The 72,089-nt window shown below is 40.3% G+C and overlaps 1 protein-coding gene across 2 annotated transcripts; it reads left to right on the top strand.

Moving 5' to 3' along the window:
- The first annotated feature begins 1,156 nt into the window (after window positions 1-1,156).
- On the top strand, window positions 1,157-56,265 carry PDCD6IP (programmed cell death 6 interacting protein). Of its 2 annotated transcripts, none has more exons than XM_055135218.1 (18): window positions 1,157-1,537; window positions 7,443-7,497; window positions 9,714-9,783; window positions 17,832-17,959; window positions 22,369-22,522; window positions 24,162-24,262; window positions 26,433-26,564; window positions 31,327-31,549; window positions 32,654-32,777; window positions 34,724-34,901; window positions 38,788-38,899; window positions 40,228-40,397; window positions 44,037-44,285; window positions 44,826-44,960; window positions 46,616-46,710; window positions 49,750-49,873; window positions 51,562-51,746; window positions 52,775-56,265. In XM_055135218.1, the coding sequence occupies exons 1-18, from the start codon at window positions 1,329-1,331 to the stop codon at window positions 52,947-52,949; spliced, it is 2,619 nt and encodes an 872-aa protein (XP_054991193.1). In that variant the 5' UTR covers window positions 1,157-1,328; the 3' UTR covers window positions 52,950-56,265. The 2 variants fall into 2 exon arrangements, with proteins under 2 accessions (XP_054991193.1, XP_054991194.1); XM_055135219.1 differs by having other exon boundaries at window positions 26,448-26,564.
- The last annotated feature ends 15,824 nt before the right edge of the window (window positions 56,266-72,089 follow it).

Genomic DNA, 72,089 nt, shown 5'->3' on the forward strand with positions numbered 1-72,089 from the left:
TGTGGGCGGCTCCCAAGCAGGACACTGCAATGCTTCCCTCTATCCTGGGAGGGAAGCTGGTCTTAAAGGTTCTTTTCAAGTTGGTTCTGCCTTCGGTCCATTGCTAGAATGTTGTTAAAGAAGGGTCGCTGGATCTCCCCTTAATGTGTCTTTAATGGGCTTACGCCCATTGATTTTTAATTTTTCTTTTAAAAATTCAGCTGAAATTCATTACTAAGGAAACCACTTGCTTGCCAGCTTCAGACTCAAGTAAAACTTTTCTCTTTGTGTTTATTTTTTAATTTTCATTTTTCAGCTGGGACATATTGCAAAAGATAATGCATATTTCATACCTCATCCCATCAAGATATTGGACAGACTGATTTTACCATGTCACTCATGCTCAAGTGCCATTTATAGCTTCACTTGCAGTTGCTTCAACAATGTTCTTTAACTTGAATTCCCAATCTGAACGATCCGATGTCTGCTTACTCTTCCAAGTTTAATTTCACGGCTGTACTTGTTCTGTATCACTGTTTTAACTCCCTGCGCGTGAGATATACTTCACTTTGAGCGCCAGGCACCTGCTACTCATGTTCGAGAGGTTTCCCCTTGCCACTTTTCTATGTAATTCTCTCATTTAGCAGGTAACATTTTAAGTTCACTTTTGTAGAAAAGAAACTTATCTGAGTAGGTTTTTTCCCCAACCGTTTATAATTAACCGACATCCCAAGCAGCCAAGTTTTTATTTTCTTCTTCACCATCCTACTTTTCCTGTGCACCTTGGTATGCCTTTCTTACCTGGCTGTAAGCTGCACAAAGACAGGGACAGTGCCTGAAGCTGTCACTGGGCACCAGTAACGGAACACCGCAGTGAGTTGCAAAAAGCCATAGTAATACTCCGGCAGCAGGGTCTTGCCAGATGTCCGCAAACCCTTGCTGGGGACGGAAAAAATACTCCACAAACAAGCCGTTCGAATGGGGGAAATAGTTACTTTTATCGGAGAGCAACTGGTTCACACGCCAGGATGCTGACGGAGAAGCAGTCAAGCAGCCTGGGCTGGTCCGACCGCCCCAAGGTGAGTAGCTCGGCGCCCCGCCCTGTCACGTGACGGCGGGCTGCGCGTGCGCCGGCCGGCCGGCGCGCCTGCGCGGAAGCTCCCGGAAGTGACCGATCAGCGAGCGCAGGGAAGAGTCCACGTCCGTCAGCCCGTCGGTCCGCCGGTCCGCGGGTTAGTCAGCGCGCTCCCCCTCCCCCCCGCACTCCCCCGGCCCCGGCGCGTCCGGGCCCTCGTCGCCATCCCGCCGTCTCCTCGGGCCCGCTGCGGGGGCCGCCTGAGGCGCTCGCCATGGCGACGTTCATCTCGGTCCAGCTGAAGAAGACGTCGGAGGTGGACCTGGCCAAGCCGCTGGTGAAGTTCATCCAGCAGACCTACCCGAGCGGCGGGGAGGAGCAGGCCCAGTACTGCCGCGCGGCCGAGGAGCTCAGCAAGCTGCGCCGCGCCGCGCTCGGCCGGCCGCTCGACAAGCACGAGGGCGCGCTCGAGACGCTGCTGAGGTGGGCGCGGGCCGGGGTGTGTGTGTGTGTGTGTGTCTGTGTCTGTGTCTGTGTTGGGGGGGGGGGGTGTGGCGCGCCCCGGTACCGGCCCCGCGCCCGCCGGGGCAGCCGCCGCCGCCGCCGCCCTGACTCGGCCGGGCGCGTAGGTGTGGCCGGCAGGGCAGGGCAGGGCTGCGGGGAGAGGGCGCCCGCCCGGGTCCACCCGCCCCCGCCCCGGCGCCGCCGCAGGACCTTCCCCCCTGCGGAGGGAGCGGCCGGGTGAGGGAGAGGGGAGAGAGAGAGAGAGTGTGTGTATGTGTGTGTGTGTGTGTGTGTGTGTGTGTGTGTGTGAGAGAGAGAGAGTGTGTGTTTGTAAGAGTGTGCGTGTGTGTGTGTGTGTGTGTGTGTGTGTGTGGACTTCGGGGCCGTGTGTGTGTGTGTGTGTGTGTGTGTGGACTTCTGGGCCGTGTGTGTGTGTGTGTGGACTTCGGGGCCGTGTGGGCCTGGCCCTGAGTCACCTTCCGAAGTTGCAGCGCTCTCGGGACTGGGCGAGCGACGCCCCTGGGAGCCGTCGGGGGGTGGGGGGCGTCGGCGTCTCCGTTTCACCCACGCGGGCCGGCGCGCCGGCTTCCTGAGCGCCTGTCGGGCGTGATGAGGGGGTCTTGGGCTCGGGGGGCCGGGGGTGGAGGCCGCAAGGACACCTGAGTGCACTCCAGTCAGAAAACGCCCCGCCAGCCCCCCCCCCACCCCCCACTTCCACCCCAACCCGTCCACCCCGAGGGAGGGAGGGGGCCTGTTTCCTCCCGGCTGAGGGAGACACGGGGTCTCTTTATTTGACGCTAGTGGGAGAGGCGCCGCTAGCGGGGGTGAGTCCGAGGCTGCTTGAGAGAGAGTTTTGCATCCCTTCCTTGGAGGGGCCAGTGGAGACCGCCTACTTTGCCAGGGTGTCGAGCCTGGATCAGCCTCTCAGGAGGGGGTGGACCCTGGCGCGCTGCTCTGAGGGTTGCTCGGTGAGGGCGGTTTTTCCCTGGAGCTGGGGCCAGGCCGTGGGCAGGGCTCCGATTCCGGCTGGCCTCTTGCCGTTGGTGGAGGAGAGAAATGGGGCCTGGTGTGAGTGACTTCGCTGACTTAACTTTTCCATCCACTTCCGCCCCAGAGAGCACGGCAAGGGTTGGTTCCTCACGAACAAGGGCCCTGCAACCCCCTGGTTGATGACCCCCTTGATGTCAAGATCCGATTAGGTGAAATGGTTGGGTTGCAGCGAGTTTTTGGCCACACCCGGAGATGCTCAGTGGTTACCCCTGGGTCTGAGGGGTTACTCCTGGCAGTGCTTCATATGGGAAGCTGGGGATCGAACCCTCGTCGGCCGTGTGCAAGGCAAACGCCTTCGCCACTGTACTATCTCTCAGCCTCCAAATTGTAGTGATGATTAGTTTGATACTTAGCGTAAACCTCTTTTGAGGCTAATCTAGGAATATTCAGTTGTTATTTAGAACGAACCCACTTTAATAAATGCCATCACAGCGCACATAGACTAGTGGGGTGTGATTCTGGTGGTGTTCTGCTGTGGACTTTTGGACTTTGTTCGTTTCTTACTTCCTTAGGCATAAATGGGAGAACTGTTCTGGGAACTAAGGTTGTTGCAGAGATAGTCTCTATCCCAAACTTCAATCTGTGATTCAGAAACCACCCATTTATCTTTAATCATCTGTTTTATCCTCTCTTAGAATGTATAACTCTCTCTCTCTCTTTCTCTCTCTCTCTTTGCTTTTCTAGTGGGATTAGGATAAGCTTATAAGTATGCCATAATATATTAAATTTTTATTTGTATTTTGGGCTACACTGTATTGTGGGGGTGGGGATGGATTCAGATTTTGGGTTGTCTGACTTAAAAGCCTAAGCTCTGTCCCCTCAGATATTCTTGTCTTCTATGGCCTGATCATTAAAACAACCAACCAACCAACCCCCCTTCAAAAAAAAATAGGTGCCACACTTCTCTGAGAGCCTGGTGCCAACCAGAAGAGTCAGACCTGGTGCTGACTGGTGCCGCTTAGGCTGGTGGTGTTTGGAAGTCACTCAGGATACACCCTGCATTGCATAGACGCCACGGGGGCTGTACATGTCAGAGTTCTGGGCACCATGGTGTATCTACAGGAATCAGATTCAGAGCCTTGTGTATGCTTGGCATGCACTCTGCCGCTGGAGCTAGCTTCCTAGCCCTTGACTTTTTTGGCGAGTACAAGCTAGTTGCTTTGTAGAATCTTCTTCAGTGAGGGTTTGTCTGTTTTCTTGTGGCATCTTGTGCCAGTCACTGTCACTGTCATCCCGTTGCTCATCAATTTGTTCGAGCGGGCACCAGTAAACGTCTCTCATTGAGAGACTTATTGTTACTGTTTTTTGGCATATCCAATACGCACGGGTAGCTTGCCAGTCTCTGCCGTGCGGGGGAGATACTTTCAGTAGCTTGCCGGGCTCTCCGAGAGGGTCGGCAGCTTGAAAGGTGAACGCCCAACCGCTGTGCTATCGCTCCAGCCCCTTGTGCCAGTAGTACTACCAAATGAGTTGCTGTGTTCTTTTTCTCTCTTTTTTTAGCGTCTGTGAGAAAGGACATGTTAATTTATCCCATTGGTGGTAATGTTATAACTTATAGTTGGTTAAGAATGTTATCTGACAGGTTTCTTTATAATTGATTAATGTATTAGTGTTTTGTGAGGAAATATTCGAGAATATATAATATCCTATTCCATCAATCTTTCTTTTTTGTTATTGTATGTATCTTTCTGGAATCAGATAATGCACTTTGACAAAGTGTTTTTTCCTGTTCTTGTGTATTAGTTGGCAATTTAAGATATGGTAGAGCCCTATTTGTCTTGTTACTTTGTTTCTTATTTTACTCAGTGGATTTTGATTTGTTACTTATTGTTCTTTTTCTTTTTTTTTTCTTTTTGGGTCACACTTGGCAATGCACAGGGGTTACTCCTGGCCGTGCTCAGGGGACCATATGGGATGCTGGGAATCGAACGGGGTCAGTTGCATGCAAGGCAAATGCCCTACCCACTGTGCTATTGCGTTAGCACCTACTTATTGTTCTTGGCTTTCCTAGTAGGAACTCTATAAAACTAGTTCCTGTTTTCTTTTTGATATGTCCACATTTTCAAGTGCTTTCTGGTTTTCCTTGTTTTTGGGTAATACCTGCTGGTGCTCAGGGCTTATTCCTGTCAGTGTGCAAGGTAAACACCCTACTTGCTGTACTGTTTTTGCTCCTGCCCCTCAAGTGCTTTAACTTTCTGGCTTAGCAGGATGTTTCAAACTTAAATCTTCAATTGTTTCAGTTCAGCTATGGAATCAGCAGTTTCTTTCTTTAAGGAGCTCTGGTTCTTTCTGATGCAGAACAAATGTTGATCTGGGCATTGGGTGTGCTTATTGCTACTAAGTTTCTGGGTGCTCTCAGCTTACACATGTATGAAACACACACATACTTATCCATCCCTTGCAAGCCTTAAGTTCATCCTGGTGAGAGGGTAGACTGGCTTTTCAGTGATCATTCTGGCTGCTCTATGGATGATAGATCGAAAAGTGAAGCAGAAATGAAGACAGGGAGCTTGATTCGGAAACTTGGATTGCTTGAGAGAGAGGATGATAGCTTTGAGAAACTAGTTGTGTTGGAGATAGATGTGGACACACTCAAAAGTTGGTAAATCTGTTTTAATTAATTAATTAATTTTTTTTTTTTGCTATTGGAGTCATACCTAATGGTACTAAGGGCTTACTCCTGACCTTGTGCTCAGGGAGCATTTCTGGTGGGCTTAGACAATCATATGTAGTGTTCAAAGATTGAATTTGGATTGGCCATATGCAAATCAAGCACCCTATCTGCTTATTCTCAGTGTAACACTGGTAGACCTGTTTTTTTTTTTTTTTTGGCTTTGTATTTGGGGCACACCTGGTGATGCTCAGGGCTTACTCCCGACTCTGCTGTTTGGAATTATTCCCGGTGGGCTCAAGGGATGAATTGCAATGTTGAATATTGATCCTGGGTTAATGGCATGCAAGGCAGTCTACGCATTGTACTAATTGCTTCAGCCATGGTAAACCTGTTTCATTTATTTATTTATTGGCTTTTTGGGTCACACCCGGCGGTGCACAGGGGTTACTCCTGGCTTTTTACTCAGGAATTACTCCTGGTAGTGTTCAGGGGACCATATGGGATGCTGGGGATCAAACCCGGGTCGGCCGCATGCAAGGCAAAACGCCCTACCCGCTGTACTATCGCTCCAGTCCTAGTAAACCTGTTTTAAACCAGCATTTTGCCAGAGATATAATTTGTCTAGTGACTGTAGACAGTTGTCACCTGGGGAGGTCTCCTTAGCAGTGCTAAAGTGGTCTGGGGGCCCCTCTGGGGATTCTTTTCTTTTTCTTTTTTGGTGTGGAGGAGATGCTCCTGGAATAACTCGGTGATACTTGGGACTTACTCCTAACTGCACTCAAGGTATACTCCTGGGATGCTTGGGCACCATACAGGATGCTGGGAATCAAACCCGGGTTGGCCTTCTGCAAGGCAAGCATCCTACCTCCTACACTATCTCACTGGTCCCTTACTGGAGGTTTTTTGCCAATTGGGCATGTGATGCTGCCAGGGTACCAAGGCCACATCCACCAGTTCCATACCCAAGAAGACTGGAGAGTTCAAAGGACTGGAGTCCATGCTTTGCATGTGGAAGCCTTAGGTTCAATAGTTGGTACCCTTAGGTTCCAGAAGCACGGCTGAGAACAACCTCCCATCTTTCCCTAACCTTCAGCATTACCAGGTTTGGTTCCAAAGCCACCAACTAAAAAAAAAAAAAAAAAAAAAACTTAAAAAATATAGTGTGGTTTCTGGGGAGATGTTAGTTTACTGTTATTAAAATAGTGGATAAATAATTTTCTTTGGTGATAAGTATTAGTTTTTCCTTAGTACTTATTTTTTAAAATTTTCTTTTTTTATTAAATCACTGTGAGATAGACCATTACAAAGCTGTTCATGATTGGATTTCAGTCATATAGTATTCAACACACATCCCTCCCCCAGTGTACATTTCCCAGCACCAGTGTCCACAGATTTCCTCCCATCACCTCCCTATCCCTTGCGCTTTCTCTCTCTCTCTCTCTCTCTCTCTCTCTCTCTCTCTCTCTCTCTCTCTCTCTCTCTCTCTCTCTCTCCTTTTGGACATTGTGGTTTATAGTATTGACACTGAAAGGTTATCAGGACTATCCCTTACCTACTTTTAACCCTCAGATCTTGTCCAGCGTGATCATGCGCAGCTATTGTCATAGCCGTCTCTTCTCTATCTTACCTACTCTCAGTCCCACAAATGCTTGTGATTAGTTTCAACCATTGACCAGTCTTCCTAACCTCTGTTTCCCTGGCCATGGATGTCTTTCTACTACATATATTTTTTATGTACCCCTTAGTACTTTTTAGTATCTTTTTTGGGGGGGGGGGGGCAAAAAATATGTTTTATTTAGAAAATTTGAGGAAATGGGCCCAGATAACAGTACAGTGGGTTGGGCATTTGCCTTGTGTCTCATATGGTCCCTGAGTGCTGTCAGGCATAATTGCTGAACACAGAGCATAGAGCCAGGAGTAACGCCAGGTGTGGTCCCAAAACCAAAAATGTGTATAAATAAATAAAAAGCAAAAAGAAATTTTGAGGAAGGGGAGGGAGAGAGAGGAGGACAGAATAATACATGTGCTCAGGCAGCATATTAGTATGCATCTTTAATAGTTTATATCTTTACAGCCTATTCGTTTATTTTAAAATGATTTAATGTGATTTTCGGGCCCATCAAAGCAAGCGTAAATAATTTTAGTATGTGTATGTGTTTATATAGATATGTGTAATATTTAGGTCTGATAATTTTAACTTTTTCCCTCCCCATTTTTTAGATACTATGATCAGATCTGTTCCATTGAACCCAAATTTCCATTTTCTGAAAATCAGGTAAGTCATTATTTCAATTTGTTTAAAATGTATATGACAATGGTAAATCATACATTTCTTTCCACCCATGGTATTATTTTATTAAATAAAGTGTCTTTACTTTCTTTAGGTATTTGTTTATTTTGGGGGTTTTGGTATTTTGAGTCACAGCTGGTGTGTTCAGGGGCTGCCCCTAGCGGTGCTCAGAAGACCATATATGGTGCTGGGGTGTGGCCAAATGCAAGACAGGCATCTTTTTAAATTTCTTGTTTTGTTTTTTGTTTTGTTTTTGGGCCACACCTGATGGAGGTGGCTCTGTGCTTACGGATCACTTTGGCAAGGTTGGGGGAACGTATGGAGTGCCAGTGATCAAACCCATGATCAACAACATGCAGGGCAAGCACCTACCTGCTGTAATACTGCTTTAGCCCCCTCGGCGAGCATCTTAGTCCCTGTTCTCCCTGGCCTGTTTTAGGTTTTCATGAGCTTTTATACAAATTGGAAGCTTTCCATCCCATTCTATGTAAATCAGTATTCTTTTGAAGTCTCTGGAATTGTAATTTTTGTTAATTTTTTTTTTTTTTTTTTGCTTTTTGGGTCACACCTGGCGATGCACAGGGGTTACTCCTGGCTCTGCACTCAGGAATTACCCCTGGCCGTGCTCAGGGGACCATATGGGATGCTGGGATTTGAACCCGGGTCGGCCGCGTGCAAGGCAAACACCCTACCCGCTGTGCTATCTCTCCAGCCCCAATTTTTGTTAATTTATATAGTTCATATGGAGCATTGGGATGCATTATTTTAAACTGCATATTTTTGTTAATAGGATTTATTGATTAATGTACACTGGTTTCTGTCTATGTAGTGCTTAAGAGTTAAGAAAATTGTATAATTCAGAAAATTTTTGTTTCTGTATTTTAAGAATTACTGGTTCAAATTATATCTACATAAAGCAGATGCTAGATATTGAAAATACTGATAAGATTTTATACTTGGGAGACTTGTTAAGTTTTTAATAATTTTAAAATAGTTGAACTATGAAGAACACTTCAAATTTCCTTTACTGAAGCTTTTATAGGTAATGTTTTACCTATAAAGTCTTAACTTTACATGGCAAGATTTGCTTAAAAGTACTCCAGGAAAAAGTATGTAGGGGCTTGAGAGATGGTACAAGAATAGTGACTTGACTTACATGTGATTGACATAGATTCTATTCCTGTCACTATATTTGGTCTTCTCAGCCCTAGGAGTGACCACTGAGACAGAACCAGGAATAGCCCCTAATATTGCTACGTGTGGTGAAGTTCTCCTCCCCAATCTGGAGAGATGTGGGAGGGAGGGTAAAATGGGGAGTGGAGTAACTAAGAAAGACAAACATCATAAATTGGCCCTATGAGGTATATGGAGGTTCATTATATTATTAGTAGTATATATTTTTGTCTTTTGAGAAGTTTTGCAATGCAGTGTTAAAATTATTTATTTTCAAGTTGGATTGTAGTACATAATTTTAAAAAGGCTAAGTTCTTTTTAACCCTCAGACATGGATATTTTAGAAGCAGAGCTAAGATGCAGTTATTTTTATTTATTCTTGGGCTATACCCAGTGGCACTAGGCTTACTCCTGCACCTAGGAATCACTCCTGGTAGTCTCTGGAGAACATTTGTGATACCCGGGATTGAACCCTAATTGGCTGCAGCGTGCAGGGCGAGCATCCTATCCACTATACTGTCTCTCTAGCCCCAAGAGACAGTTTTTAAAATTATTTATGCTTGTTTATAACATATATAGAAGTCAACATATATCACATATAGCTGAATCTTCACAGGGTGGAAATATACTTACATAATCACTAACCAACTCAAGAAAGAAGTTAATATCTCAATCCATTGTCTAGAGGTGACTTTTCTACATTTGTCATGATAGAACAATTTTATATTTTATCTTCTTAAAAGCTGTAGTATTTTGTTGCTCTTGCTTCTCCTGGCTTGCTTGATAATTATCTACTAAGTTCCTATTGGTAAAGGTACAGTATTTTCTGGAGAAAATTACATTTGTATAGTTACAGAGTCAATGATATTTGAAATATACTGCCAGTATTTTATTTTAAAATACTTACTGGTCCTGGAACAGAAAGGAGTTGATTGATCGGAGAAAAGTAATGTCGTAGGCAGTTTCAAATTTCCATCCTTTCCTCAAGGTACAGAAAGGTAATAATTTTTTACTTTTTCTCTATAAAGATCTGCCTGACGTTTACCTGGAAAGATGCTTTTGACAAAGGTTCACTATTTGGAGGATCTGTGAAATTGGGTATGTAAATTATTTATAAAAGTGAAAGGAAACTTGGTATAAACATTGTGTTGTTCAGGTCTAAAATAGCTCTTCTAACTATTTATTGTATATAGTAAAAGATCTTTTTGATCGGGGAACTGATTTGAAAGAGTTTGTTTGGTAGACAGGTTTGGTCACTGGTACTGCATGCTCACCTGAATACTACCAGAATGACCCAAATTCAACAACTACACTAACAATAATTTTTACGTTTTATTATTTTAAAAAATCATTTAAGTTTTGTTTGTTTTTTGGGAAACACCTGGCAGGTTCAGGGCTTTCTTCTGGCTCGTCACTTAGAGATCATACTCCTTGTGAGCTCGGGAACCCCATGGAGTGCTAGGGATTGAACCTGGGACAGCCATGTGCAAGACTTGCAACCTACCTGCTGTACTGTCTTTTTAGCCCCTTCATTTTATTTTTTAAGCTTCAGTTTTTAATGCAGTTTCTAAATGATTGTAGAGAGACTGTGCTTTTCCAGTTTCTGTCCTACTTACAAAAATGAGTAATATTGTACTCTTGTCTGGGAAGACTTAATTATTTTAAAATATAGTAGATAGTCTATGAGCAGACTTAAGGGAACAGAGAAGATGTTAATTCTGCCAGTTGAAAGCAAGCAGTGTTTGCATTAGACTTAGAAGGAAGAATGCTTTTTGCTGGTAGAAAAGAGCATTGCAGGTTAGAGCATTTGATTTTAGAAGGTTAGAAGATTGAAAACTTTTGCTCTACCTGCTTTGGAAGTTAATTTTCTCACCTATAAAAAGTGAAGAATAGTATTTTGAAGTACTGTTTATCTTTTTTTAATCATTGATGTTGTAAAAAAATTGAGATACCATCTTTTACAATAGTATTAATAGTATAGACATACAATGTTACCGTACATCCCCCCCCACCAAAGTACTAGTATCCCTCATATTATTCCTCCCATTGGGTTCTTGTGTGGATTAAATTAAGTGGAAAATACATTAAACCCTTAGAAGACTTCAATAAATATTAGCCACAGTGAATAATAATATTTGTAATCATTATTATCGTTCGTTGTATATTTGTGTTATAGCTTATAAAGTACTATACAGGTAAAGTATATGTCATACATCACTGTATCACTGTCATCCCGTTGCTCATTGATTTGCTCGAGTGGGCACCAGTATGTCTTCATTTTGAGACTTGTTAATGTTTTTGGCATATTGAATATGCCATGGGTAGCTTGCCAAGCTCTGCAGCGTGGGCAAGATACTCTTGGTAGCTTGCCGGGCTTTCTGAGAGGGGCGGAAGAATCAAACCCAGGTTGGCTGCATGCAAGGCAAACGCCCTACCCGCTATGCTCTTGCTCCAGCCCATATCATACATGCTAATGTTATTTTTTAAGATTTGAAGCTTTAGGTTGCATTGGGATTATGAAGGGAGAAGACATTTGAAAGTAGATTTACCTTGTAGGCCTCCCCTGGAGATCATGAATGCATCTGCAGATAAGAGAGAGGACTGTTATCCAATGAGACATTGTGAAAGGGCTTTATACATACTGTCTTACTGAATTCCCTAGTAACCCAATGAGGAAAGGCACTACTATATTTGAGCAATTTCTTAGTATAAGGCAAAGATTTAATGAAGCCAAATAGGAATCCAGAAAACTTAATTCAAAATACTAGAGAGAAATAGATTAGTTAGGAAACTGATGTGAGATGCAATTAGACAAAGAATGTAGAGTATATATGAATCAGAACAAAAGGGATTGGTTTGAGAGAGATTTCAGAGTGAAATTGACTTTATCTGTTAACTATATCTGAAAGATGAATAGAAGCCGGGGTTGTTCAATATGTGCAACTTGGTTTGACCCATTAAATTAATTCCTAGCAGTAGACAGATTAAGTTTGACTTCATTGTATCAGGGTATAAATTTGTGGGTAACATTTGGAAATAAGGATGTAAAGCTCACAAGGTAGAGATTTGATTTAAGAACAGTTCTCATTAAATTATAATAAATTTATCCCCTCTGTAGATTGGGAAAAGTGTGAAAGCCAAAGCTAGAGAATTTAACAATCAGGAAAAATAGAGGAAGAGGTTTAAGGGAATGAGGTTCAGAGAAAGATTTCACCTACTGGAGAAAACTGGGAAAATAAAGAGATGGTGTTACTGGCAGAAGAATTTCAAAGATTTTATATATATAGGACAGTGGTTTCAGACCTTCCTATACATTAGAGTTACTTGGGGCAAATGTTAAAGATACAGGTGTGTTTTTAAAGATACAGAATGTCAAATAGGACACTGGGATTAATATTTTGAAAATACCTCTAGGAGTTAAAGAGAGAGCTTTAACTCAATCAGCTCCAGGCATACTCAAAAGTGTATGCTTTGCATGCAGGAGGCATGGGTTTGGTCCCCAGCACCACTGGGTATGGACAAAAAAACAAAACAAAACAAAATCCAGGGAATAAAAAAGAAAAAAATCAAGGTGATTTGGTGTTTATTCAGCTTAGAACATCATGTGATAGTCATTGTGGTAGAGGTCAAGACATGTAAGGTTGGGGAAATTGCTGGATTTGGCAATGAGAGATGTGTCTCAAGGGTCTGCCGAAGAAGCCAGATTGCATCTTTGCTGACTGATGGATGCATCAGAAGTGAGGAAATGAAAACTGCAAATATAGGTTTTCCATTTTAGAATATTTGCAATAAAGGTTTGGGAACAAAGGGAGCATTATGCTCAGAGGAGGGAGGCAAGGTCGGGAAAGGATTTATAGTGCTGCTGTGACAAGTGAATTGGTAAAGTGAGGAGCAGGTAACAAGAGAACTTGTTACTTCAGTTAGATAAGTTAACTCAAGAGCTTTCTAGAAGAAGTAGAAGCAAAAAATTAAGGAGCGATAGTCATGCATTTCATCTAGGCATTTCTTGAGCAAATGTCAGTAATTAAATATCTTTTTATAATATGGGTGAGAGGGAGGGAGAGAGTGTTGGCTCCCAAGCATTGAGGCAGGGGGAGGGGGATGGGGAGAGAGAGACAGAGAGACAGAGAGAGAGAGACACACACACAGACAGACAGACAGACAGACAGGGAGGGAGGGAGGGAGGGAGAGAGAGTGAGAGAGAGAGAGAGAGAGAGAGAGAGAGAGAGAGAGAGTGTGTGTGTGTGTGTGTGTGTGTGTGTGTGTGTGTGTTAGGGTAGGTTGTGGGGGAGTGCTCAAATGCCTGGTGATACAGTGCTGTCTGGGCACAGTGCTGCTGGGGGACACAGACACCCTGCAGTGCTGGGGGAGAGAAGGGTATCATGCATGCCAAGGATTGACCCTTGGTTCTGTGCATGCAAGGCATGTACCCCTTGTCCCTGTGTTCGCTTCCTAGCCCAACAATTGAATTTAAGAAAAGCTGCATTTATAATATATTTTTAGTTTGAAAGCTTCACATACAAAAAAAGTTCCTCTGGTGAAAAGAATAAAATGAAACAATATAAAAGCTCATTGAGCTAAGGAGAAATTACTTAAAAAAATATATTTATTTACATAAAGTTTTCACAAAATCTCTTACATGTGAGAAAAATTTAAAATAAATGGAGCCTACAGCCTGAAATGATGTTTATGGGAAATAATAATAGACCATACGTATATCATATGTAAAATTTCAAGGTATACTTTTTTTTCTGATTGGATAAATTTTGTTCTTGAAATTTGCTTTTTTTTTTTTCCGGATGTGAACAATATTTGCAGTTAGGTGAATACAAATATTTTTCCTTGTCATCATTGCCTGTCATTTTGTTCCTTGTTCTTTTTTTCAGCTGTACTGTCTGTATATGTGTTTAAATAATTAGAATCATAATTTTAGAGCTTGATGTATTGTTCTCTAAACTAACCATTGTTTCTTAGGGAAACGGATTTTATTGTGTTTTGACAAATTTCTTTTCTTTTTTTTTGTTAAAAAATCTTAAATGATCTAATTGGTTCTCTCTTTATTTTCTTTTGCGTTTGTTCTTGGGCTACATCTGGCTGTGCTCAGGGCTTACTCCGGGTGGATCATGTAGATAGGTGCCAGAGATTGAACCTGGCCGGCCCATGCAAGGCAAGCGTCTGTGCCTGCTGTACTATACCTGCTATACTCCAACAACTTCTTTTTTTTTTTTTTTTTGGTGTTTAACATTTGTTATTGGCCTTTACAGTTTGAAGACTTCTGCAGCTCTGGGAAATGTTCATATTTCTTTGGTAATTGCCTCTTCAATTTCTCTTTAAAATTCTTTATTTAGTGGGTTGTTGGCTTTTCTGAGCTACTCATTCATTTATCGTTTCTTTCACTTTATGGGTTCTCTAATTTTTCTTTTGAAAACGTTTTAGCAATCGTGTGTTTAGTTTCCTTGAAGCATTTTCTTTTCTTATTCACAAATTGAATTGTTCTATGTGTGTCATCTTTCCCCTTTGTTCCTCCCCTTCCCCAGTTTTAATAATAACATTTTCTTTTTTTTCCCCCGGGGGGGGCACATCTAGAGGTGTCCAGAGGTTAAGATTTATTTAAGATTTACTCTTGGCACAAACAATGCTCAGGGATACTTTTGGTGGTGCTCAGTAGGTCATTTGGTGCCAGGGATTGAACCTGAAGCTCCATTATCCAAAGCATGTACTCCAACCCTTTGAGCTATCTCCCCAGTCTCTGTTGTTGTTTTCTTTGGATGGTTGGTTAATTGGGAGTTCTTGGGCCTCCATAAGCTACTCCAGTGGCAACACATTCCAGCTGTGTGGGCCTGTTGGTTCAGTTCTTAGTCCCAGCAATGTGGTGCTACTTGGGTCTTCAGTCTGCAGTGTTTTGGGGGCCAGATAGTACCAGGCCTTGAACTTGAACCATGCACTAGTACATGCAAGGTATACGTTCTAACACTTTGCACCACCTCTCCAATCCATGTTCTTGATACTTGAATGTTCTGTCTCAATTTTCCCCCCAACAATCAAGCCTGCCTAAATGCTATTTAGGATCTTTGAAATGTTGTTTTCTGTTATTAAAATAATCTTCATTTCCTGTGGGCTCAGTTTTTTGTTCACCTTGATCTTTATTTAGCTGTAACCTTTCCATTTTGTGTTGGAAAGTAGTTAATGAACTATTAGATAATGATAACTATTAGATAATTATAGTTAATGAACTGAACTGGAGTGATAGCACAGCGGGTAGGGTGTTTGCTTGCACGCAGCTGACCTGGGTTCGATTCCTCCGCCCCTCTCAGAAAGCCTGGCAAACTGCCAAGAGTATCTTGCCCGCATTGCAGAGCCTGGCAAGCTACCCGTGGCGTATTTGATATGCCAAAAACAGTAACAAGTCTTACAATGGAGACGTTACTGGTGCCCGCTCGAGCAAATTGATGAACAACAGGACAACAGTGCTACAGTGCTATGTCTGCTGCTTTTTAGGGTGAGAAGGCTCAAATTGTGTTTGAGGTAAGCTGAAAACTGGCCATTTTTGCAAAGGAGACTACTTATTTTATGGTATTATATTATGGAACATATACACAACTGTAGTGTTCTAATTCTCCTAGATGGTTTGTTCAGGTTTTGTTTTTTTGGAAGGAACTTCATGATTATTTTGCTTGGTATTCAGTGCCTGGTATAGTATATAAGACTGTGTCACTGTGATTGAATTTGTTGCCTTTTTGTTTGAAAAAAGTACATGAAATAAACCTCTGTGTTAATCAGGCTTAAGTGTACTACTGGTCACTCATGTTAAGTTTGTTCACATTTTATGAAACATCTCTGAAACTTTTTGCTCTCACAGAATGGACCTTTCTTTGTCCATTAAACAGCAACACCCCTTCTTATCCTTCTGAAGATCTCTGGTAACCACCACTCTGTTTCTATACAGTAGTTGTTGATACAATGCTTCTTATGCCCAGTGGAGTTATTTGTGCCCAGTGGTGCTAGGGACTACTAGGGCTACTCTAGTGGTACATAGGAGTCTCCAGGTATACTCCCAATGGTGCTTGTTGGAGCCAGGTGATGCCCGGGATTGAACTTGAGGTCATGCACATACAAGGTATATACCCCTGACCTTGGAGCTCTGTCCCTGGCTTCTTCCCTTTTAAGGCTAAAAAATCCTCAATTGTTATATATACCACATATTCCCTTTTATTTTTCCCTCTATTTTATTGAATCACCGTGAAAAAAGTCACAAAGCTTTCAGGTTTAATTCTCAGATTAAACCCCCATCCCTTCACCAGTGCAAATGTTCCACCACCAAGAACCCTAATATACCCCCCTTCAACCCCCCACCTGTGTGGCCAATGATCTTTACTTTATTCTCTCTATACTTTGAATACATTCAATATTTCAATAGATAACTCACTATTATTATTTGGAATTTTCCCCCAACAATCAAGCCTGCTGAAAAGGCATCATTTAATAATTTGTTTTCCATTGCTGAGACTGAAGATTCTATGAGCAATAGTGGCCATGCGGTTTTGGATTTCTGAGATTTTAGCTCAGTTCACAGTCTAGATGCATTTCTATAAGAAGCCGCTGGGTGCCAAAATGGGTTAGAAGATCTCTTGGATCATAGTCTTTAAGGAGCAGAGGGTCCGTTTCACGCATGGCCGCTCCGGATCTTATCTGAGCGTGCCAGTAACCCCCTTTATTCATTAGAAAATAACACACTTGTGTTATTTTCGCCTTTTGGCTAGCATGCAAAGTATTCCTATGAAAAGGGCTGCAAAAATATTTCTTGGAGTCCCTGTTTTTAAATTTTTTTAGGTTATACCCAGGAATGGAATTGTTCTTCATATGGTGAATTTATTTCTAATTTTTTTAGGAACTGTCTTCCACAGTGGATGCACCAGTTTATGTTCCAGCTAGCGGTATATAGTAGTTTTAGTTTCTCTACATGCTTGGCCAGCAATTGTTTTTTATTTTCTTTGATAGTAGGTATCCAAATTGATATGAGATATGTAGATTCCTGAGCATAGTTATGTTTTAATCTATTTGCCCTTTGAGAGATGAGGTATGGAAAGCCAGCCAGGTGGTGCTTGCATTGACTTAGGTTTTTTTTTGACTACACCTAGGGGTGTTTAGGGCTTGTTCCTAGCTTGTGCTCAGGGATCACTGGGGTGGTGGTGGTGGTGGTGGTGGTAGGGTGTGTGTGTGTGTGTGTGTGTGTGTGTGTGTGTGTGTGTGTGTGTGTGTGTGTGTGTGTGTGTGTGTGTGTGTGTGTGTTTGTGTGTGTGTGTGTGTGTGTGTGTGTGGTGTGTGTGTTTAGGGCTTGGGGGACCATATGGGGTGCCAGAGATCAATTTGGGTTAGCCTTATACTCTGTACTATCTCTCTGCTTTGCCTTCCCCACCTCTCCCAACCTCAAACACACATTTACATTGACACATTGGCTTAGGTTTGTAGAGATGAAGAAGTGTTTCAAATATGATAGGAAGAGAATAATTTAAAAGCATTTTTTTATTGGATCACTGTGAATTACAAAGTTAGAGTTATTGATGATTGAATTTTAGGCATACAACGTTCTAGTACAAATTCCTTCAACCAGTGTCCACTTTTCTCCATCAGTGTCCCCAGTTTCTCTCCTGCTCCCATAGCTTGCTGTTTCTTTTCTCTGCTAGGCATAGTGCTTTACAGTACTGTTACTAAGAGTGTCATGCATATCACTTGACCTTCCTTTCAGCACCCAGTCATCATCCATAGTGACCACTTTTCTCTGTCATTGTCATAGTGGTGCCTTTCCTGATAATAACTTTTGAAAGAGATGATGAAGAAGTGAAAAGAAAGTATTTGAATTTAAGTCATGTGAGAATGACTTAATTGAGTGTGACTAATAGAGTGAATGTAAAGGGAAGGAAATAATTTTGTTTTTTAATAGTTCTTTTGATTTTTAGATTATAGCCATTGTTTTGGGGGAAAAATGCTTGACAGCATAGCTAGAAACATTTGAACATAGTTGTGTGGTAAAAAGACCTGGAAGCTTTTTTTGTTGAACCAATGGAATAGAGATCATTATGTTCTCCTTGAAACATTTACCTTAGGAAAAAAATCTGATACATATTTTCTTTCTTAATTTTTTACAGCTCTTGCAAGCTTAGGGTATGAAAAGAGCTGTGTGCTTTTCAATTGTGCAGCTTTAGCCAGCCAGATTGCAGCAGAACAGAACCTGGATAATGATGAAGGATTGAAAATTGCTGCTAAACATTATCAGGTATGCGAACAGTAGTTACTAGATAATTATTGACAGTAAATTGGATTAAATCAAAAATAATTTGTGGTTAAGTTTCTGGCTCTTTACATGCATATTTTTGAGAGTAATAATGCTTTTTTTTTTTTTTTTTTTTTTTAATTAAGACTTGTCTCGGGGCTGGAGCAATAGCACAGCGGGTAGGGCGTTTGCCTTGTATGCGGCCAACCCAGGTTTGATTCCCAGCATCCCGTATGGTCCCCCGGCACTGCCAGGAGTAATTCCTGAGTGCAGAGCCAGGAGTAACCCCTGTGCATCGCCAGGTATGACCCGAAAGCAAAAAAAAAAAAAAAAAAGACTTGTCCTTGTCTTATATTTTTGAAGCCTTTAGGCAAATTATCTACAGAACAGCTTTCCCCCCCAACTGTTGATACATACCCCTAGCACAGTGTCTGACATAATAAAGGCTCAATAATTTTGATGTCATAGATGAAATTCTTGGTAAATCCCTTTTAAATTAATGACAATATGAAATGTATACATCAGTTTTAAATATTTTTTAAAAATTATTTTAAAATTTATGTTTACTAAATCACCATGATTTATGAAGCTATTCATAATAGTTGTTTCATGCAAATAATCTTTCAACACCAATCCCACCACCAGTATGACCTTTCCTCCACCGATGACCTTAGTTTCTCTCTCTGCCCCCCTATATTTTTATATATTTTTTCTTAGTAGGAGATACATCTAATATTTTATCAAGTGTTGCAAAAATTAAAGCTTTTTCCCAGATTTTGGGTCACATGCTGTAGTGCTCAGGGATCACTCCTGGTGGGGTGTGGGGGACCATATAGGGTGCTAGAGATTGAGCCTGGTTGGATGTGTATAAGGCAAGCACCCTACTTAACTGTAGTATTGCTCTGGTCCTTCAAAAATTAAAACTGGTTGGCCAGAAAAGTTTACCACAAGACTTGTCTCAGATCTATCATGTTTTCAAGTTGTCTTACAAATTTTAGATACTATTTTTACTATTAGAGCATCTTAATTTGTGATAATTTGTTACTTTTTGCTTTAGTTTATCAGTAAATGAAATAATAATGTTTTCAGGATTTGAAATATTTCATAACTTATGAAGTGTTTTTTGATGTCTATTTAACTTTCAGATAAATCTTTTTTTTTTGCTTTTTGAGTCACACCTGGCAATGCACAGGGGTTACTCCTGGCTCTGCACTCAGGAATCACCCCTGGTGGTGCTCAGGGGACCATATGGGATGCTGGGAATAGAACCCGGGTCGGCTGCTTGCAAAGCAAACGCACTACCCGCTGTGCTATTGCTCCAGCCCCTCAGATAAATCTTGAGGTGCATGTTATATAATGTCATTCTTATTTTAAAGATAATGTCTGAAGCATTATTTATGTTCTTTATCGGGGATTTCAGATGTTCTGATTCCAAATTTTATGGAATTCCATATCTTCCCATGGTTTTCTGTAGATGTGGAGTTTGTTTTAGAGCTGGTTTATTTTGTTTATGGGAAAAAGAGGTTCATTTGTGCGCTCTGTGTGTGTATCAGTTTCACAGTCATCCATTGTTTGGGTGCCAGTAATGTCTCCATTTTTCCTGGCCCTGTGATTTTAGCAGCCTCTCTTTTACGTCCTTCCTAATGGTGCCAATTGGAGGTTCTTTCAGGGTTAGGGAAACGAGACCCATTATTGTTACTGTTTTTGCATATCGAATACACCACGGGGAGCTTGCCAGGTTCTGCTGTGCAGGTGGAAATACTCTTGTTAGCTTGCCAGGCTCTCCGAGAGGGGCGGAGGAATTGAACTTGGGTCAGCCACGTACAAGGCAAATGCCCTACCCGCTGTGCTATCGCTCCAGCCATATGGAGACGTTACTGGGGCATGCTCGAGCAATATACATATATTATGTTTTAATATATTATGTTTTACTTCTTTTTTTTTTTTTTTTTTGTTTTCAGCCACATTTGTAGTTCTTAGGGGTTACTTCTAGGTCTGCACTGAGTAATCATTCCTGGCATGTTTGGGGGACCAAATAGGGTGCTGTAGATTAAGCCCTGCAAGACAAGTACCCTGCTTGCTGTACAATCTTGTTCCCAATCGGAAATATGTTTGAAGAAACTCTTGTGCTCTAATTGTATCTTGCAGTTATTTTATATGGGCAAGATTAAAAACATTGGTGCGTATACCTTTTTTGGGGAATATTATATCATGCCCAGTGGTGCTTGGAAGCTACTCCTGGCTCTGTGCTTAGGATTTTCTTCTGATGATACTGGGGAAGCATATAGTACCTGGGGGATCATGTGATACCTGGAATTGAACTGGGATCAACTGCATGTCAGGTGCTTTAACCCTAGTACTATCTAGTTCCAAGGTAAATTTTTTTTTAATTCTTTCTTTATAAAGTTGTTCACAATAATTTATTACATTCAATATTTCAAAACAAATTCCACCACTATTACACCTTCCCACTACCGTTATTTCGAATTTTCCCACCCCCCCAAGCCTGCCCCAAAGACAGATGCTAAATAATGTATTTTGCTTTGCTTGTTATGAACTAAAAATGATCCAAAATTGTTTCCTTAGAGGAAAGTTGTGAAAATTTTTGTATCTCGCAGTCATTGAGCCCCTGTGTAAGAGGTCACTAACATGTTGTTACAGGTTGAGCCTTGTGTACTAATATATATATTTTTTGATCAAGATTGGTTGCCTTCTACTTTTCACCCCATCAAATGTGGTTTGCTACTCTTGGTATGGGCTAGGGCGATAGCACAGCGCATAGGGCGTTTGTCTTGCATGCGACTGACCTGGGTTTGATTCCTGCCCGGCAAGCTACCGAGAGTATCTCGCTTGCATGGCAGAGCCTGGCAAGCTCCCCATGGCGTATTTGATATGGCAAAAACAGTAACAAGTCTCACAATGGAGATGTTACTGATACTCACTCGAGCAAATCGATGAGCAACGGGATGACAGTGATACTCTTGGTATGTCAGTGGCATAACTCGCAGCCGCTTGCTCCAGGAATTCTAAAATTTTAAATAGGGTGCTAGAACTGGAGTTAAATTTTTAACTGGATGGTAATTTTGGGATCCTGAGGCATCTCTGCAGCATGTTGCTGTCTTCTGGGCTTTATTATGCAAGTCTTTGGATCATGGCCGTTAATGAGCTATATTTTCCCTAAAGGCAGTTCTTGTGCATGACTACCAGGTTGCTGGAAGCACAGGGAGATGGAGGGAGGGCGCCCATTCCCAACTCTGTGTGAACACGGCAAATATTTTAAAATGTGAAAATGAAGTTTGATTTTATTTAGTTTTTTGTTTGCTGTAACTCAGTTATGAGTGAAATCTTAGGGCATTCTGAGTTATCGAGGAAATATTTTGATCTCTGAGTCATCTCTGATTCATAGTGGGTCAGCTAATGTGATGCTTAGAGATCTGGTAGTAATGGAAGACCTAGATCTGTGTTTCCCAAAAAGGGTGATAATGGCCCCAGATGTAGGGTGGAGCTGGAATCATTCAGTGGGCAGTTGTAGCCTCAAGTGCTGTTGGGGGCACTTTCTGTTTATTCACTTAAAAAGAAAGTAAATTTTCAGTAGTTGCGGAGTTATTTTTTTCTGAAAAGGGGTTGGTTGATTCAGCTTGGGAATTTCTATGTCTTTATTTAGACTGTTTACGACCAAAAAGCTGTGTGCCTTTGGGTAAATTATTTACTTCATAAGGCTTCACTTCTGTATTTGTGCTTAAGAGACTATCTTCCTTATTGTTCTAGTCTGTGTTTCTGTTAGTTTAATAATCAAGGTCAGTTCATTACTCCTTAAAGCTATTCTAGTTGAACAGTACTTTATGACCACAAGTGTAATATATTTGCTTTAATAAAGTTAATACTGAGTTAATCATTTTGTAGCTTGTTGTATGTATAACCACACTTTTAATACCATAATGATTTTTTTCTTTTTCCAGTGTAATTTGTTTCATAAGAGCAAAATTAATTTTAGTATTAAGCTTAGTAAAATTAATTGAAAAGAAAAATCTGAATTCTTTTACCAACAGATTGGAAAGTCATGAGCTGTGGATAGTACTGCTATTCCTTTGAAGATTATCGTATTTGTTTCTCCTGTGCATGTCATGTTCAGTTTTTTGAGAGAGGAATTTGTCTTGACCAACATTTCAGACATTGATTTTTTTTTTCTCCTGCAATTTAATGTATTAAATCTTTGTTGCTGTACTATTTCAGAAAAGTTCCTTATTTCCAGTAGGCTTAGTATTGTAAATTTTGTGTACTATAAATATAATGTATTTATAGTAGCTTCAACTGGATTAACATTTGAACTAATTTTGCCTATAACAGTAGAAAATTTAAATCTTACTGAGTTCCTGTAGAGTTTAAAGAAATTGTTTCTTACTCCTTTCCAGTTTGCTAGTGGTGCCTTTTTACATATTAAAGAGACGGTTCTATCTGCCTTAAGTCGAGAGCCTACTGTGGACATCTCTCCTGATACTGTTGGGACCCTAAGTCTTATAATGCTGGCGCAGGCTCAAGAAGTATTTTTTTTAAAAGCCACAAGAGGTAATTTTAATTTGTTTTGTTTTCTCGAATGTGAAAAGAATTAACAGGTTTTTAAGATGATTAGCACATGTTGTGGAGCATACCTGTTATAACTTGACACATGAATTAATGAAAAATTTAAGCTTTCTTTTTGTGAACTTAAGATGGTAGAAATACACAGTTGAGAATGTTGGCTGGGATCAGGGAGATGACTTTGAGGGCTGGAATGCTTGCTTTTTCATGGTGAAGGCTTGACCTCAATTCCTGGGCACTGCATGGTCCTATGACCACTGCTGGGAATTGTACCAGGCATTATTGTGTAGGTAAGGATCAAAACCTGAAAAGATTATGGGAACAGGGATGCAACTCAAATGGTAAAGACCCTAGGTTCAAATGCTGGTGGTACATGGTCACCAGAACATTTAAAAAAATATATATATTTTTTGGTTATTGTTTAGTTTTTGAGCTATGCTCTGGCAATGTTTAGGGATTACTGTTGGCTCTGTACTTGGGAATCACTCCTGGTGGTGCTCTGGGGATTATATGGGATGCTGAGGATAGGACTTGGGTTGACTGTGAAGGTTTAGTGCATTATCTTTTCTACTATCTCTCTGGCCTAAATGCAAAATTTTGGGACAGCATTTATGTATGGTTACCTACCGTGTGCTAGTTGCTTTTTTTAGGTTCTTGAGAAATAGAATCGGAAGATAAACAAGCTTCCTATTTTCAGAAAACTAATATTTAGCATGAGGGAGATAACTAATAAATTAATGAAGGTAATTTTAAAAGAAGATAATTGCTGTAAAGAAAATAAGGTGGGTTATGTGATAATGACTAGTGGTCTGAATATGGAGTAAGAATGCTGGGATTCGTGCTAATTTTAGATTCATTAGTCAAAAGAAATTTCTTTGAGGTCTTGTTTAAATTAGACCTAATTGATAAGATGGAGCTGTTTCTGGCCTTATGAGTGAGGTTTAGAAACAGTTATTGCAAGACATGTAAGTTAGATTTAAATATAGTCAAGTATGTAAGTGCGAAGAAATTGAAAAAAGGGATGCAACATGTGGAAACAACAGTTGAAGTAGTTTATCTTTAAGGAAAATAGCTTTTATTGAGATAGAATTCATACACCATGAAATTTGTTTTATTTTCTTGGACCTTCCCAGCTATACTCAGCCTGATGGTGATGAGGACCAACAGGGCCATGTGTGATGTTGGGGATTGAACTTTTGGTCTTGCTCATACAAGAAATGCACTCCATCCCTTTGAGCTCTTTCCCTGGCCCCAGATTACCCTCTTAAAGTATACAGTTCTTTGGCTTTTAGTATATAGTCAAAGCTTTGCAAATCAACACTACCTTCAATTTTCATTAGAAAGTTTTTCCTTCTATCTTATTTTAAATATTTTCATCTTATAAATAACCCTGTGCTTACTAGCAGTCACTCTTCATATTACTTTTCTCTCAACCCCTGACAATCATTAATGTATTTTCAAATTCTTTGAATTTTCATATAGAATAAATTTTATGCAGATTGGTTTTTCAGTGAGATTATTTTTTAGAGGAATGTACAAGTTTGTGATCTCATTGTCTATGCTGAACTGACTCAATTTGATTTATCTCATTTTTATTTAGAATAATTTATTTCACATTTTATTTCAGATAAAATGAAAGATGCCATCATAGCAAAATTGGCTAACCAGGCTGCAGATTATTTTGGTGATGCTTTCAAACAGTGTCAGTATAAAGATACCCTCCCCAAGGTTAGTTATTGTTCTTGTAAACATATTTTTGCATGTTGAAATATCTGAATATTTTTGTGAAGTTGAAGATAGTTTTTTATAAAGGGATTTAAAGTTTTAGGAGTGGCATTTGAAGAAGATACAGAGATAGAATTTTACTTAAGTTGCATGAAAATTTATTTTCTATTTAGAGGGTGTCTTTGCTTCTGCTCTTCACTAAACTCACTTTTTTCAAGCTAAACATGTTTCTGGAATTTTTTGAACATCTCCAAACAATTTTTTAAACTTACGGCATGATTATTTCTGAATTGGTGATTTAGTGCTAGCATGAATATTTAAAAAATGTTGATTTTTCACACCTTAATTATTGTCCTATTCTTTTAAAGATGAGTGCTAAACAAACATAAGGAAAAAAGGAAAAGAAAAATAACAAATGCAATACTTTAGTTAAAATTTTTTTCAACAGGGATAGAAAATTGGGCTGTTACTGATAGCTGAGGAAAACCATCTTAAAGCAAGAAGTATTGTTTTAATATAAACTGCTTTTGGGGAAAAGATTAGTCAGTGCTGATTACTTATAAGTGAAGATAACAAATTAAAATTTAGAATGGTTGATAAAGAAAAGTTATAGATTGATGCGTACATGTCAGTTATTAGAAATGTCCATGCATTTAGCTTCATCTATATGGTATTGATTGCATGATCTTTTGAAAATTTATTTCCAACTTGGAAGTAAAATTATTCACAAGTCATTCAAGAAACTTTGTTAAATTATAAAATTGCAAACTTTTTTGTGGTAAAGTTTAAAAAATAAAGCAAGTAAGTGCATCAGTTTTACACATTATTAAAAAATTGTAAGGATTTATTGTGAAGATGCCTAGAGATTTAAAGTATGGCACAAGATAGGTAGGAATTTGGGTTTGCCCAGGACTCCTAAGTATTAATAGTGTTACTCTTATAAAGAGACTTGGGATCTCCTCTCACCTTTTTCTCATCTGAAAGAGTTCATGTTCAACTGCAAAGTGTACCGTTACCTCCTGTTGGGCCATTAGTTCAGTCCTGTCACGGAGAGAAGAATGTCACCTACAAAGACTTGGAAACTACCTCTGGAACGTTCCTGGTATTCTTTGAAAATCTCCTGTTTAAGTACCAAGTTGCTCTAGCCTTACCTTGAGAAGTGGCATGAGTGCAATTTGAGATTTAGATGTCTTTTATTTTTGCCTTTTTACTAATAAAGCTCATAAGGTATTTTCATATTCTAGTTATAAAACTGGAATATCTGCAAGTAGTGATCCAGGAAGCTAGGAAATAATTCACTGGGAGACAGGAAAGCACACAAGGTAGTAATTCAGTTTTTGATTTTCTTATTTTTTTGTGTGTTCTAGACAGTGATTGCCTACTATTTCTTGGATTTTATATGGCATGTATTTTCTAAAATCAATGAGATGACAGCCTAAGACTTGATATTTTGCAAGAACCACTACCAATGTGTAATTGCTTTTCTGGCTCATGTTTTTGCATCTTTTAAAATTAATTTTGATGGGATTTTTTCAAAAATTTATTCAAAACCACACAATCATATCAGTCATTGATTTAGTGTAATTGTCTAGTTGCTAATTGTTTTGTGTATGCAATATCGAGGCATTAGTGTTTATATCATAGTGTATATATGGCAAAAATCATCTTTCATAGGATATACACTTAAGTGGGAACTTACTTTACTGTCTTTTGTCTTTTAAACATGATGAAACAACTATAGAGCAATTTCATTAGTATATGTGAGTAATGATGGTTTAGTTAACTCCAGGGGCTGGGTAAGGGCTCATAAGAAAGCTTCTAAAGCCCTGTGCTAAGTATTCCTCTGAATGTCCCTTCTACTTCTTTCTAATGCATGCTTTTCTTTCTTCTTTGTAAACAAAATGTTGACTTCATGAATCTTCTACAGTAAACTATTAAAACTTAAATTGGCTTCACTTAACAGTTTTATAAAACCTTCATTTTAATTGGAAAAAAATGAATTCATTCAATCTAGTTCATACAAAATCATGTGGTCTTTTCTGTTTACACCTGATGACTAACCTGTCTCTAAACCATTAATGGGGTGATTCTAATTTCTGTCTCCTTTTCCTTTTTCTTCCTGCATCCCATGTTGTCTGTGGTGGTTTGTGTGGTTGGACTCTCCCCTGGTCAGTATTTTTATTTCCAGGAGGTGTTTCCTGTCTTGGCTGCAAAGCACTGTATCATGCAGGCCAATGCTGAGTACCACCAGTCTATTCTGGCAAAGCAGCAGAAGAAATTTGGAGAAGAGATTGCAAGGTTACAGGTGAGTCTCTTGGAGATAAATATCTTTGTTTTCCTAATGGGATGCACAAGTTTGTTTCTAAAAATCTTTCGTTGTCCTCATCTGTAGGATAACATTGGGTTTGTCCTTTCAGCCTTGTTGCAGGGAATTTAGTTTACCTTAAAGCAATGTTCTTTCTGTATGGACACAGGAAAACAGTTAATATTATGCTTTGTAACTTGGGAGCTGATTGACTCCAATAATATTTACTCCTGGGCATCTGCTTTCTCAACTCAGTTGCCCTTAGTTCCTAGCACCCCAAAAGCAGGGTCCCAACGAGGGATGGAATGGACCCAGGCCAGAGTACCACAGTACTCAACTATAAGTTGAGAGCATGGTCATAGACAAATACTGTCATGATCCAAAAGTAATGATGAGACTGGGACCCTCCTGGGGTTAGGAAGACTAACCTGGCCTGAGGACTGTGGTCTGGATATATAGTGAATGTCCTCAGGAAGAACCAAACTTTATGTTTGATATATCTCTACTGTGCTCATACAGAATGACATTGCTAGAAATATTAGAAGTAAATTTACTATAACTATTTACGTGGATTACTAGCTGCACAAAGAAGAAAGCAATGCACCCTGGATAGGATCCACCCTTAAGCGTATCTCCTAGTAATCTGGAATAATCTCTTTAGATGGTATTTGGTCCTTGAGTTAATCTCCTGGAGGAGTGGTCTTAAGACCTTTCTTGATTTGTTAATGTTCAACCCACCTTTGTATCACCACTCTATGTGATTGCTATATAAACTAAGACTGTAAGAGCAGGGAGAATTTGAGTCAGAGTCAGAAGTAGAGTGAGAGAGTCAGAGTCAGAAGTAAGGGAGAGTCAGAGGTAAGAGTCAAAGTCAGAATTGAGAGCGAGAAAGGCTCCAGAGAGAGAAGCAGAAGGGCTCTGGAGAGAGAGATCGGAAGAAGAGAGATTGGGAGAGAGATCGGTAGAGAGATCAGAAGAGACCAGAGGAGAGACTACAGAAACAGAGTCAGAAAGACAGACAGAAGAGAGCACAGCTGCACACACAGAAGCAGAGCACAAAGGAGGAGCCATCCTGATCCAGTCCATACACAGCAGCTTGAGAGTACCGAATGCGAGTGGGGGGAGAGAGAGAGTGCCGCCTCGACAGCCCTCGAACATATACCACACATCACCCATCAATGTGCGTGCGTTTATATTTTTTACACTCATCAATATTGACAAGTGATTGTTTTTGTCTTCTTGTTTTGTTTTGTTTTTGTGCCACACCTAATTGCTTTATATTCAGGAGTAACTTTAATAGTGCTTGGTGGACAGTAAGTAGTGCTGGGATTCAAACTGGGGTTGGCCACATGCAAGGCAAACACCTTACCCCACTGTATTCTTTCCACTATATGGGTTTTTTTTTTTCAAATAATGTAGGAGTACTGCTATTTATTCAGCCATTGATTAAGCTGATTGAATTGGGCATGAACTCCACATTACTTTTTTTTTTAAATTCAGAGTGTTAATTTCATTTTATTATTATTTTATTATTATTATTCCTCCCCTCCATTTTTTTTTATTCACTGTGAGATACAGTTACAAAGCTTTCATGTTTGAGCTTCGGTCATACAATCATCAAAACATCCATTCCTTCACCAGTGCACATTTTCCACCACCAAAATCCCCAGTATTCCCCCCACCATCCTGTTCCATCCCTTCCCCTGCCTAGGTGGCAGACAATTTCCCCCATACTCTCTCTCTACTTTGGTTACATTCGATATTTTGACACGAGTCCCACCACCACTCAAACCTGCTGAAAAGGCAGTGCTCGGTGATTTGTTTTGTATCGCTTGTTATGGATAGAATATAATGTCCAGGAAATTGTGTCGTTCTCTTCCAGGAGCTTTAGTTTATAGTATCTGGGTCTTGGCTGTTGATGAGATTACATGGTGCTGGGGGCAGAAAACTGGGGACCTGGGGGGAGGAGGCCCTGTCCCGATCGAAGTGGGAGTGGAGATATCAGTCATGGGTTCCCGCCTACCTCCGCACTAGGTCCTAACTGAATCTTTTGGTCTCTTTTGAGATTTATGGGTCTCTGAAATTAGGCCAATAAATGAGCTTACATAGCTGAGCTGGAGGTGATTTGTGGGTGTGTTTCCCACATACCTAACTTTTGGCTGTTTAATTTCTTGGTAAACTTGGCCTCAAGTTGTTGGGGTCTGGCCAAAAGGCACAGCAGCAATTTTGGGGTATCTTGAAGTCTGAAGGCACCATCTGGCTGTTGATGCACTCACCTCAAAGGTACAGGTTGACCTGCTGGTGGCACCATACCCTCTTCCAGTTTGTTTTTATCTTTAGAATTTACTTTACTTTTGAAGTGTTGTATTTTATACTTAAAAATCATGCAAAATTGGCATTGTTTTTCTATTTATCCATATCTGTTATCATATAAAGAGGTCTAAATTATCATGCCCCAGGACAATGTAGTTTTTTTTAACTTGTACATTTGCTGTGGTAAATCAAGATACACAATTTTCAGCATAACCAAGAGCTTTTTATATGAATTGCTTGTGTTGTATGATCAGAGGATATTAAGGAAATTGTAATATGGACTAGATATTGGAAATTACTGTGGTCCTATTACTTAGGAAATTCAGGGTAGTCTTCTTGAGAAAACTCACTGTCACCCCGTTGCTCATCAATTTGCTTGAGTGGGCATCAGTAACGTCTCTGTCATGAGACTTGTTACTATTTTTGGCCTATTGATTATGCCACAGGTAGCTTGCCAGGCTCTGCTGTGCGGATGAGATACTCTTGGTAGCTTGTCGGGCTCTCCGAGAGGGGCGGAGGAATCAACCCAGGTCGGCTGCATGCAAGGCAAATGCCTTCCCCACTGCACTATCAATCCCCCCAAAACTCATCTTTTTTTTTTTTCTTTGGGATACACCCTGTGATGCACGGGGGTTACTCCTGGCTCTGCACTCAGGAATTTCCCCTCACTGTGTTCAGGGAACCATATGGGATGCTGGGAATTGAGCCTGGGTCAGCCGTGTGCAAGGCAAAAGCCCTACCCGCTGTGCTATTATTGCTCCAGCCCCAAACTCATCCTTTTTTAAATTTTTTTAAATTTTATAAAGTGTTCGCATTATGTGATTACATTTCATATTCAAGCACCAATCCCACCACCATTACACCTTACCACCACCATATCTAGGATGTTTCCATCCCGAATCCAAATCTTTGCCCAAAGCAGAACCAAAATAATATATTTTACAGTGACAGTGACAGTGTGTTACATTAAACCGCTGAAAATGCTACAAAAAAGTATCCTTAGAGGAAAGAGTGTGAAGATTGTTGTATTTCACCGAGGGGCCAGGGCCATTAAGCCTATAAGAGATCACTAAGTATTTACCTCAAAGATTGGTTGCCTCCTACTTTGAACCCCATCAACTGTGTTTCGGTACTCTTAGAATATGGGTAGGGTGTGTGGTATGAAGTGTTACACGGTCCAGGAATAGGTTCTCATTAATACAACTGACTCCATTCTGAGATAGTCAAAGAGTTTCATTTTTTTCCTTAATAAGATCCAAATATTTTCCCTTAATTTACTGTAAGATTAAACAAAAACGATAAGTTAATCTATGTTTATTTCTAGAAGTTTTATTTATTTATTTATTTATTTATTTATTTATTTTTGTCATGTTATGCTCCCTCCCAGGAGAGAAGGACATGTGATCTGGATGGTGGCCAATGATGAGATTATTTGGCACCAGCCAGAGGTGGCTTATGGGCGTGACTGCTGAGTTGTAGGAGACAAGGGGATATGGGTGGGGGATTCCCTTTCCCTGTCCTGTTGAACCCAGAATTCTTAGTCATAAAGTCCTGCACACCTGGGTTTTCTGGGGATTCACTTGTGGGTGACCATGTGGAGAGTGGCCATGCGCATGGCAGTGGTTGAGTTCTAGAGGTTTTCAGCTGCCAGGGCTGGGTCCCTTGGAGCAGGGAGGGGTCTCAACTGCCCCCCCTCTGGGGCACCCATAGTGAGACAGTCTGGCTGGGGGTCCGGTGGCATGGTTATGGCGAGTGTCATGTTATGCTCCTTATGGGAGAGCAGGATATGTGATCTCTCATCTTTTTTTTAATTTAAAAAAAAGAATAATATTTATTTTTGTCTTGCATACAGTTGATCGTGGTTTAATTCCTGCCACCGTGTATGGTCTCCCAAACACTGCTCAGAGTGTCCTTAAGCACAAAGCCAAGTATAGATCTTTGGCACAGTGGAAAATGTGGCCCCAGGGGGATATGCCCCTCCCCACAAAAAAGAAAATGTATACCTGTATTCAACTACAGACTGACAAAATCTGAGAAATACGTGCTTTATAGGTGAACAAGCCAAAAGCCCTGACCATTGAGTACCTCTATTTTGTTCAGTTACTTGATTGAAAGGCATTTCTGTGCCTAGATTTCTTTCAGGTTAGCAAATTTAAAACTGTCAGAAGCTTAACTGGGACTTTGGAATGATTAGAGTCAAATAAATCCTTTGGGTTATAGAAATATCTGAAAGCCAACCTTCTTCTCTGTCAATTTATTTGCTTATTAGCCTGTATTAATCTTCATTCTGAAAGTACTCATCTTATGATGGAAAAGTTTGTAGGTTAGTTTACTGTCAACTGTGTTGTTGGAAAGGTAAGTTCTCAAACCTTTTTTTCTTTTAAAGTATTTAGTTGCTTGGTTGAGTAAAAGAAAACATTACTACTTATCCTCACATTTTTCTTTCTAGCATGCAGCAGAATTAATTAAAACAGTGGCCTCTCGCTATGATGAATATGTCAGTGTGAAGGACTTTTCTGACAAAATCAACCGTGCTCTAACTGCAGCAAAGAAGGATAATGACTTCATTTATCATGATCGAGTGCCAGATCTTAAAGATCTAGATCCTATTGGCAAAGCCACACTTGTGAAGTCTACCCCAGTTAACGTACCTATCAGTCAGAAATTCACTGGTATGTCACGTCTTCATATGCACTTTAATCTTACCCCTCTTTCGTCCAGCTTAATGTTTGTTTAAAGCTATGTTTATACAGTTACCACTATATGTTTTAAAGTAGTGCATTCATTCATGTTTGTAAAGAACATGAAAATAAAAATATTACGTAACTTATTATATAATATTTTTTAAGATGGGAAATAAATGGTAATAAAACATAAACAAAAGACAAAGCTTCAAATTTGATGAAAATTTTAAATAAGCATTTATTTTGTTTACATTTATTAGACTGCCATTAAAACCAAACTCACAAACATTATATAAAGGTAAACTTTGAAATAAATGTTCTTAGAAAAATGATACAATATGCTTGGATATTGTAGATATATGAAATATGTGGTTGCCTGATATTTCAAGGATAACGTGAGTTTATTGGGAAAGGTTTACTACTTATTTCTGTTTAGCAAACACAAAGTGTTTATCATGTGCCTTTACAAATATTAGCTTCTTTTTTTTTTTTTCTTTCTGGGGGGTAGTCACCACCTAGCTATACTCAGGCTCCATGCTTCTGGTTCCATGCTCAGGGTGGGGGACCAGATGGGTGCAATGGATCAAACCCAGATTAGCCACATGCTGTACTGTTGCTGTACTCTCTGGTCCCCAGCTATAGCGCTGTAATATCTCTGGTCCCCAGTCAGTTATTTCTAACAACCCAAGGAAATAGGTCCTGTTGTTAGCACCATTTGACTCACAGAGATACTGATGTATAGAAATTTGACCAAGTGAGCAGTTAGGCAGTGGCGCAGCTGGAAGTCAAATCCTGATACTAGTTTAATTACCAGTGAACTTTGACTTTGTATATTCTCTTCTTCATCAGATTCTTTAACCTTGATGACATCCATTTTAAACAATTAAGAAAACTAAATTCAAAGGAAAAATGTTTTTTGTTGTTATTGTTAATGAATGTAATAACCTAAGAGACTCTTGTACTTTCAGTACTGATTTAATGCTGATTTAAATATTTACAGTGTTTATACATGAACATTGGAAAAAATAGGAAATCCTTCATAGTTCAATATTTGTCTTAACATTTTGCCAAAATTTCTACCTCTAATTTTAGATCTGTTTGAGAAAATGGTTCCTGTGTCAGTGCAGCAGGCTTTGGCTGCCTATAATCAGAGGAAGGCTGATTTAGTTAACAGATCAATTGCTCAAATGAGAGAAGCTACCACTTTGGCAAATGGGTAGGTGGTGCTTAAAAATAAAACTAAATGTGTGTATACACACACACACACAAGTTCAGAAATTTACCTGTTAAGATTAGTTGTTATCTCTTTGATTTGTTCTTTAAGTAGTTGATGTACATTTTTGTTTTCTGAGATTTTCTGTGTTAGTGTCTGTGATGAGCATAGCTTAATTTTTTTCTTTCTTTCTGGGTCACACCCGGCGATGTTCAGGGGTTACTCTTGGCTCTGCACTCAGGAATTACTCCTGATGGTGCTCGGGGGACCATATGGTAGGCTGGAAATTGAACCCGGGTTGGTCTTGTGCAGGGCAAATGCCCTACCCCCCGTACTAGCTGGTACTATCGCTCCAGCCCCCGTAGCTTAATTTTTTGATAAATGTGTATACCCTTGTAAAATACCACCACTATTACAGAGAGCGTTCCCATCACTGAAAAATTCTTTAATGCCTCTTTCCCTTCAGTCTTTCTTCACCTGACCTTTTTACCATCACTGATTTTTTTCCCTATGACTTTAGTTTGACTTGACAAATTTTTCTTTTGTCTCCATCCCCCTCCTCTCCTTTTATCCCCCTCATTTCTCCACTTTTCATCCCTCCCCTCTTCTCTCTTAGAGCCTCGCTGCTTAGGTGCTGCTTCCTGCTTAGTGCTTGGGGTGCCATGTGGTGTTAGAAATTGAATCTAAAACTTCAGCATACAAAACATTTGGTGCTTGAACCCTTTGCACTTTCTCTTAGCCCCCTTGTTTGACATTTTATATAGTTTAATATAAATATAGATGTTACACAATGTACTATATTTTTGTTATTTGTATTGATATAGTAGCAGTTTTTAATTATTCACGTGATAATAGGCTTTTCAGTAGCTGTGTACAAATTTTTGTATGCATGTTTTACTTTCTTGAGGAAATGTCCAGGAGTGGAATTGCTGAGTTGTATGATTAGTATATATTTTAATGTCACGTGAAAAAGTCAGACTGTTTCTTAAAGTGGATGTTCCAGCATATATTCCCACCTGCATTGTTTGAGAAGTGTAGTTGCTGTGTATCCTTATTACTGCTCAGTATTGCCAGTCCTTTTAATTTTCACCATTTTATAGTATACTTAACAGCATCTCTTTGTGGTTTAATTGTATTCTCCTAATTACTAATGATGTTGAATAATTCTAGGTGTTTATTGACCATTCATATATCTTTAGAAGTATCTGTTGAAATCTTTTGCTTTTAAAATTTTTTCTTTTTTTGAATTTTGGGGCCTTATCCTGTGACGCTTAGGAGTTACTTTGTTACTTTTGACTGGGTGCTGCTTGTGGTGGAATGTTGTTTCTGATGGTGTTTGGTGGGGTGGGGGACATGAGGTGGGGAGTCCTGAGTGTGTGTGTGTGTGTGTGTGTGTGTGTGTGTGTGTGTGCGTGCGCGCGTGATATGTATATATAGATTTAGATAAGTACATAAATATATAATCTAGATTACGTCAAAAGAAGTTAGTTTCATTTGATATGGGACCTCAGGGTAGCCTTGTAAGATTTTTTTTCTCCCCAAATTTTATTTTATTAAAGCAGTGTGAGTTGCTGTGTTATTTATCGTTTGGTTTTTGACAATGTTCCATCACTGATCTACCACTAGTGTCACCTTCCCCCTACCAGTGTTCTCTGATTCCCTCTCCCCTTCTCATTTCTAGCCCCACCCTGCCATCTTGAGAGACATCTTTGAAGTCTGAACCTAAGTTTTTTAAGTTTTTTTAAATTCTAAACTGTAAACCTAAATTGTTCTAGTTGATTTGTTATAGTTTTAATCTTGCCTTTCTGTTTTTATCTTTGCTTTTCTATTGATAGGACTTACCATAATTTTGGCATGCCAATTCCAATGGTCTTGTTTTGAATATAGGTCATTAATGTTTTAAAGGTGACTTAGACTTCTAGATGATACAGTGTCTTATTTTATTTCAGGGTGTTAGCATCCCTTAATCTTCCAGCAGCTATTGAAGATGTATCTGGAGATACTGTACCTCAGTCTATATTAACAAAATCCACATCAGTAATTGAACAGGGAGGCATCCAGACTGTTGACCAGTTGATTAAAGAACTACCTGAACTACTGCAAAGAAATAGAGAAATCCTAGATGAGGTTTGTTCTAAGTGATTTGCTTTACAAATAAAAATACTTTGACTCCTTTGTGTTTATATGAAATTAGGACTGCAAAATTCTGACCATTGGATTCTCCATTGTGGTGAATTGTGTGTGTGTGTGTGTGTGCTTTTTTTTTTTGTCTCGATGAATTTTGATTTTGTGAGAATGTAAGACCCTCATGTTTTAAGGGTAGAGCATTGCACATTAATGAAACTTACAGAACATTGCATAAAACTTGTATACTGTAAGAAATTATTGTCACAAACTGTTAAGTATCATAATTTATCATTTATCTTTATGAAAGATTGGGCTTCTTTGGGATTAGATGAAGGATTAGGTCAGCAAATGTTCTGAAGTTTACTGTATATGTTTTTCAGTAGAGAGTAAAATAAATGTTTATTTCATAATTGGAATAAACATGATAATTTTTTTTTTTCTTTTCGGTCACACCCGGCGATGCTTAGGGGTTACTCCTGGCTTTGCACTCAGGAATTACTCCTGGCGGTGCCTGGGGGACCATATGGGATGCTGGGAATTGAATCCAGTTGGCCGTGTGCAAGGCAAACACCCTACTTGCTGTGCTGTCACTCCAGCCCCTAGGATTGTTTTTTAATTAAGAAAATACTGGCATAATTAGCATCAATGAAATGTTTGTTGTTTGCCTATCTTAATGTGAGCTAAGTTTTTGTTTCTTTGTTTTGGACTATAACCAACTTTGTTCAGTTCTATACCCAATTGTGTTCAGTTCTCAGTTTTGCTTGGAGATTGCTTCCAGCAGTACTGGGGGACCATGTTGTGCTGGGAATTGAACTGGGTCTACTGTGAGCAAAGCATGCACCCAGTCTGTTAGACTTTGTCTCCAGCCCCTATCAAGTGCTTTTATCTGTCTTTACAACCTTGTGAATTAGTCATTTGTATTGTCACTTGTTAATATTAATTTATAAGTTCATCTTTTGGAATATTTCTCTTTGGTAGATTTTAGCAATTTAGTTTTGATTTTGACTTTTAAGATACTTTTTACAAAATAATAAATTTATTCTACATGTTATCTATTGGATACTTCTAGTCTTTAGTTCTTTTCTAACAGACTTCAGTTGTTCCTTTTTATTTCTGTTCTGTATTAGTTCAGTTATCCTTATCCTCTTTTTTTGTTGTTGGGGTGACTGGAGTGTGGATTAACAACAGTTCCAGTGCTTGTACACTTAGCTTGGTGCTCACTGTAAGTGGGGGATGGAGGATCATACACTTGGTTCCAGTGCTTGTACCTTTTGGTTGTTAGGTACTTGAGATTGCACACTTTGTTTTGGCACTGGAGATCACAGTGTAGTATTGCTGGGATCTGGCTTTTTAGCTTTTTGCTTTGGTATGTGAGGTGATGTGGGGAATTTACCACTTGGCCTCATATCTGAGACACAAATGCTTTACCTTTGAGCCATATACCTGGGCCTTTATGATCTCATTCATAATTTTATGGATGGGATGATACTGAAGGGGTGCTAAATGTGGATCATTTTTAAAAAACTTTTAGCACTGTGTTTTACTAAATTCATGATGCAGTTGTTTCAGGTATTCAATGTTCCAACACCAATCCCACCATCAGTACGACCTTCCCTCCATCATTGTTCTCATTTTCCCATCCATTCCCCAAGCTTGCCCTTTTCGAAGGCTTAAAATAGCACTGTAGCACTGTCATCCTGTTGTTCATCAATTTGCTTGAGCAGGCACCAGTAATGTCTCATTGTGAGACTTCTTGTTACTGTTTTTGGCATATTGAATACGCTATGGGTAGCTTGCTGGGCTTTGCCGTGCGGGCAGGATACTCTCGGTAGCTTGCTGGGCTCCGAGAGGGACGAAGGAATCGAACCTGGGTCGGTTGCATGCAAGGCAAACGCCCTACCCGCTGTGCTATCATTATTGCTTGTTACAGAACATTGGTAAGTGGAATTATAAAATAGAAAGTAAAAGAATGTAATAATTGTTAGTTCTCAAAATGAGGCTAGTTAAAGTTATTGATTTACTGAGCTGATTGTTGTTAGTTGAGCCTTCTGTGTAATCAACAAAATCATTGTTTATTGAGCTTAGTTGGCTTTTATGCTACTTTCCCATATTTGTTGTGCAGCTACTGGGCTGTCATTGTTGTGGAATTTGGCATATGTGACTGTGTGCTGAAGTGCCCAGATGTAGAACTGTGATAGGTATCGGCCTGTCTCCTTCCTAAGGGGGCCCCAAAGTTTTTAGCCTGAAGACTGGTATAGCTGTGAGTTTCATCGGCTTGATTTGGTCTCTCTTCCGAGATTACTTGTGAAGCTGGGACATATACATGGCAGCAGCTTTGAGCTGTGGGGTATAGCTTCTGGAATTTCTGACAGTGTGGGGATGGGGGGACTAGCTGCCCCCACCTGAGGAGACCCCAGAGTTTTCAGCTTGAAAACTCCCAGGTACCTTGAAGTTTCATTGGCTTGGTGTTTCTTCAGAGAGTAGAGATGAGTTGTGAAGTATAGAAGTTGGACTGTTTATATGGTGAGGGTTATAGGATGTGGGGTGGCTTCTGGGGTTTTGGCAGGGCAGGAACTTGGCCTGCCCCCTTCCCTCCCCTGAGACGCCCCAGAATTTTCAGCCCAAAGACCTATGTTGTCTTAGTATGTCTTCCAAGATTAGTTGTGAATCTGTGAAGCTGGGTTGTTACGTGAAAGCAGCTGTGGGATGTGGGTATGACTGCTCTGAATCGGTTCTTTATATTTCTTGTATGTCTCTTTCTTGTTCTTTTTGGGATATTTTCTCCACCCAGACTTCCAGCTCATTACTTAACTATTCAACTGTGTTCATCACCATTTTATATTCCTACTAGTACTTGTATTGCGTTGGGCTTCTTTTCATTTAGTATTTTTATTTCATGTTCATCCATTTTGTAGCATGTAGCAATATTTATTTTTCATGATTAAATTATATTTTATTGTATGGATAGACTGAATTTTGTTTATGCATTCATCAGTGGAAGATATTTGGATGATCTCCACTTTTGAGCTCTTTTAAATAATGTTGCAACTTGTGTGTACTGCATGTTGCTCGTTAGAATATGTCCCTGTTTGGGGGAGGATAGTGCCTTTCATAAAATTGCTTACTCTTGATTAGTTGTCACGTTGTGTTAGATTTATATTCTAAGCCAATAGTGGTTAATTAAAGTGGTCCAGTTCTGGTTTTGAGTATATTTTTGTATGGTTGACTAGTAAATAATGATTGTAACCATTTTTAGAGGTGAAAAATTTTTATAATTTTAAAGGATTTTAAACAGAAAATGAATAGATAACAAGTTGTGACAGGTGCCCACAAAGACTGAAATATTTACTCTGGTGTCTGACAGGAAAGTTTACAGACCACTGTTCTTTGTTGTCAGAGATAAGTTTTGTTTCTAGTTTTAAAGGTTTAATGTCTATCTCAGTGTTTCAAAAGTCTTTAGTATTTTCATATGGATATTACTCTCATTGCTTTGTTTTTGGGGATCACAACCAGCAGTACTTGGGGTTACTCCTTGGGGCTTAGGACTCTTTTTTGGCAAACCTTACGTGGTTCCAGGGAATGAATTGCCAGGGTTAGCCACAAGCAAGGCAGGCACCCCAGTACTACCTCTCTGGCGTCTCATTTTTTTTCTTTCTAATTTTACTGAGAAGGTAATGACTAACTTAGCCTTAAATTTTCCAGGTCCTTTTGAGTGCATTGTAACTTGTATTTATGCAACAAATAAACCAGTTTATATTCTTACTGGTAATATAGACATATTTCAGTTTCACTAATGTTCATCTGTATAGACTATGGTCATGTAAAAATAATTAAAGTGTTGTGTACCAGAAATAATATCTCTTTATTGCATTGCCTTTAAAAAAAGTCACTACGATTTTTGGATGAAGAAGAAGCCACTGACAATGATTTAAGAGCAAAGTTCAAGGAACGCTGGCAAAGAACACCATCCAATGAACTCTATAAGCCTTTAAGAGCAGGTAAAAACATGCAGGAATTATTTTTATGTTAATAAATTTTCAATTTGGAGACATAATTTTGCTTGATTAAATTAGGCTTGTTTGTAAACCTTTGTTAAATACTGAAACTATTATGAAAATTTACATAATGAAAATACAAATGAGTAAAATTTAAGGATCTGATTGGCTTTATTAAATGATTCATGAATTATGCATAACCCCGCCCAGCAAGGGGAGAGATCACCAAGTGGGTACAGAAAGGCCTTTGAGTTAGCACAGGGAATATATAAATGAAAAATATTGTTTCAGACTTACGCAGTTTATCTTGTGGGGAATGGAAAAAGATTGTGTAAAGACTATCAGTTTCCTTTTGGAAATCGGAAAGATTATTGGAGCTAATCAGAAAACTACTGACCAGTTGAGTCCACTTTCCTGTGGCAGTTAGGTTAACTCTTGTTTCTCATTAGTACAATTGACTCCATTCTGAGACTGTCAAAGAGTGTCATTTTTTTCTTTAATAAGACCCAAATATTTCCCCTTAATTTACTGTCAGATTAAAAATAACGATAAGGTGGGGGGGAGGGAGGTATACTGTGATTCTTGGTGGTGGAATATGTGCACTGGTGAAGGGATGGGTGTTTGAGCATTGTATAACTGAGACTTAAACCTGAAAGCTTTGTAACTTTCCACATGGTGATTCAATAAAAGAATAAATTAAAAAAATTAATGATAAGGTAATCTATGTTTATTTTTATAAGTTTAAATTTTTTATTTATTTATTTATTTATTTATTTTGCTTTTTGGGTCACACCCAGCGATGCTCAGGGGTTACTCCTGGCTTTGCACTCAGGAGTTACTCCTGGCGGTGCTTGGGGGACCATATGGGATGCCGGGGATCGAACCCGGGTCGGCCGAGTGCAAGGCAAACGCCCTACCCGCTGTGCTATCGCTCCGGCCCTAAATTTTTTTTTTTTAATGTGTCATTTCTGGTGGTAGGGACTACTGGGCCTGTGCTTGGAGAGTTGCTTCCAGTGCTTGGGGAGCCATATACCTGGATCAAACTCAGGCCTTGCACATGCGCAGCATTCGTTTTAGTCTATTGAGCTATCTGTCTGACCCATTGTTCATAGGCAAGGAAGGCAGGGATGTGGCACAGTGGTAATCCTCATCCTTATGTGTAGAAGACCTGGATTTGATCCTCAGGACCACAGAGGAGAAAAGATGCATAAAGACTGATGAGCTTTTATATTTAGTAAATTGACATAAATAGAAGAGAAATAAAGTTGTAGAATAGAACTAAAAGTATTGCTCTCCTCTAAATATTATTGGTAATGTCTTTTGCTCCCCAGAGGGTAACAACTTCAGAACAGTTTTGGACAAAGCAGTGCAAGCAGATGGACAAGTGAAAGAACGTTATCATTCTCATCGTGACACCATTGCACTTTTATGTAGACCAGAGCCTGAACTGAATGCTGCCATCCCTTCTGCTAACCCAGCAAAGACCATGCAGGGCAGTGAGGTGAGAGATGCATGCCAGTGTGTTTATTTGCTTATGAAGATAATGTTCATACCATTGTTTGTGATGAATTGTCAATTCTTTCCAGATTGGTATCCTTTTAGAAGTATATAAGTAAACTAAGGGTTTTAGATTTAAAGTATATATTTAAACTATAATAGGTGATTATATTGAATGAAGGTACTTTATATGTTCATAGAATTTAACTCATACAAAAGAAGGTGGCTTGGAAATATAGAAACTTGTCTGAAGTAAAGGATTGAGGTTTGGCTAAATACTCTTCTGATCACAGAGTCTTTGTTTCTTACATTATTCTATACTCCATATTATTCCAGTCCATTAGCATTAACTCTGAGGGAAAATTGATAAAGGTGTGCATATTTTTAAAAAGATAGCAGCAACATGGCATTTTTATTGGTGTCAGGAAGGAGAAAGTAATAGCATTTTATTTGAAAAGTCTCCAAAGAGGAGAAAGGGCAAGAATAATTTGACTGTAAGATAGGGTGATATAGTCAGGTAAAATAGAGGCACAGGAAAATAAGCTAGATGATATATCACTGAAATGTTCTTGAAAAATGTAAATTTCCTGATAATAGGTCTCAAGAATTATTAGTGTCTTTAATATTTATCTTTCCATAAGAACATTTCTTAGTCTAAGACTTACTCTGTGAAAATCTCTTTACTTAAGTACTTTGAATCTTTAACAAAGTCATTGCCTTTAATTGATGATCCAGTATGGAAGATTTGACATCCAAGGATAACTAGTATAATGTAGAAAATAATAATTTTGTTACCTATGAGCTGTGAGGAGTAGATCGTTAAATTTACATTCCAGCATTCTGGAGTTTTTCTTTCAAGTTTCTCTTTATTTTGGCTACCTCAGTAGTACTCAGAAGTACTATTTCTGCCTTCCCGTTCAGTGATCACACCACTGAGAGCGTGGGAGTGGGGAGGGGGTGGTGCAGTGTCTAGGGTCAATGCCAAGGATAGAACGTAGGTCTCTTTGTTGTGAAGTAAGTGCTCCAGTTCCTGGAGCTATCTTCCTAGACCCTAGACAGTTTCCTAAGAATTAACCCGTTGTTTTTGAACCATACTCCTGTGCCCATGGCTAATCCTGGTTCTGTGCTCAGGAATCATTTCTGGCATCACTTCTAGTATGTAATGCCAGGACTGACCCAGATTGGCTACATGTGAGATACCTTATCTCCTGTACTGTATATCGGGTCCAGAAGTAAGACATTGGAAGAACAGAGTAGTGCACAATAAAATGAGCAGGTGGGGTCAGAGCGAAAATATATTGGGTAAGGCATTTACACCTTACTCTACCTAAGTTCACCTACTCAGGTTCAATCCCTGGTGCTTTGCATGTCCTCTGAGCCCTGCCAGGAGTGATCCTTGAGTGTAGGGCAGGAGTAAGTCATGAACTCTGTCAAATGTTGCCTACCTTTCTTCACCCTAAAACAAAACTTTCAAACAGGGAACTTAGGGGTTGTCAAAGGGAAAATACCTTGGACTCTTCTGTTTGTTTTTAAGTCACACCTGGTGGTACTCAAGGATTACTCCTGACTCTTCACTTAGTGATCACTCCTGGTCAGCTCCAGGAACCTTACGGAATGCTGGGAATCAAATTTAGGTCAGTTGAGTGCAAGGCAGTGCCTGACCTGCTGTACTACCACTCTGGACCCAAACCTTGGACTCTGGATCCTTTTATATTTTTATAAGGACCTTTAGATTTCCCTATAGCTTGTCCTTTTCTGAGGGGGCCCACCCTCAGTTTCTGCATCTCCACTGAACTCAGTATTTGCATCTCAAAGGGGTGTATCCCTCATATCTTTGTGCTACTTTAGGGCTGGGCAATTTCTTCTTATTTTTATTATTTTCTAAAATACTCATTAGCAGGGGTTTCATATCTTTCAGTAGCATTAATATATCCTGGAAATCATTTTTTCCCCTTGCCAGTATATCTTTTTTTGATTTTATAACTTTATTAAGTCATCAGTTTAGTTACATTCAATATTCCAACACCAATCCCACCACCATTGCCCTAGGAAATCATTTTGAAGCAAGATTTTTATCTGTGTTTTCAACATCAGATTTTACTAGATTCCTCACATTGTTTATCATGTTCATCCAGATACTGTGCTTTCTACTCTTAAGAGTGGCTGTGGTTTAATGCCTCTTTAGATCTTAAGAAGTCACATTCTGCTGTTCACTTAGTCCTTTTCTATTTTAGACCTGAGAAGTCACATTCTGCTGTTCACTTACTCCTTTTCTATTTTAAAAGACTAAATGATAAGATTAGATACTTAGTATTTAGTCTGTATGGGATGGTAAAAAAGAGACTTAGAAAACATAGATCACCTTAATTCAGAAGGAACTTCAGACTTTTCTTCAGGTCTTTATTCCTCCTAAAAGAAAGATACTGAAGGATTGCTTTGTTTTAGCTAACTGGTGGGACCGATGGAATGAAGAGTATGACAAATTTTTATTTTTCATTTATTTAATTTTAAATCTTTTTTTACTTTTTGGGTCATACCCAGTGATGCACAGGGGTTATTCCTGGCTCATTCACTCAGGAATTTTACTCCTAGTGGTGCTCAGGGGACCATATGGGATGCTGGAAATTGAATCCGGGTCGGCCAAATGCCCTACCTGCTGTTCTATTGCTCCAGCCCCAAGTAGGACAAATTTTTAGAAACAAGTAGTTGGTGAGGGATCCATCAGTTAGAAATATTGGTATGAAGAAAAACAGATGAGGTTCCTAGATGCCCCCTATTTTGTCTTTTCCCCAGCTTTTTTTTTTTTTATGCGCACCCTTGGGGCAAGCAAATAGGGGTATGGGAATTCTCCCTGGTGGTCTTGGACAATCTAGGAGAAGATGTGCATGAAAGGGTGTAAGTTACACATGATATCAGAGGGTACTATAGTACTATTGCTATACATGGTTATTTATGAACTATGTGACTGACTGGACTGTTTTACTACCAGGGTAGTAAAACTTACGGAAGAATAGAAAGAGAAGCACAAGAGCCAGCTCCCTCTTTCTCTTACAGTGTGAAAAGTAAACGATTTATGGCTTTCCTTTCTGAATATTACCTTATCCATTTTTTTTCTGTCATGTTGTTTGCGTTTGTGTGTGTGTGTTTATGTATTTCTATATAGACTCTCACTCTGTATTGGCAAAACAAGTTTTACTTGGCAAAAGCCTAACCTTCTCTTACCCCAAAATCTGATGGAGGCAGTGTAAAGACATTAGGTTTGGATATTACCTAATATCTCTGAGATTCAGTTTCCCTATCTGTAGAGTTATGGCAATAAAATATATACCTCATGGGCTATTTAGGTTTATGTTAATTTATATATGTTAAGTGTTTAGGATAGTGCCTGATACATAGTAAATATTCAATAAATTAAAGATCTTCCTACTGTTATTACTGCTACTTTCTCTTAAAGTGTAAGTTCACTTAAAGATACAGTGTCTACTAAATAATCCTGATACACAATTTAAACATGGCTCTCTGAGAAATTATGTGTACCTGACAATGGATGAACTTTCATTTGTAATTCCTTCCTATTTCCTTGAGCAGTTAAACTAAGTATTTTTTTTTTAATTGTTGTTTGTTTCTGTTTAAAATTATTTAGGTTGTAAATGTCTTAAAATCTTTATTGGCAAGTCTTGATGAAGTAAAGAAGGAAAGAGAGGGTCTGGAGAATGACCTGAAATCAGTGAGCTTTGATATGACAAGCAAATTTTTGACTGCATTGGCTCAGGATGGTGTGATAAATGAAGAAGCTCTTTCTGTTACTGAACTGGATCGAATCTATGGAGGTCTTACTACTAAAGTTCAAGAATCTTTAAAGAAACAAGAAGGACTTCTTAAAAATATACAGGTGAAGTTTATATACTGTAATACTACCCATATTTAAAAAAAATCATAAAAAAGGAAAAACTTGGACTAGATTTTTGTCTATTTAGGATTGTGATTTTTACAATTGTTATATATTTTTTAGAAATGTGTAAATATTATTTTTTTAAAAAATTTATTTATTAGTGAGTCACAGTGAGGGTACAGTTACAGATTTATACATTTTCGTGCTCATGTTTCCCTCATACAAAGTTCAAGAACACATCCCTTCACCAGTGACCATTCTCCACCACCAATAAACCCAGTATTCCTCCCCCCATCCCCCCCGCCACTGTGGCAGGATCGAAATCTATAAATATTATTGATTGTTTGCCACCCACTGAAAGTGGTATTATTATTTAAGGTAAGCTTTAAAGCACAGGTCTATTCCTAAAGAAATACTAATTAAATTTCAAGTCATTCCTAAATGTATATAGTGGTATACGACTTTCTTAGTTGGAAAAGTAGGTATAAAAATGCTGAAATACTACTTTGGTAAATGTAAATACATTTTTCTTTTAACAAGGTCTCACACCAGGAATTTTCTAAAATGAAACAAAGTAACAATGAAGCTAACTTAAGAGAAGAAGTTTTGAAGAATTTAGCTACTGCCTATGACAACTTTGTTGAACTTGTAGCTAATTTGAAAGAGGGCACAAAGGTATGATACATAAAAGAAACAATAAACAGGCAGTAAAGTTGTGAAACTATAGTTGGGGATTAATCTGTGCTTTTGACCAAATTATTCTTTTTGTTGAATTTTTAGTTATTTTAATGCCTTTTGAAAGGTTTGGTACAAGAGGGAGACAACTTAACAAAGGTGACAATGCTTAGGAGAATTTTGAATGGTGAATTGTAGATTTCACCAAACTGGATGGTCTGCCATGCATTCCAGGTAGCAGGAACTAAAAGATGTCAAGTCTGTGACATTTTTTGGGAAGTGTTTGAAGTTAATCAACTTGCATGAACCAAGAGGCAACAGGAAAGGTCCAAGCTGTTCTGTAGTGAGGAGTGGGAGGGTCTGGCTTGTATCTTCTTTTTTTTTTTTTTTTAAAGTTTTATTTATTTATTTATTTATTTTTAAAATTTATTTAGTTTTAATTAGTGAATCATCGTGAGGGTACAGTTACTGATTTATACACTTTTGTGCTCATGTTTCCCTCATACAAAGTTCGGGAACCCATCCCTTCACCAGTGCCCATTCTCCACCACCAGTAAACCCAGCATCCCTCCCACCCTCCCCATTCCCATCTCCTCCCACCCCACCCTGCCACTGTGGCAGGGCATTCCCTTCTGTTCTCTCTCTCTCTCTAATTAGCTGTTGTGGTTTGCAGTAAAGGTGTTGAGTGGCCACTGTGCTCAGTCTCTAGCCCACATTCACTGGCTTGTATCTTCTGTGCTGATGGTTTGATGATGATGAGTTTTTGAGATACACTATTCCTTTTAGTACTTTACACACATTAAAAATGTATAACATTTTCTCTTTTTTTTATTTTTGGGTCACACCTAGCAGTGCTCAGGGCTACTCCTGGCTCTGTACACAGGATCACTCTGGGTGGGCTCCGGGTTGGCTTAGGGTGCTGGAGATTGAACCTGGCTTGGTTGCATACAAGGCAAGCGCCCTGCCTCCTGCACTGTCTCTCTGGTTCCTGAACAAAGTTTCTTGATGTAATATAGTAGGTATTAATACAAAACCCTCTGAAGAGTGGGTATAAGTACTGGAAAGCCTCCAAATAAAAAACATAGTAAAATAGTGTTTTAATTTGGTTCAAATTGCTTTGTTAAAAGAGATTAAGTTGAAAAACTCTCCTGAGAGCTTTTGGAAATTTTTCCAGAGATGTGTCTAAAATAATGCTTTCATTTCTGAAGTGAATGTGCAAGTCTAATCCTTGCATTGAAATAGGTTTAGTATCTTTATTAATTAGTGACTTTCCTCTGGACATTGGGGACATATTAGTGAGCTTAAAACTTTCAGTTTTGTTTTTGGGCCACACCTTGTAGTAATAAGGGCTTACTCCTGGCTGGGCTTTGGGGACCCTATGTGGTACCTGGGATTGAATCTGTTGCATGTAAGGCAAGAGCCTTACTTACTGTATTGTTCCAGCCTGAAACTCTTAAATAACTAAATTGAGTGACATTGTTCTCTGAAAATGATTTTAAAGATTTGTTTAAGAAGCTAATACAGGTCATATTTACTATTACACTCTTCGACTTAAGTAGTATGACTATTTTTTGCAGAGGATTTTAATTCTTTGGGTGTAACCATGTTTGCAGTTGTGCTTTAGATAAGTTTTAATATTTGCTCTTTGCTTACAGTTTTACAATGAGCTGACAGAAATCCTAGTCAGATTCCAGAATAAATGCAGTGATATAGTGTTTGCACGGAAAACAGAAAGAGATGAACTGTTAAAGTAAGTTCATTTGTTATTTTGTGTGTGTGTGTGGGTGTGGTATTTAAAGTAACTCCTTTGTCCTGGCATGTGCTGTGGACAATCACTGTCACCTTGGCAGTTCTCGGGGGCAACCAGTGCTCCATATGGAAGTACTGGGGTGGGGTGTTTTATGGTGCTGGGAATTGATTTCACCTTCTTGTGCAAGTAGAGCATGCACCCTTTGATCCTGTAGCCCTAATTGGAACTACTTTAAAAAAATCACGTGGAGCCTTTTGCAGTTTATTGTAATGTGACATAGCAATTTCCTTTCTTTTGGTTATTTTTCAATGATCAGAAAATAGATCAGTAAAAGCTAATTTGTGATTGCTAGATGATTTTAACCTGCATAAATAAGAAAATTAAAATAATTTAATGTATAAAATGCTTATTCTCATTTGCAAAAATTAGTTTTCAACTCTGGAATTTAAAGTGTGTTGCATTTTTATTTTATACTTGGGATCTTGTTATGGTAATAATTATGTCTTACCTGTCATTAATAAAACTTTCAAAGAAATTTTGTGCTAATATATTTCGGAGTCTGCATAAAAAAGGTAAGGTCTACATATCTAAGATTTCCCGCCTACACTTAACACTGTGGTTTACAAAGTTGTTCATGATGATTTCTTACAGGCATTCAATATTCCAGCCCCAATCCCACCACCATTATCACCTTACCTCCACCAGTGTCTCCAGTTTTCCCAAACACCCCTCAAGCCTGCCCCTGTAGCAGGCCCATAATAATTTATTTTATATTGCTTGTTATTAATAATTTGCTAACAGAATGATCAAAAACTGTTTCCTTAGAAGAAAATTTGTGTAAATTGTTGTACCTCACCATGGAGACATTAAGTCCTTGTATGAGAGATTACTAAGATGTTGTTACAGGTTAAGTCTTCTTTATGTTTTGTTAGTCAAGATTCATTTCTTTGTTGCATCCCATAAACTATTGTATGTTACTACTGGATTATCAATGTTGTATAGTTTGGAGATGTCCAAGGAAATTCAGAATTTTTAACTAGATGGTACAACTGAAGTTAAAGTTTTAGCTAAGCGGTGGCTTGGGTTGTGAACTTTACTGCCAGGGCTTCCGGAAGTACAGGGAGGTAGGGGGAGGTAGTCATCCTGACTTTGAGGAAGCCTGGAGATTTCAGTTACAGAAACCCAAATACCTAAATTTTCGGCAGGTTTTATCGGTGAGGTTTGTCCTGAGATGATGGACTCCAGCTGGAGGAATGGCAGTGATTTTGGAGTGTGGGAGAGGGCAGCTGCTGGGGCTCTGTTTGGATGGGCATTGGGCTGATCTGTCCCCTTCTATTGGACTTCTCCCTGGCACAAACCCTTTTTTTAAAGAATTTTTTATTAGTGAATCACTGTGAGGTAGTTACAGACTTACAAACTTTTGTGCTTGCGTTTCATTCATACAGTGGTCGAGTGCCCATTCCTCCACCAGTGCCCATTTTCCACCACCGATGGTCCCAGCATCCCCCCCCCCCCCCCCCCCCCCGCCTCTGTGACAGGGCATTCCCGTTTGCGCTCTCTCCTCTTGGATGTTGGCACACCCTTTGACCACTGGAGGTCGCTGGGAACCTCTGGGAACCAGGCTGTTGCCAGGGAAACCTGACATTCTCTAAGAAGAATATAAATTAATTGGCTTTGATTGCTTGTGGCCCATGATTTGAGAAGTGGGATAGAGACACCTTTAGCTGTCAGCAATGCTTCAACCTTGCCTCTGCCTTAGAGCATCAAGGACAGTGCTCCAGCAGCTTCTTCCTAGTCATAACAGTACTCTGCCTCTCTCTGCTATCTATTCGTTAGTGTAGGTAAACACATTCCCTCAGCTTCTATTCACTCCTTATTTTTTCTAATAAACTTTGTCATATGACTACGAGGCTATTGCCCCCTGTTGGTAACTTTGTCTTGGCCATGTGACCTTTGAGCATCTGTTGCCCTAGGTGCTAAGATGTCTTCGTGTCTTTATGCCCGTGGGGCCTCCACTATACTTCTTGGGGTGCTCCGATGTCTCAGCCATGATTTGGTGTTGAAAAAATTTTGTGACTAGTTGATTTTATAATGTTATCTTCATTTGAGACCCTATTTGAGGGAGAACGCATGATCGGGAGACCCGGGAATTGCTGTTTTTATATCAGGACAATAGATGCTGTTGTAGACTCTTCAGGACATGTTATACTTACATCTCTGTATGTGAATCAGGACAGTGAAAAGTTGTATCAACCCCATGTATTTATTTCATAGAGTATATGTGTCCTTAGAGTATTTAGTGAGATTTTTAGAAGGAATTTTAAGTTATCATTGAGGGGACCTTTTAAATGGATCCCTAATTTTATTGCTGTGTTTTAATCCTCCCTTCATCTGTTCCTCAGTAATACATTGGCATTGGCGCTACTGTTGTGTCAGTAAAACCATAGTTAAGTGTGAGGCAGTGGTGGTTCCTGCCTGTTAATTTAGTAATAGATTGTGAGGCAGCTTTCAGTATGAACTCCCAGCGCTCCATTTCTGGAGTTTCTTCAAAAAGCTTTTAATCAAAAAGTTTACATAATGTTTTTAATAGATTAGCTTTTCTGTTACTTTGTTTTCTGTATGTATATAGTAATTAAAATATTAGCTAGGTGACTATGAGCAGTTGCAGTTTTCTGATAACGTTTAGATAGGTTTTTATTTTAGGAATTTCACACTGAGAACAAGCTCCCATTAAGAGTGGGTGATTTTTTTTGGAGCTTTTGTCCAGTTTGACATGTTCTACCTCTAGCTAATGAAGAAGTTCCCATTCTCTTTCTCTTTGTTTTTGGTCTATACCTGATAGTGCTCATGGCTTACTCCTGGCTCTGTGCTTGGGGATTACTCTTGACAGTGCTCATGGGAACCACATGGGTGTCTGGGGATTGAATCTGGGTTGAGTCTTTATTTTTGTTAAATATATAAAGGAAAATTTAAAAAAACCTGGTATTTTATATGTGTTTGCTTTCTTTGTTAATTTTTAACGTTTTGTCTTTAATAAAGAGACTTGCAGCAAAGCATTGCAAGAGAACCTAGCGCTCCTTCAATTCCTACACCTGCATATCAGTCTTCTCCATCAGGGGGCCATGCGCCAGCTCCTCCAACTCCAGCACCAAGAACCATACCGGTAAGTAAGCAAAAGCAGTGGTTTATTTATCTGGTTAAGGCCATACCGAGAGATGTTCAGGGTTACTCCTGGTATGCGGTGTCAGGCATTTGAACCAGGGTTGGCAAGTCTACAAGGTAGGTGCCGTAACTTCTGTACAATCTATCTACTTGCATAAACATTTTGAAAAAAGAAAGATGCAGGTTAGTGACAGCTTGCTTGCTGCTGTGACAAACTTTACATTGGAAAAGTTTGATGATCATGATTGTTAAGGTGACCAGTCTGATGTATGAATAATTTGTAAGTTATTCGTACATATGAATAATTTGTAAGTGTTGTTACTCTTGGCTTAGTTCTTGGGGAATCGTTCTTGACAATGACTGGGGGAACCATGCTTCCTGCTTCCTGTTCTGTGCTCAGGGATCATTCCTGGTGGGTTTCAGGTGCTGGGGAAAAAACATGGGTCGGCTGTGTGTAAGCCATTGAACTATCCCCGAACTATTTCTGTTGTTCTCTACTCAGTCTCTTAATCTCTTTCTTGCCCCCTGCCCCCACATACACCCCTTTTCCAGTCAAGTCTTAGAAACACATACACACTCACAGACACAGACACATCTTTTCCAGTCAAGTCTTAGAAATAGCTTTCAGATTATAACAAAAACAGTGATAAAATTGGTTAAATTGTACTAGAAATAATTGAAAAAATTGAGAACTGGGACATTCTATGAGATAGTTGTCTTTTGTTGTTCAAAAGTAATTGTCATAGGAAGAGAAACATAGAAAAGGGCATATTCTAGACTGAAGGAGAGGTGAGATTCATAATAATCAAGTGGAATACTTGAACCTTGATTAGCTCTTGGTTCATAAAAGTACCTGTAAGAAGTTTCTTGTATTTTGTTTTAATAATAGGGAAGCTAGAATGTAGTGTGGATAGTCAGTGATATTAGGGTAGTAATTGTTGATTTTCTTAGAGTTATCTAGGGGATATTAGCTCTTAAATGCTGAAATCTTTGGAGTTATTGTGATGAGGTTTGTAGCTTAAAAATGCTTTTGCAGATATAGGACAACAAATATTATAGCCATAGTAAAGCAAATGTGGTCAAGTGTTAGTGGTTACTAAATGTAATTGATAAATACGTGATTGTTTATTTTACAGTCTTTAAATTTTCTAGTGTTTGAAATTTTCCCTTTTTTAAATTTTTTTTTTTTTTTTTTTTTTTTGGTCACACCTGGCAATGCTAAAGGGTTACTCCTGAGTGCACTCAAGAATTACTCCTGGCAGTGCCTGGGGATTATATGGATACTGGGGATTGAATCTGGGTTGGCTGTGTGCAAGGAAAGCACCCTATCCTCTGTATTACCTTTCTAGCCCATGATTGAAAATTTTCATATAAAAATGTTAGGACCAGAAAATGTAGGGCTCAGTAATAAACATTATGTAAACTGCTCTTTTTTTCCCACCTCTTATTTCCTGCCATTGGTGATAACAGTAGTGAACTGTAAATGATTAAGCAGTGGCTTTGGAGTATCTACAAGTTGGAGATTTGTTCCTCAGCTGTGATAATTTCTAGCATAATCAACTTTCAAAGAGGGGAATTAGAAATATACTTGCTTGTTCCTAGATTTTCTTGTATGCCCTCATGTATTGAACTGATTGCATTTTGAAAACACAAAAACAGTTTGTAGTCAATAAAAGTTTTTCCTTACAGCCTGCTAAACCCCAGCCCCCTGCCCGGCCTCCACCTCCAGTGCTTCCAGCAAATCGAGCTCCTGCTACTGCTCCAGCTGCAGTGGGGGCTGCGACCACTCTGCCAGCTCCATCGCAAACTCCTGGTTCAGCTCCTCCGCCACAGGCCCAGGGACCCCCCTATCCCACCTATCCAGGATATCCCGGGTAAGGCTGAAATACATATCCCAATGAATGGCTACTGTTTGTAGCTTTCTTTAAACTTTTTAAATCAGGGTCACTCCTTCTCCTCAGTGAGTGTCTTTAAGTGAATAGGTTATACTGTCAGATTATGCATATGTTAAAATAATGTTGCTTGTTCGAGTAGTTGAATTAGCTATTTCCTAGGCTTATTAATTTTTTTACTTTTTACAGAGGACTTACACTAACTGTATCTCTTTTGTATTAAATTCCAAACTCAGAGGACCAAGGAAATAAAGACCAAAGATATTTTTGTCTCTTGTTAAATGATAAGCAGAATTTAGCAGATTTTTTCTGAGCTTAAAACATTGATAAGACTTTGTCTGTATATCTATACTTTGAAATATTTGTGTTCTGCTAAACTATTGAATAGAATTCTTTTTCTTTGTGGAATGAGCCTTCTTAAAGATAAGCTTTCTTTGCTAAGCTGTTTAATCTTTAAAAGATAAGCTTCAGTGTTTTTTTTTTTGCTTCAGCTTTTTATTTTTATTAGGTCTTAGAAATACTAACATTTCATAAACAGTTTTCTTTTGTTGTTGTTATATTTGGCTGTGCTCAGGACTTAGTTCTGTGCTCAGAAGACCATATGCAGTGATGGGGTTAGAACCAGGGTTGGCCACATTCATGGCATATAAACACTAAATTTATGTGCATTATAGTGAATGTCGAATTTTGAAAAACAGCAGTCTAATGACACTTTAAAATGAAGACTGCGTTTTAATCGTTATTGATGATTGACTATTTAGTCTTATTTCCATCACTGTTATTTTATGCACAACATTAAACTCTTGATATTCTTTGTTTTAGTAAATAGAATAGAAACTTTTCTCTGATTAAAAACTTCAGAATAACTGTTTATCCCTCCATTGTTCTCTAACAGACTAAGAAATAGAGAGGAAAATGACTTTATTGAAAATGTTTGGTGTTAGAATATTGTTTCTCTTTCTAGTATTTGATTTACCAATCCAGTTCTTTTGTATTCTTTTTCCCATTAGGTATTGCCAAATGCCTATGCCCATGGGTTTTAATCCTTATGCATACGGCCAGTATAATATGCCATATCCACCAATGTATCATCAGAGCCCCGGACAGGCTCCATACCCAGGACCCCAGCAGCCTTCATATCCTTTTCCTCAGCCCCCACAGCAGTCTTACTATCCACAGCAGTAATATGTCAGCTCAGAAGTTCATCAGGTTCAGTTCAAAGGGAAAGAAATACCAAGCCGGCAATAAGTGTACTAAACTCTACTTTCTGGTTAAATAATGTACTCTGCTGTACTGGATACATTGTATAATTTCTGTCTGCGGTTAAAAGCTGAAGTCTGTTTCCCGGTTCTACATTTGACTGCACATGTGAGACTTACTGCTGTTGCAGTATAAACTCTAGGTATATAGGATTTGAAATAAATTGCATTACAGTTCATAAAAGTTGAAAACAAATTAAACCCATAAGTGAAAAAGTTGGAACACTTATACTTATGACTACATAAGATGTGATTGGGACATCAGATACTTTTAATGACGGTTTAAGTACTGATACTCAAGAAAGCTAAGATTTTTTTCTGTTTTGGTTTATTAATTTGGTTTAATTTCTATTATGCAATTTTGCTTAAAGCATTGTAAATCTTATAATTTAAAAATAAATTACTTAAGAACAGTTATCATTGTTATGTTTTGTCATTGATTCTCATTACTGTCTAATTTCGTTCTGATATTAATCTCATTTTATATGTACATAAGTTAAATGGTTACTGTGTTTAAGTGCATGTTTAGTGCAAGTTAATAGTCAGGCTCAAGTAAATTTTATAGGAAAGCCAAAAGAATGGTAACATAATTTATCTTTCATTGGCTGATTAGTGAATTAATTTTGAACATTTATTTTGAAAAATCCAGTAATGTGGAAGAAACACAATTGCTACCAAAGAGTCTTCAAATAAATCTACAAATAAATATGTATATGTAATGTTTTATTATTAGCGTCCTCAAGAAATTAGTACAAATTCTGGTAATTTTTTTTCATTATCTGGTTGAAATACATGTCATTGACAATATTGTCTCATGTAATAATACTTAAAAAAAAACTGTACTCCATTTCTTTTTTCCATCTTACTGTCTTCGTAACATTTAATGCACAGTGTACATGAGTAGAGCTAAGCCCTTTTGTATTTATGTTCCTAAAAAATTGGATTTATAATTCAGGGACCACACAAAATAGTTATTTGGAGCATATGCTGGTTCTGAATTAGGTTGTGTATTCGATATTAATCTTTGTTGTTTAGAATAACTAATCATTGTGTAAATGAGTAAAAGTAATGAGAACATGTATCATGGAGTGAGAAAATGGGAATATTACAGTGAGGTCTGTTCTGTGTGAGTTTTGTTTCTGAAACATCAAACATGAGCAGATGACTAGTGAGTGTTTTCTAAAGTTAATTCTTCTTTTACATTATTGTTTCTCTTAAATAATGCTGTTTCTTGGTTAACTGTTAGCTCATTGACAGTTTGGGTTAGTATTTTAAATGTTGGACTGAAAGTGTGATTGTAAAAAGGGAGTAGATTGATTTAAAAATATGTATGATTTTTAAAGAAATCTTAGTTTGATGTATGTAGAAGACATGAAAGGCATGTTACTTTAATATAAATGACCATTTACATGGAAATTCACTTGAAGTCTAATAATCAAAATCTTCACAAAAGGTTTTATAGAGAAAGCTAAGTTGTTGAATGTTGAATCATCAAAGTGTGATATGGGCTTGTTTGACTCTTATGTACATGATATTTAAGTTTTCCATTCACATTACACATGATACCATATACTAGCATAAGATACTCAGGCATATTCCAGAATTGCTAGTTTATAATTCTTACCAACAAAGAAAAAAACAGACAAAAAATTGGCCTGAATATTCTCTTGGGGAAATATGACACTAAAGAAAAGAGTACGTGCATCTGAGGGCCACAAGAAAAGTGATAAGGTCGTTTAGCCCTTTCCCCTGCTAAGCCAGGTCTGCTGTCAGAGCTACAGGAAGATTGCTCAGAAGTGCCAGGAAGGAAGCCCATGGTTTCTTCTGGCAGCCTCTTTCAGCATGCCTGATGTAAGCTCTATTAGCAAAATCTTTTTCATGCAGCAGCCAAGACCCATTACCTCTTGTTAGTTCACTTGTCCTTTAGCTAGATGATTATGTACGCTTTCTTTTGGTCAGCTGTGTCCACAGATGACCATCTGCCTTCTAACTGTTGATACAGATAAACTTTTTCTGCTGGATCTGTCTTTATAGGCATATTTACTTTTATTAAGGTGTCTCATGTGGAAAAGTTTTTCAAGTCTATTTTGCCTTCTAAAAGACAAGGACGCCTTTCTGGTAACATTTTGTTATCAAACACAAATTCTTTGCTTCCTGTATTCTACAAAATAACCTAGAAAGTAATGTATAATGCTGTTTATTTAGAGGTAGTCTTCAGTTCAAGTTTGTTTTACCTATGGTTATGTTAGACTTTTGGTTATATTCCTAAATTAAGGGAAAGGAAGCATTCACAGACCATTTATACTGGGCTTTGGAATGCTATTTTAAAATGAGTTCAACTTAACGTAAGGGAGTTCTGCAGAGAATCTATTCAGAAGTGAGGAAAAACCTAACTTATTTTTTTTTCCTAATTGGAGACAAATTATCTGGCTTTTGAAGCTGGGAAAGTATTGGATTACCAGGCCTTGGTCTTTATCTCAGTTAAGAGAAATTGGTATTGCTGCAAATCAGCCAATCTTTGTGAGATTCCTGTACCAATACTTCCAACTTCTTTGCAGTTTGTAATTTTCACCTCCGTAAGTCTAAGTAGGTACAGAGAATAACAAGATTTTACCTTATGTCCCTGTTCTATCCCAGTCAGCAGCCTTTTTAGTCCAAATTAAAAAAAAAAGTATTTCATTAGAACTTTATAGTTTGCAAAAGTGCTTTATACACATTTTCTAATTTCATAACATGAAAATGCAATTGGATTTCAGCTTGCTACTGACAAAACCCTTTTTTAAAAATTACATCTTGAAGAATCTTGCAACAACTTAGTGATATCACATTTTTAAAAACACTCCAGTAATTATTAGTTGATTTACTGTAAAGAACACAAAATAGGAACACAGAATAGGAACAAAACTAAACACCCCAGAACTATAGTGTTATAATTGCTAGTTTAAAAATAGATTTTAGAACTAAATGATTGATTATAAGATTTACATGGGAGAGCAATGAAGGAAAAATTATATTTTTAAAGAAAAAGAGAATATTCAGGCTTTATTTCTGGTATGAAGTTTATATTTTTTAAAAATTCCTATATTATCACACCAGAGATTTTAGATTCTTTTCTGGTTACAAACATTGCTGGTAGTTGGATTATATTTTTATTGTATTCATTTCTCTTAGGGGGAAAATTGTAAAGAAAAAGGTTCCAGATGAATGTATCCTAGAAATAAAAGTTGAAAGATTCTTACTTACTTGGAGTATGAATTTTTATTTTAAGTGTTTATCCTTCAGCTTTATAGTTTCTGTAGTGTCTGACAAATGGTAAGCTGGGAAATAAGTATCCACTTGGACATGATGCATTAGACTATAAGGAAGGCAGTGTTTATTAATGTCAAGTCAGTCACATCAGTGATTTTCATTATAACTTGCCTTTCTTTTCCCCCAGAAGAACTCAATTTCTTCACTTGAAGACATTGACAAGAAATTGTCAGTTCTTTGATTATTCTTTGAAATGTTTGGCAAAATACTGTTATTCATTTGGTTGGGGTGGGGGCAGTGGAGATGGTGAAATATATTCATCTTGACTTTTTCCCCTTAGTTCTCCTATATTTTGGGGATCAGGTAAAGCTGTTTTAATATGTAGCTCAGAATACTATCAGAAAGTTGGTTGTCTTTGTAAGTCTTTCAGATTTCTGAAGCTGCAAGTGCTAGCTCCTGGAATGTATTCAAACTAATATAAGTATAAATTTGGTACAGTTAAATCTTTATTTTTCACTAATCTGAGATCTGGGTTGGAGAGTACAGAGTTCATGCTGAGAGACTTGGGAAGCTGTAGGTCTGGGGTGGGAGAAAGAGTGGATCTTAGACCTTCCTGGAACTTGGGATTCTACTGCAGCCGTCAGAAAAGTGACTTCATTTATTTGGGCTGCTTTAGCATCTGGCAGGGTAGAATCGGCTCAGGATGTATGTGCCTGGGAGTGGGCTTGAACCTGCCTAGGTTCTGCACACCAGAGAACTACGGGCCAGTCAGGGCTTCTGCCTTCTTGCTAGTGTTAGGTTAGTAGGGTATGCCAGAATTGTCCACTTTGATTGCTGTCAGGTTTTTGAGTCTCGATTGTTGAGTGAGCAACAAGTGATGCAGGTAAATAAGTTGTCTATTATTTTTATTCCAAAAATTCCTGTATTTTAATTGAGGAAACACACCTTTTGAATCCATTGTGATCATGCCAGTTACTTCTTTGTTCTGACATGAAGTGACCTATTTCTCTTTTTAACCTGGTAATTTGTTATTAATATTTTACCACATTTTTTGCACCAGCAGATTTTCTAATTCTACTGTAAACCTAGTGATCTGATTTGTTGCGTTTTTTTTTTTTTTTTCTTTTTGGGTCATACCTGGCAATGCACAGGGGTTACTCCTGGCTCATGCACTCAGGAATTACTCCTGGCGGTGCTCGGGGGACCATATGGAATGCTGGGAATCAAACCCGGGTAGGCTGCGTGCAAGGCAGACACCCTACCTACTGTGCTGTCACTCCAGCCCCTAATTTGTTGGATTTTGGAAGGTGGTAGTTGGAAAGTTTCACTTAAATACTTAAAATTATGTGACCTTCTGACATTTTGTCTGATGTAAATATTTTGTCCTGTCATTGCTTGGATTATTTTTTTTTTGTTGTTGTTGTTATTTAGAGCAGTAGTCACTGCCTGTAATTTTTGAAAGCATTAATATTTTTATTTTCCTCTAATTCTCAGCCGAGTTTTAAAATTGTTTACTCACAATTTTTAAAATCTTCATGAATTGTGCTTATTTGCCGTACTGTTAATGATAATTTTACATATGTATAATTCCAATATCACTTCCCCCAACCATTATTAGTGTACCCACCTCCAAGTTCCCCACAATTTTTTTTTTTAAATAGGGTTTTGTTCTAATCTTGTTATTGTTTTATTTTGGGTCACACCTGCGATGCTCTGGCATTACTCCTGGCTTTGAGCATAGGAATTACTCCTGGTGATACTTAAGAAACCATAGGAGGTGCAGGGGATTGAACCCATGTAGGCTGCATGCTAGGCGGATACCCTACCTGCTGTGCTATCACTGTGGCCCTTTAACATTAGGCCTTTTAAAATCGGAATTGTTGATCCTTGCTTTCAGTTTTTTAAATTCAGTTTTATTTTAGTGAATTAATGATTTATTACAGCTGAGCCTCCTTTTTCCTTCTTTGGGTGTCTTTCGAGCCTCCAGCAGGCGTAATGTTCCTGTCTCTTACATCAAATCCCTGGTGTCTCCAGCTCGGTGGGCTCCTCTGGTACATTTAGCATTGGTGAATCCAGAAGGGAGACCCCCTCTGGGACCAATGCCTTCTATTGGAACCTGAAAGGGGAGGAAGAACCCCTCAACCGTCCCTACCCACTGTTAGAGCCAGCACAGTTAAGTTTCTTAAAAGGATTAAACATCTGGAATAAGAAATGTGAACATGGTATGCATTTCTAAAGGCAAAAATGTGTGACAAAAAGTGTTGACCCAGGGGCTGGAGCAATAGCACAGCGGGTAGGGCGTTTGCCTTGCACGTGGCCGACCCGGGTTCAAATCCCAGCATCCCATATGGTCCCCTGAGCACCGCCAGGGGTAATTCCTGAGTGCATGAGCCAGGAATGACCCCTGTGCATTGCCGGGTGTGACCCAAAAAGCAAAAAAAATAAAAAAAGTTGACCCAGTTCCCACTGTTGGAGCTGTCTGCTACCAGTGTACACAGGATTCAGGAGGTGTTCCGGCTTACCAATTTTTAACAGCACATGGATTGCGATCTGTGGAAGGATTAGTAAATTGTGACAGTTGGATCTAAAAGCAAACTTTTTTCCTTTCCTGGAGACTGAAGATGGCAATTTTTGGGGATGGGGTGCTGAAATTTGGAAGGGCACACCCAGCAGTACACAGGGTTTACTCCTGGTGGTGCTTAGGGGACTGTATGCAGTGGCGGGGGTCGACTGTGAGTGAAACAAGTGCCCGAGCTCCTTTACTACCTTTCCAGGACACAAAGATGGCATTTTTAGCTGTAAACTTAATTTCAATTCAAGTATACTTGATATTATTAACACTAATACCATGTGTTGATTGATCAGTAGTTTCTAATTCTGCTATGCCATAATTCCCAAGAGCATGTTTCATAGGTTTTAGATTTACACTTCAGGCTGACGAATATTCTTTCAACAAGGAAAGTTTAAACATTAAATCAATCATTGTAGTTAGGAGAGAACAGCACCACCGCATTTTATTTTGACATTATGGTAAGCAGAATGATAGCTTTCCCTGTTCGTCTATGACCTGTTTTCTGTGACTTTATGTCAGGCTGTGTAGCAAAAGAGAATTAAGTTTGCAAATCAGCTGACCTTAAAGTAGTTTATTTGAAGTGGGAGAAAGAGCCAGAAGAGACTGCAGTGTCTGCTAGTTGGCTCTGACTATGGAGGGATGAGGTCATGAGCCAAAGAAGGGCGGCTGCTCAAACTCAATACGCAGAGGTAGGTAAAAGGCAAGTTTTCTTCACAAAGCAGTTTCTCAAACTGAGTAATACTGTTCCCCAACTAGTCCAGACAGCCCAAGGAAGATGGTAGCCTTGGGTACAATTGGGGTCAGGTTCTTTGGTTAAAAGAGGATTTCCAGGAGGCTGCTTGAGTGATTTTTCTGAGAAGGGGGTGGTATGTTGAGCCTGTCTAGTCTTCAGAAGGAACACAGTCCTGTCGACACCTTGATGTTAGGACACACCCCCCATCCCCACTTCTTAATTTTCATGGTGCTGAATACCCTGCTCAAGTCACAAAAGGCATGTGCCCCAACTCTGGGCCACATCAGTGAGACCCAGCTGATCTCCAGAAGTGTCAGGTGATCTGGTGTTTGAAGTCACTGGGACAGCTTATGGCAACAATAGCAAAGGACTTACAGAATTCGCCTTATTAAGTAGTCCTGTTGCCCAGCTCAGGCAGTTCTACTGAAGGTGCTCTGCCCGTTACTCCTCAGAGAACATCCAGGCTTCACTATTTTCCCTTAGTAGGAGACAACTTCCTAATGGCAGAGTCACTTTGTTATTTTGTACTTTGTTGTCTCAAAAGGATCTTTTTGTTAGTCCCCTTCCATATCAGTTTCTTTTTTTCACTACATGGAGTTTTCAGAAGGAACATAGAATGTGGGAGGAAGCAAGTACCTCCTGTGCTCGCTCTGGCCCTTCTCACCCTTTCTGTAGCTCAGTAGCTCCCGTTATTAGTGCTGAAGACCAACTCCATGTGGACTGAGAACCTGTGAGTTAATGAACCCCCAGGGTGGGCCCTCAGGCGTTTGGGTTTCTCAGTACAAGGAAAACTTAGTTCATCTAAGAAGAACTTCAGGGTAGGCTTGGTGGTGGTGGTGGTGGGTGGGTGGGTGTGGGTGGGGTGGGATTGCAACTGACCTGAGCCCACAGACGGCTGTGAAAGGAAGTTACACTTAGCCGAGATGTGGGTAGTGGGTGCAGAGGGCCTTTCCTCAGAGGCCCTTTCCTCTGGGTCCCCAGAGGCTGGCTGTCTGGAACAGGTCTGGATACACCCACGAGCTGCCTACCTCATGCCTGACAGATCTTACCTCATGCCTTCTGCTAGTCGGGCTTGAAGGGCTAGGCCTGGACAGCAGAATGAGAGGCTGGTGACGGTACCTCCAGCCCAGCGTCCATCACTCAGGCCCACTCGTGGGGATTTGTCTCATGCTTTGGACTGGGCCATGGCACTCGGACTCTGAAAGTGAGGGTAGACCTTGGTGGGTGGTCTTCTCGCACCTGGGGTGAGGCAGATCTGAGGAGTGGTCTTCCAGCCATGAGAATTTTCCCAGGGAGGGCTGGTGGGAATCAAGAATCCAGGGTGGGCGTATGGGCAATGCCACGCCACTGGTATTTCTTCCACTTGTATGTTGATGGGAAAGCTAGAAGCGTCCTCTCTGTATGTTGAGGCAGGAGCTTCTGCTGTGCGCATGGCAGTGAACTTCGAACAGATGCTGTGTGGGGGGCATTGCTAAGACTCGGAAGGCCAGTGGGTGAGAAGCCTGGGGGCCTGGCGGAGTGGTGCGGTCAGAGCTGAGAACCCCCACAGGGAGAAACCCCTTCAGGCGAGCAGAGGAAGTGGTGGAGGACGAGAGGCTTGTGGAAATTTGCCAGATTATTTAGCCAGAGGGTTCTTTTTTGTGTCCTTAAATTTTATTTTATTGTTAATTTTTTTAATCGAATCACTGTGAGATAGACCCTTACAAAGCTGTTCATGATTAGGTTTCAATCGTACAGTGTTTCAACACCCATCCCTCCACAGTGTACATTTCCCAGCACCAGTGTCCCCAGGTTCCTTCCCATCACCCCCCCACCTCCCACCCCCAGCGCCAGAGGGTTCTTGATGGGCACTGTGCGGGGTTCACTCTCCACTAAACCTGTTAATTCTTGGAGCTCAAATCTTGGCTAATTACAGAGACGTTGAAGGGAGACAAGTCTCTCCACCAAACCAGACTAAGAACAGGAAACCTAAAATAACTCGCCTCGAGTGACAGCAGGGTGCTAGGAGCAGACTCAGTCTGCAGAGGTAGTTTCCAGGGGCAGAAGTCTGAGGGACCCCCTCTTCCACCAGCCATACAGCAAAGCCAATGCTAAGCCTTGTCTCTCTTTTATGGTAACAGGTAGAATCTAAAAATTTTGTTGTACAAGTGAACATCTGGATTCCTTTGAACTTTCAAACTTCAGAGGGAATTTAAGCGTTTCGTAAAAGTGAAGTGACTTTAGATAAACTTCTTTATTTTTCCCTGTGTGTGAGGACTTTCTCCAGCAGTGCTCAGGCAGCCTGGGGGCGGGGAGCCCACTCTGATGATTCTCGGGCAGCCAGGCTGGAGGCTCCAAGGCAAGGGCTGGAAATGCTGCACTGCTCAGGCCCTGTGGTTCCAGGGATGTCTCAGACGGTCACCCCAGAGCTGCATGGGTGCTTGTGTGTCTATGTGGTGCTAGAGATGCTACGGGGGTCAGCTGCACGTTAGTCGTGGCCCTAACTGCTGTACTCTCTCCTGCCCCTCGCTCTGTGGGCTTCAGGGGAGGAGGCTTGCTTTGGGAGGAGGAGTCCTGCTGTTCAGGCTAAACCTTGACTAAGAGAATCAGCTCCTCGCCCCCAGAAACAAGTAAGACCGCCCTCCACCACCAGCAATGGGAGATGGCGCTGGTGAGGGTGTGCTGGACCTTGTGACATCAGTCTTATCTCGCTAAAATTTGCTTCTATTAATCAGGATGGGATAGATTTAGAGGCCCCTGTGCAGAGGGGGAGCTTCTAGTTGTTGCCTCAGGACAAAAAATGTCTCTGATTGGCCCTCTAAATCTAGATTGTCAAGTTTTCATGCATCCTTGACACTCACAGTAGCAGGAGCATTTCCCGCCCTTGAACTAGTGCAGCGTTGGCTGGCGCCCTCCTTCCTGTCTGTGTGCAATCTAACTCAGTGGTTAGATTGCAGTGGGTTAGGAGAGGATGACCCCCTAAGGGCTCCATCCCATGACCAGAATTCTGGAGATACCCATACTAAGATGAGAAGATCGGAACTTTGTGTCTATTATTATTTTGTGCTTTCAAGCAGTGCTCAGGAGCCAGGGCGTCACTCCCGGCGATATTTGGTCAGCTAGGTGGAGAGTTCATGGCTCAACCCAGTGATGTGATGTTACCTGGGCCCTCTGGTGGGTTTGGAGGGGGAGGAGGATAGGGGAAGTCTACAGGCTAAACCCAGCTGGCTCAGGGGCCATGCAGTGCTGGGGATCATACTTGGAGTCTAGTGTATGCAAGGCATATGTGCCAGCCTTTGACACTATTTCCCAACGACCCTCTTTTTAAATTTTTTTAGTTGACTCATTGTCATTTTTTGGGCCATTTTTTTATTTTGACAACACCCAGTGGTTCTCAGGACTTACTCCTGGCTTTGTGCTCAGGGATCACTCTGGGAAGTGCTCAGCGGCCAGGGGTTGAACCAGGGTCAGCCAGATGCAAGGCAGGCACTTTACCTGATGTATGATCTCTCCAGACCTCATTGCCATTTAAAAATTGTATCCTCGGCTAGATAATCTTTTCCACTTTTTATTTATTTTATTGAAGTCATGTTGTGTAATGCCATTACTAAAGTTTTAGATATATGCCAAGTTAAGGTAAATAACATCACAAACATCATATATATGTATATATTTATGTATCTATAGTACATTAAGCTTCACACTGGGAGCCCAGTTTTATCTTTCATACAGTTAACTCATTTTTCCCCCCTGCACCCTTGCCTGCTATCCATAAGGGATCCACTAATGTCTTAAAGTCTAAACAGTTCATTTTTTTTTTAAACAGAAATTTAGGGCTTCCTAAATTTCTTGCTATTACAAATAGCAATGAAAGGTCAAATCATGACATTTGTCATATTATTAGAATACGTGACCTTGTCACTTGCATATTTCCCAGTTATTTGCCTATCATACAGTTGACATTAATTTCCCAGAATGCCATTTATGTTCATCTCCATTTCTGGTAATTAGACTTGTTACTAGATCTTGATATTGTATTAAAGAAGCACATATAATGATACACCAATATTGTTTAATAATTTACAACAAACATAGATATAATTCATTTTCTTTATAATTCTTACCCTGATTGTCAATAAGACTCACAAAAACTTTCTCACAGAAGTTTGAAAACTTTCTAGGTAAGAACGGCAATTTTCAAATCTACCACAAGAGGGCAGTGTTTTCCAACTAATGGCTTAAAAAGCACCTTGCGAGGCTTTTTTTTTTTTTTTTAATTCTCTCCTAACTCTTGTTCTAAAATTGGTTCAAGTTTTCCTTTTTACAGCTAGCAGTATAATTGCAGCCCTGTCATGGAGCTCTATAGCTGCTACCCAGCCAAGAATTGAAGCATTCTTGTCTTCTGAATCCTAGAAGATGTGATACAAAAAAAGTGATTCTCTAAGAGTAAAAATTTAACACCTCTTTAGTTCAGTTCCCATAACTTGTTAGTGGTGTCCCCTCCACGCCCCCTATGTCTCCCCTGCCGCCCTCACCCTCCACGCCCCCTGCTCCCATACCAGCCTTGTAAAGCAGAGAGGATTCTTGGTTTGCTATTCTGGTCAACAACAGACTCTCTTGCAGTATAGAAACAGCTGAAGCTGCTTTATTAATTCAGAGGCTGCTGGAAGGTGTTTTTCTTTTTCTTTTTCTTTTTTATTTTGGGTCACACCCGGCGATGTACAGGAGTCACTCCTGGCTCATGCACTCAGGAATTACTCCTGGTGGTGCTCAGGGGACCATATGGGATGCTGGGAATTGAACCCAGGTCAACAGCGTGCAAGGCAAACGCCCTACCCGCTGTGCCCCTGGAAGGTGTTTTTCTGCCTGTGTATGGGGAGGGGGTGGTGGGGACCGGGAAGAGACAGGAGGTGGTGAGGGAGAGAGGCTGATAGGAACTTTCTAGGGTGGCAAAGTTCCTCTCACGAAAACCTGAGGACCAAGCCAGGCCTTCTGCTGGCTTCTGCTCCAGCTTCCCCCAGGGCTGATTTTAATGGGAACAGTTTCACAGGCTCCTTATTCTCTCGTGTCCCTTGCTCACATCAGCACACGGGTCATTGTGTATATTTAAGGGCACAGAGGGGAGGTCTGCGAAGGGCAGCAGCACTTTCCCGAGTGAGCCCAGGGACAGCTCAGCAAACCCTCGCTCCCAGAAGTAGGTCAAGCCGAAGGAAGCTCAGCAGAAAGTCTGTGAGCTGGGCAGTGCCCCCGCCCGCGGCCGGGGAGCTGGTTCAGCTGAGCAGAGATGAGCATTTGTTGACAAGATATGGGCTTCTGTCGTCCTTCAGGATTGTTGGCATTTAGCTTTAATTAGGAGCTCGCCCTCCCTCGAGCGTCTTCACCTCTGCACATTGCCCTGCTCGGAGACGCCATCCCTGATATTGGGAACCCAGGGGGAGCCCCACATAAGCCTCGGCTCCTCCAATAGGGCTCCTTCCTACAGGTCGGCTGCGTGGCTGTGGGATGAGCAGTTTACCCTTGGTTTCCTCGTTTGTGAAGGGGGACAAGTACCTGTCTAAGGTGGTGAGGATTAAGAACCAAAGTCGACACAGGCCTGGCCCTGGCTCTGCGTCATAGTTTGCTTTCCTGTCCATGGGGTTGGGGTGAGGGGGTGGCAGATATGAGTAGCCCAAATGGGGGGCTACTGGAGCATCCTGCGTCATTCTATGACTTTGCTGGTAGCTCCAGATGCCCCATAAGGGAGATTTTAGTGCGTTTATGGTTGTCTTGTGAGGTGACAGTGTGACAGGGTGGTCAGGGAATGGGCTGCTGTGGGGCCGGGAGGCCTGAGCTAAGGAATCCCAGGTATGACTTGCAGTGACTGGAGAGGTACAGAGTCTGTACTAAAGCTTCTCAGGGTTTTGTTTTTTTTTTTTTGGGGGGGGTCACACCTGGTGGTGCTCAGGGGTTAGTACTGAGAGTCAGTTGTTGTCGTTGTTGTCGTTGTTTTCTTTTTTTTGCTTTTTGGGTCACACCCGGCGATGCTCAGGGGTTACTCCTGGCTCATGCACTCAGGAATTACTCCTGGCAGTGCTTAGGGGACCATATGGGATGCTGGGAATCGAACCCGGGTCGGCTGTGTGCAAGGCAAATGCCCTACCCGCTGTGCTATCGCTCCAGCCCCAAGAGAGTCAGTGTTTTGAGGTCATTCCTGGCGATGCTCATGGATCACGTGCTGGCCGGGATTTAATCCATATGCAAAACGTGTCCAGCCTGCGTCCTTTGTCTGGCCATGGCTACCGAGGTCTGAGTGCTGCACTTTTGCACAACCTGCTCTTTCACATCAGAAAAACACTTCGGAACGGTCCCTGGGACCTAGGAGACTCTCAAAACAACCCCTGATGAATATTCTTGCTATTGCCCTAAGCAGCGTTGAAAAGACTTTCTGGCGACAAATTTTAAAGGGTGGCTTGAATCTATCAGCTGGTATGAACGTGTGGTCTCGTGTTCTTGGACCCAATTTCCTCGATGCGCTGCAGTGATGGGTGACACGGAGCAGGCATGTGGTGTGGTTCGTGGGTGGGTGGGGGTGCTGGTGGGTGAGGATGGATGGGTGCCTGTGGAGTGGTGGGTGGTTGCTATGGCCAGGCTGGTGCTGATGCAGTGATGGGGCACAGCATGGTGGGATGGCGAGTGGCTGGCAGTGGGAAGGCAGAGGACCTGCTTTGCCGGGACTTAGGTCAGGAGTTGGCGCCAACTTCAGCAGCGAGTCGTGGTCCGGGTTCCAGCATGCTCCATCACAGAGCTTGCTCTCTAGGACCCAGAATGTGCCCCGTTGACCGTGAGCAGCCCGAGCTATGCCAGAATTCTAAGTGAAAGTCAATTTCAGCATGTGGTCTAAGAAGTTACTTCATTCATTGTCGGGCATGCCTGCACTTTCTTTTATCGTCTCGCCTCATTCTCCATTTCTTTCTCAGAGAAACCAGGAGCACTTTAAAGAGACTGTACAAATGTTTCTTATAACATCCCTTTGATGTCGGGGTCAGATGAAAGAACCTTGCTTCACCGGTGACAAAATTGAGGTGATTCTCCAGGTCACATGTTTCTTAAACCATTGAGAAACCATCTAGTTACAATCCTGACAGTGGCTGGCGGAATTAACTTTTTTTTTTTTTAGTTAAAAAAAAAAAGGCCATTTTGTTATCTTTCAACCTCTCTACAGCTCTGGAAAAAGAGATGACAAGAAAAGTGCTTTCTTCTCTTTTTCTGGGAGGGAGTCATACTGGGCGCCTTCTCTGCTGTGAATTTGTCTGTGACCCTAATTGTCCTGGTGGGGCAAGGGGAGGTGCTGAGTGGAGGGGGCGCAGGGCAGGAGCAAGAGAGGGAGCAGCTGTTCCATTTGAAACAGGTGACTGTGTGGTGGGGAAAAGTGAAAAGCAAAACAAAACACAACCATACCCTAAGCTGTTGCTTCTGATTACTGAAAACCATGTATATATACATGTACATGTATATATGTGTGTGTGTGTGTGTGTGTGTGTGTGTGTGTATTGGCACTAGGTGCTGCAGAGATCATACGGGGCATAGAGGGAGAGAGCACGCTTGCCTTGCATCCCTCCAGCCCAGGGTCGATCCCAGGCCCTACATAACCATCTTGGAGCACTACCAGGGGTGACTCCTGAGCACCGCCTAGTGAGGGCCAACGCCCTCCTTCCTCACCTTTTGTATGTGTGTGTGTGTGTGTGTGTGTGTGTGTGTGTGTGTGTGTGTGTGTGTGTGTGTTTTGTCTTGCTCCGCATTCAGTGCGTTTGAGCAGAAGCTAAGGGCTGCAGTGGTTCTTTTCCAGAATGCCTTTGACGAGGGCCTGCCATCCCTTGTGCGGGGCGGGCACAGGGCAGCTTGCCTTCAACTCAAAGTGTGTAAACAGGAGGAAAAAGGAAGAAAACAAAAACAAAAACCAAAAACCCAGCAGCCAAGGGGCCGACTTTAGGGAAGGTCGCACTGAGCTGGGCCAGGCTGCTCTGCTACTGCTGATCTCGCGCCGCGGCTCCCCCAGCAGCCTCGCCTGCCGGGTTCCGGGTTCCGGATGTTTTACCGGGGTGATTCAAATCCCGGGACCCTTCCTTCCTCGCCTCGGGAGCAGGATCTCGGTGCCGTCCGCTCATTAACTTGTGCTCCAGTTATTTGCCTGCGGTTGCAGTCTTGGACTTTCAATAAAGGGACACAGCACTGTCAGGGGAAGCGGCAGCCCCGCGGGTGAGCAGCGGGGAAGGCAGCCGTGAGAAGTTCCGTGACGCACAGAAGGCAAAAATGCCAAGTAGGCGCTGCAGCGCTGGGCCCTGGCGGCGGCTCTCGAACCCGCGCCTCCTCTGCGTCCCCCCTGAGCAGGGCCGGTGGAGGCGGCGACCCTGTGCACACTCTGGTGCTGGGTGTGGAGCTTCTCAGCTGCCTGTGCGGGCTGCGGTGGGGACGGGCTTCTGGGGATTTAGTCCACGGGCAGGTAGGGATCGACTCCAGGCTGGGGAAGACATAGACCCGTGTCAAGGGAAATTGAAAAAAATATAAAAACGTTGGGGGTCGGAGTGATAGCATAGCAGGTAGGCTGTTGGCCTTGCATATGGTACTGGCTTCTGTCCTCTTCCTCCCCGCCCTCCCCCCCCCCCCATAGGGTCCCCTGAGCACACCAGGAGTGATCCCTGAGCTCAGAGCCAGGAGTGAGCCTAGAGCAAGGCCAGGTGTGTTCCCCCCCCCAAAAAAAGGTAAAAAATTATATTAACGTGTGTGTGTGTGTGTGTGTGTGTGTGTGTGTGCGCGCGCGCGTGTTTGTGTGTGTATGCAGAATTGGTGGTGGTGATTGCAGCTAGTCACACCCAGATGTGCCTGGGGGTCTTACTGACTCTGTGCTCAGGAAGGCCCCCTGCAATGTGCAGGGATAGAACTGAGGCTTGCTGCATGCAAGGTAAGCACTTTAGCCCTTGAACTATATTTTCAACCCAGGGAATCAATGGTCTTATGCAAGAGCAGTAGAGAGACAAGCCAAGAAGTACAAGAAAGATGTGCACAGTGGAATGTGGTCCTGAATAAGCTGTAAGCTACGGCACACAAAAATAACAAAAATACATGGAATGAAGGAGAAAAACGTTATGCTAGTTATGTATTAAAATGAAAAACAGAAGTAACATTGCCCATAGCATTATGTAAGTTTCTGGTGTGCATTATTTTAAGCCCACATGTGTATCTGCTCCCTTAACTCCTCACTGCAAGACTGACCCTACCCCTCAGCATACAACTGATCCTTTTACATCATTCACTAGCCTTTCTCTCTCTTTTCCATCTGATAACCTCTAATTTGTTTTCCAGTCAAATAAGAATGCTGATTTTTGTTTTATTTAGTATATTTGTTTCTTTGGTTTCTCTAGTTTACAAATGAGTGAAATCATCTGGTGTTTGTATTTTATTTACTGAAGATAAGACCCTCTGGGACGAATCTCTACTGTTGTAAATGATAGCCCTTCATGTATGTGGGGCTCATTGTTGCTTGGGAACCCCTCCCAAAGATAGTGGGGTAAGGAATACGGGTGCTAGGGTCCCGACTCAAGGCTACTGCTTGCAAGCATGCTCTCCAGTCCTTTAAGCCATTGCCCTGACCCCCTGTATTAGAGCTGAGCAATGTTCACCTACATCTTCCCTATTCTTCATTTGGTGGTGGGTACGTGGCTTTATACCTCTTGGCTATTTGAAGAATACTGCAGTGACTATGGGGATGTATGGAGAGAGATACTGTTCTATTGAATACTCATGCTCTAAATATTGCATCAGAAAAATGTGTGGGGGATGAAGTTGCTTTAACAGGATCCTTCATGTTGAGATGAAGGAGAGAAGCAAAGCTATTCACAATCAAATTAATATTTGCCTAAATGAGTATACGATCCATTCTAGAATACATTGATCTAAAATTTTTGCCTTTAATAGATTAGAAATTTAAATAGGATATATTTAAATATATATTTAATTTATTGCAGGATATATTGCCCTCAGAGAACAAGTTATTGTTTCTCTGAATGCATTATATACAACATCAGGGCTTTGCTCAAAGATCTCTCAATTCCAATATATATTCTACTTGGGAAAATTATATATGTTTTTCTGTATTATGTATCAAAATAACTTATAGAGAATAAAAACATCAATTCCTTGCTTTCATAATTTTAACTTTTCTCTTTGTAAGTATGCACATAGTCATTTGGCAAAATCCAACATGCATTCATGATAAAAATGATCAATAAAATGGGGGGTGGAAGAAACCTTCTTTAACATAATCAAAGCTATTTATCTTAAGGCCATAGCAAACATCATATGTAATGGTGAAAAGTTGAAAACCTTCCCTCTACAATCAGGCACAAGTCAAGTTTACCCACTTTCACCATTCCCATTCAACATGGTATTGGAAGTCCCTGCTGTAGCAATTTGGCAAGAAAGAGATATTAAGAACATACATATTGGAAGGAATAGAGCGATAGCACAGCGGGTAGGGCGTTTATATTGCACACAGCCGACCTGGGTTTGATTCCTCCGTCCCTCTCGGAGAGCCCAGCAAGCTATTGAGAGTATATTTCGCCTACAATGCAGAGCCTGGCAAGCTACCCGTGGTGTATCCAATATGCCCAAAATAGTAACATCAAGTCTCACAATGAGACGTTACTGGTGCCCGCTTGAGCAAATTGATGAACATAGGGACGACAGTGCTACAGATTGGAAAGGAGGAAGTGTAGTCTAATTCTCTGTTTATGCAAGTGACATGATACAAAGAAAATCCCAAAGATACTACAAAAAAAACCTTGTAGAAATAATAGACCAATACATTAAAGTGTAAGCTTACAAAATCAGCACCCAGAGACCCATTGCTCCAGCCCCAATGACTGCCATTTTTTTGCAAACAATAACCTCCACCTCCAAACAAACATTGCTATTGCATATCAGAACTGGTTAAATATTAGTTTGTTAGAAAGAAACATTTCTTAGTATTAGGAAATGCTTACTGGTGGAGCAGGGGTGGAAATTTCTCATCCAGGCATCTTTTGTGCAGCACCTCTCTGTACTAGGGGGAAGAATAGTAGGTATGTGTGTTTGGGGACCAACAGGGAAGATCTTCTGTGCTATGGAATAGGATTTCTGTTTTGGTTGTAGTATATCTGGAAGAGCTGTGGGAAGGTGTTATGGTCCAGAGGAAAGAGGTGGATGGGGAATATGTCTGTGTTGTGTTGTGCAAGACAAGGCAGCCCAGAGGCAAAGGATATAGATTTGTAAAATGAATTTGCCAGGGAACTAATGTGGTGAAGAGTGGATTCTAGCAAGCCTAGACATTTCATCCTATATTACCAGAGTGCCCTGAGGATAAGAGCAAACCAGAGAGAGATTGTGGGGGAGATGGGCAGGTCCTATGTGCTGTCAACCTGCCTTTTCCTTTATCTTGGAGGCAATGCAGGGTATTGATGATTGTATATGTTGTGTATATTCTTGGTGTGGGCTCTGGAGAGAGACAGTGATCAGTGCAGGCTATTTGATTCTCCGTAGCTGGAAGTGGACCCAGCTGCAGAGAGCAGACTCAAACATCAAGAACCAGAGGAATAACCACTTTACTTCTCTGAAGACACCTGTAAAATCACATTAGGAGAAGTAAACTTGGTTTTTTCTCACATCTCCCAACAAGATGGAAGTCCAACTAGATAAAAGATTTAGGTATTAAAAAAATTAAGTTAAAGTATGTATAAAGAAATGAGAATCATTTTCATCTCGAATTGAGCATGACTTTTCTAAATGATACAAACCTAGAAGTGAAAGAGATAGGTATATTTTACTCTGTAACATGAAAACAAATAAAGAAACACCTGCATAGCAAAAACACCATATGTAGTTTGAAAAAAAATCAACAACAAATTAGGAAACAGTATTTGTAATGTGGCAGACTTGCTATTGGGTTCTTTAGTTTTCCCAACATTATTTTGTTGAAGCAAGTTTTCTCCTAGTGATTCAAAATATCCTCATATGACAAATATATATGCATATATACAGACATATATATCTATACACACTATACACATTTTACTCATGATTTTTTTTGGACCTTAAACTCTGTGTCTGTGATCTGCCTATACTTCCAGGGATAGTCCCATACTACAGGTGGCTTCCAGACCACTGCCATGGTGCTCAACTGGCTATTGAGCGTTGCTCCTGGTAGTTCATGGGAAATCAAGTGATCCTGGAGACTGAACCAGGATGAACTGCAAGAGCCTTAACCCCGTGCTGTTTCTGCCCCTCTCCCTCACTTTTCAAAAGTGATCTTATACTACTTATACTTATACTGCCCTTATGCCACCCATAGATTTCAGGTTGAAAAAGATGAGAAGGGACAGCAAAGGGAATTTTTTACTAGCCAAAGTATATGTACTATGTTGTTGTTGTTGATCCCGTTGATCATTGAATTTCTCGAGCGGTCCCAGTAACCTCTCCAAATCATCCTATCTCTGAGATTTTAGAAGCTTCTCTACTTGGCC

This window comes from Sorex araneus, chromosome 4, assembly GCF_027595985.1.
Source record: "Sorex araneus isolate mSorAra2 chromosome 4, mSorAra2.pri, whole genome shotgun sequence".
Classification (NCBI taxonomy): domain Eukaryota; kingdom Metazoa; phylum Chordata; class Mammalia; order Eulipotyphla; family Soricidae; genus Sorex; species Sorex araneus.

Excerpts from the sequence above, each read along its gene's own strand:
- PDCD6IP (XM_055135218.1), top strand. The coding sequence starts at position 1,329 with ATGGCGACGTTCATCTCGGTCCAGCTGAAGAAGACGTCGGAGGTGGAC. Across the intron at positions 9,784-17,831 it reads TGGAGGATCTGTGAAATTGG|CTCTTGCAAGCTTAGGGTAT; the intron begins GTATGTAAATTA and ends AATTTTTTACAG. Across the intron at positions 46,711-49,749 it reads GAAAGAGATGAACTGTTAAA|AGACTTGCAGCAAAGCATTG; the intron begins GTAAGTTCATTT and ends TCTTTAATAAAG.